This window comes from Lithobates pipiens, unplaced genomic scaffold (assembly GCF_037356315.1).
Source record: "Lithobates pipiens isolate NorthernLeopardFrog02 unplaced genomic scaffold, aLitPip1_a1.2 Scaffold_13, whole genome shotgun sequence".
Taxonomy (NCBI): domain Eukaryota; kingdom Metazoa; phylum Chordata; class Amphibia; order Anura; family Ranidae; genus Lithobates; species Lithobates pipiens.
The window spans coordinates 353,408,016-353,480,104 of record NW_027507718.1 but is presented as its reverse complement, the minus strand read 5'-3'; positions in this window follow the sequence as shown (position 1 = coordinate 353,480,104).

Sequence of the window (72,089 nt, the reverse complement as noted above, 5' to 3'; positions counted from 1 at the left end):
AACCAGAGGGACTAGCAGGAATGCCAGGGATTTCAAACAAGAAGAAGAAGAAGAGATCCTGGAGACGAGCATGGGATGGGGTGAAAAGGGAGCTAGATAGCAGGAGGTCTTGGGAGGAGCAAAGAGGATGATTTGGTTGGCATGTTGAGACTAGGTTAGAGATGTAGGTGGGGGCCAGGTTTGTGGATGGCTTTGTAAGTTACTGTTAGTATCTTGAATAAATCTAAATTGTTGATTGAGTGACAGCCAATGGAGGAATTGGCAGAGAGGGGTAGCAGACGTCAACCGGTTTGTAAAGCGAATGAGCCTGGCAGCATGTGTTTATGATGGACTAAAGGGGGATAGCCTATTTAGAGGTAATGTATGTATATGCATATATGTAGGAGATATATAGTATATATTTAATGCACTGCAGATCACTGAATCACCTGCCTGCTTGAAAATATATTTGAAAACGTACACCAGGAATGGCCTGCAGCCAGATATAGACTTGGCTAGACTGGAATGCAGTGGATATATAGATATGCAGGAGACTGTATATATATTTAATGCACTGCAGATCACCGAATCACCTGCCTGCCTGCATGAAAGTGTATTTGAAAATGTACACCAGGAATGGCCTGCGTGTGTATATATATATATATATATATATATGTAAGTCATCTATTTCTGAACTATTTGATCAGCTTTAGTATATCAGTGAATAGTGATGGACGAACTTCCGACGGGACGTTTCGCGAACGCGAAATGCGAACGGACCCAAACGTTCGCGAAACCGAACGTTCGCCGCGGGCCCCATTGACTTCAATGGGAGGCGAACTTTGCAAACCTTCATGTCGAATTTGCGGCCACGTGGTAATTATTAGGGGGTAAAACGTAGTCCCACCATCTGGACAATGACATAATACATGTATGAGGTGAATTTGGGATCGATAACTACAAGCATTTTTATTTTATTTGGGAAATTGTTCTAACAATTCAGGACTATGGAGCTAATGAAGGCAATGGAGGAGAGGGAAGGTCAGGGACCAGGGTAGGCAAAGAAGAGGGTGCAGGAGATGATCACCAGCAGCGTGACATACCGGAATGACACATGCACCGTGATAGAGGCATCTGACAGCAGCACCGTAATACAGAGCACTGACAGCAGCACCGTGACATACAGCGCTGACAGCAGCACCGTGACATACAGCGCTGACAGCAGCACCGTGACATACAGCGCTGACAGCAGCACCGTGACATACAGCGCTGACAGCAGCACCGTGACATACAGCGCTGACAGCAGCACCGTGACATACAGCGCTGACAGCAGCACCGTGACATACAGCGCTGACAGCAGCACCGTGACATACAGCGCTGACAGCAGCACCGTGACATACAGCGCTGACAGCAGCACCGTGACATACAGCGCTGACAGCAGCACCGTGACATACAGCGCTGACAGCAGCACCGTGACATACAGCACTGACAGCAGCACCGTAAGCAGCCCCAGGAGGAAGTCAGCACAGCACAGGGATGGTGTGATCCCCTCATAATAAGAACCCCCAGGAGGAAGTCAGCACAGCACAGGGATAGTGTGATCCCTTCATAATAAGAACCCCCAGGAGGAAGTCAGCACAGCACAGGGATATCATAAGCAGCCCCAGTAGAAATATGACACCGCTCAACCTCTTCAAAGAGGAGGGTAGGGGCATATAGTACGGTGTGCTTTTTTGGGTCAAGGAAGTGAGCCAAATGAATTAAGAAGGTCTGTGTGCTTGATTAAAAAAATAGTTTATAGACATATACATGGTCTACTGGTCACATGTGTTGAATTCCTCCGAGATCCATGCCTCATTCATTTTTAGAAATGTGAGGTAGTTAACACTGTCGTGAGCTAGGCGAGTACGCTTATCGGTCACAATCCCCCCTGCTGCGCTGAACGTCCTTTCGGACAGGACACTGGATGAGGGGCAAGCCAACAGTTCGATTGCAAATTGGGCAAGCTCTGGCCAGAGGTCAAGCCTGCCCACCCAGTAGTCTAGGGGTTCATCACTCCTCAGAGCGTCCACATCGGCCGTTAACCCAATGTAGTCGGACACCTGACGGTCTAGGCGTTCCCTGATGCTGGATCCGGATGACACCTGTCGATGGGTCGGCTGAAAGAATGACCTCATATCCGAAGTCACCAACACATCTTCAAACCGGCCTCTTCTTGCAGGCGCTGTTGGATTGGTACCCGCAAATCCTTCTCTGGGAGTGGGAATTGCTCCTCTGCCAGCGCACGCAAAAGCAGAATGCAGCATTTCTCGAAGCAAGGCCTGGAAGTGCTGCATTCTGACAGCCCTCTGCGACGGCGGTAACATTTCCGCCATTTTGTGTTTGTACCGGGGGTCTAAGTACGTTGCCACCCAGTACTGGTCCTTGACCCTCATGCTTTTTATACGGGGGTCCCTATTAAAACACTGGAGCATGAAGGCCCCCATTTGCACTAAAGTGGAAGCGGTGTGGTGGCCTGGCTCCTGCTCATCATCCAGGATAATGTCGTCCTCTTCATTCTCCTCTCCCCATCCTCGCACAACAGGGATCCCAGAAAGGTTTAAAGCATGCTCTTCTTGCTCCTGCTCATCCGCCCCGGCACCATCCTCCTCTGACTCCTCATCAGACTCCTGTTGTTGACTTGTCTCAGATAGAGTAGCCCCCCCTGGGAATTCATCCAGCATTGCGACTTCCTCATCTTCCCGCTCCTGCTCCTCCACAGCCTGATCAATGACACGACGCAATGCACGCTCCAGAAAGAAGGCATAAGGTACCATGTCACTGATGGCGCCATGGCTGCGACTGACCAGTTTGGTGATCTCCTCAAATGGCCGCAGAAGTCTGCATGTGTCGCGCATGAGCAGCCACTGGCGCGGTGAAAAAAAACCCAGCTCCCCAGAACCGTTTCTTTCGCAGAGTTCATACAGGTAGACGTTAACTGCACGTTTCTGCTGGAGCAGCCTATCAAGCATATAGAAGGTTGAGTTCCATCGCGTCGGGCAATCGCAAATAAGACGTCTGACCGGCAGATGGTGTCGCCGCTGAATGTCAGCAAGGCGAGCCATGGCCGTGTAAGATCTTCTGAAATGGGCCGAGATTTTCCTTGCCTGCCGCAAGATGTCCTGGACCCCAGGGTATTTGACAAGGAATCGCTGCACGACCAAGTTTAAGACGTGTGCCATGCACGGCACGTGCGTGATTTTGCCCTGTTTCAATGCGCTAAGCAGATTGGCACCGTTGTCACACACCACTTTACCAACTGTCAAATTGAGCGGTGTTAGCCACTCATCTGCCTGTGAACGCAAAGCTGAAAGGAGTGCCGGGCCAGTGTGGCTCTTTGCTTCCAGGCACAACAGACGCAGCACGGCATGGCAACGTCTCACCTGGCATGTGGAATAGGTTCTGGGGAGCTTGGGCGGTGCAGTGGAAGAGACGCTAGCAGCGGAAAAGGAGGAGGCAGCTGAGGAGGAGAGGGAGGAGGATGGAGTAGGAGGAGGAGAAGAAGAGTCAGGCCTGCATGCAATCCGTGGCGGTAAAACCAAATCTACACGGGTGCCACGGGTTACATGCTTGACGGCCGTCAGAAGGTTCACCCAGTGGGCAGTAAAACTGATATACCTTCCCTGCCCGTGTTTGCTAGACCACGTGTCTGTGGTCAGATGTATCTTGGCACCGACACTGTGTGCCAGAGATACATTCACTTGCCGCTGAACATGGCCATATAGCTCTGGGATGCCCTTCTCTGAGAAATACTTCCTTCCTGGGACCTTCCATTGTGGTGTTCCAATGGCCACAAATTTGCGAAAGGCCTCCGAGTCCACCAGTTTATATGGCAGTAGTTGGCGGGCTATGAGTTCTGACAAGCCAGCCGCCAACCGTTGGGCAAGAGGGTTATCCGGCATCATCATTTTTTTACGCTCAAACATTAGGCCCACGGAAGCCTGCCTTTTTGCAGAAAAATGTGAGCTTGGCGTGATGGAAGGTGGAGTGGAGGACAATTGTGAGGAGAGAGGAGAAGGAGAAGTAGAAGACGAGGCTGGACGGTGAGAGCCTGCAGTGTGGCTTTGTGTGTTCCGTTGCTCCCACTGGGCTCGGTGATGGCTGCTCATGTGCCTTCTTAAGGCGGTCGTCCCTAGGTGAGTATTGGGCTTACCGCGACTAACGCGTTGACTGCAAAGATTGCAGATGGCAACGCTATTGTCAGCAGCGGACACGTTAAAAAAAGCCCACACTGCGGAGCCATGTGCCGGTGTCCTGGGAGCGCCAGATGTGACCGTACATGGTCGATGACTCGCTCCTGATACATTTGCAGTCTGCTTTGTCCCTGCTGTGCAATGTAAGTCATTGCTGCTTCTCCTCCCTATCTGCTGGTCCATATCTCCCTCTGAACTCCCCTCCTCTTCCTCTCTTGTGGGCACCCACGTGACATCACTAGACACGTCATCATCAACGTCACCTTCCCCACCGCTATAAGTAGAGATCTCGGAGTAGGCAGCAACACCGGGGACCAACCTCCTCCTTGGGCTGATCTGGGTACTGGCGTCAGACTGCTGAGTAGCGCTTGTTGCTACCTCCTCTTCCTGATCCAATACCAAGAGTGGCTGCGCATCAGAAATGTCCTCTTGATATGGATCGGAAAATAATTCCAGTGACTCAAGCGGAAGGTATGTGGTGGTGGTGGTGGTGGTCGTGTTGTTGGTGGTAGTGTCTTTGGGGGTGCACATAGCAGAGAGTGAAGAAGAGGGTGCAGATCGAGAGGATGAGGAGGGTGCAGAAGAGTAAGGCTGAGCGAGCCACTCAACCAAGTCTGGTGCATCCTTTAAAGTAATTGAACGCACCTTCTGCAACTTCCCACTTTGGCTCAAGCCTGTTGCTCCTGCCCTACCCCTACCACCCCTGCGGAAGGGCCTGCCTCTTCCTCTGCCTGTCATTTTTTAAATGACCCTGTGACAAAACTCTTAGTCCCTATACCGATGAAGGACTGCTGCAGTATAGGGCAGCGGTCAGCAGTGGTGCACGTCAACCCTATCTATTGTGGACCGATAGCGGTCCTTACAGAACAGCAGACTGTACCGCACTCAAGCCTATGTACCGTAGCACCCTATACCAAGTTACCAGTCCTTATAAGAACTTTTGTGGACCAAGCAGGTTGTGTATTAGTGTTTAGCAGACTGTACGTCAGTCCCTATACCGCTGAAGGACTGCTGCAGTATAGGGCAGCGGTCAGCAGTGGTGCACGTCAACCCTATCTATTGTGGACCGATAGCGGTCCTTACAGAACAGCAGACTGTACCGCACTCAAGCCTATGTACCGTAGCACCCTATACCAAGTTACCAGTCCTTATAAGAACTTTTGTGGAACAAGCAGGTTGTGTGTTAGTGATTAGCAGACTGTACGTCAGTCCCTATACCGCTGAAGGACTGCTGCAGTATAGGTGAGCGGTCAGCAGTGGTGCACGTCAACCCTATCTATTGTGGACCGATAGCGGTCCTTACAGAACAGCAGACTGTACCGCACTCAAGCCTATGTACCGTAGCACCCTATACCAAGTTACCAGTCCTTATAAGAACTTTTGTGGACCAAGCAGGTTGTGTATTAGTGTTTAGCAGACTGTACGTCAGTCCCTATACCGCTGAAGGACTGCTGCAGTATAGGGCAGCGGTCAGCAGTGGTGCACGTCAACCCTATCTATTGTGGACCGATAGCGGTCCTTACAGAACAGCAGACTGTACCGCACTCAAGCCTATGTACCGTAGCACCCTATACCAAGTTACCAGTCCTTATAAGAACTTTTGTGGACCAAGCAGGTTGTGTATTAGTGTTTAGCAGACTGTACGTCAGTCCCTATACCGCTGAAGGACTGCTGCAGTATAGGGCAGCGGTCAGCAGTGGTGCACGTCAACCCTATCTATTGTGGACCGATAGCGGTCCTTACAGAACAGCAGACTGTACCGCACTCAAGCCTATGTACCGTAGCACCCTATACCAAGTTACCAGTCCTTATAAGAACTTTTGTGGAACAAGCAGGTTGTGTGTTAGTGATTAGCAGACTGTACGTCAGTCCCTATACCGCTGAAGGACTGCTGCAGTATAGGTGAGCGGTCAGCAGTGGTGCACGTCAACCCTATCTATTGTGGACCGATAGCGGTCCTTACAGAACAGCAGACTGTACCGCACTCAAGCCTATGTACCGTAGCACCCTATACCAAGTTACCAGTCCTTATAAGAACTTTTGTGGACCAAGCAGGTTGTGTATTAGTGTTTAGCAGACTGTACGTCAGTCCCTATACCGCTGAAGGACTGCTGCAGTATAGGGCAGCGGTCAGCAGTGGTGCACGTCAACCCTATCTATTGTGGACCGATAGCGGTCCTTACAGAACAGCAGACTGTACCGCACTCAAGCCTATGTACCGTAGCACCCTATACCAAGTTACCAGTCCTTATAAGAACTTTTGTGGAACAAGCAGGTTGTGTGTTAGTGATTAGCAGACTGTACGTCAGTCCCTATACCGCTGAAGGACTGCTGCAGTATAGGTGAGCGGTCAGCAGTGGTGCACGTCAACCCTATCTATTGTGGACCGATAGCGGTCCTTACAGAACAGCAGACTGTACCGCACTCAAGCCTATGTACCGTAGCACCCTATACCAAGTTACCAGTCCTTATAAGAACTTTTGTGGACCAAGCAGGTTGTGTATTAGTGTTTAGCAGACTGTACGTCAGTCCCTATACCGCTGAAGGACTGCTGCAGTATAGGGCAGCGGTCAGCAGTGGTGCACGTCAACCCTATCTATTGTGGACCGATAGCGGTCCTTACAGAACAGCAGACTGTACCGCACTCAAGCCTATGTACCGTAGCACCCTATACCAAGTTACCAGTCCTTATAAGAACTTTTGTGGAACAAGCAGGTTGTGTGTTAGTGATTAGCAGACTGTACGTCAGTCCCTATACCGCTGAAGGACTGCTGCAGTATAGGTGAGCGGTCAGCAGTGGTGCACGTCAACCCTATCTATTGTGGACCTATAGCGGTCCTTACAGAACAGCAGACTGTACCGCACTCAAGCCTATGTACCGTAGCACCCTATACCAAGTTACCAGTCCTTATAAGAACTTTTGTGGACCAAGCAGGTTGTGTATTAGTGTTTAGCAGACTGTACGTCAGTCCCTATACCGCTGAAGGACTGCTGCAGTATAGGTGAGCGGTCAGCAGTGGTGCACGTCAACCCTATCTATTGTGGACCGATAGCGGTCCTTACAGAACAGCAGACTGTACCGCACTCAAGCCTATGTACCGTAGCACCCTATACCAAGTTACCAGTCCTTATAAGAACTTTTGTGGACCAAGCAGGTTGTGTATTAGTGTTTAGCAGACTGTACGTCAGTCCCTATACCGCTGAAGGACTGCTGCAGTATAGGGCAGCGGTCAGCAGTGGTGCACGTCAACCCTATCTATTGTGGACCGATAGCGGTCCTTACAGAACAGCAGACTGTACCGCACTCAAGCCTATGTACCGTAGCACCCTATACCAAGTTACCAGTCCTTATAAGAACTTTTGTGGAACAAGCAGGTTGTGTGTTAGTGATTAGCAGACTGTACGTCAGTCCCTATACCGCTGAAGGACTGCTGCAGTATAGGTGAGCGGTCAGCAGTGGTGCACGTCAACCCTATCTATTGTGGACCTATAGCGGTCCTTACAGAACAGCAGACTGTACCGCACTCAAGCCTATGTACCGTAGCACCCTATACCAAGTTACCAGTCCTTATAAGAACTTTTGTGGACCAAGCAGGTTGTGTATTAGTGTTTAGCAGACTGTACGTCAGTCCCTATACCGCTGAAGGACTGCTGCAGTATAGGGCAGCGGTCAGCAGTGGTGCACGTCAACCCTATCTATTGTGGACCGATAGCGGTCCTTACAGAACAGCAGACTGTACCGCACTCAAGCCTATGTACCGTAGCACCCTATACCAAGTTACCAGTCCTTATAAGAACTTTTGTGGAACAAGCAGGTTGTGTGTTAGTGATTAGCAGACTGTACGTCAGTCCCTATACCGCTGAAGGACTGCTGCAGTATAGGTGAGCGGTCAGCAGTGGTGCACGTCAACCCTATCTATTGTGGACCTATAGCGGTCCTTACAGAACAGCAGACTGTACCGCACTCAAGCCTATGTACCGTAGCACCCTATACCAAGTTACCAGTCCTTATAAGAACTTTTGTGGACCAAGCAGGTTGTGTATTAGTGTTTAGCAGACTGTACGTCAGTCCCTATACCGCTGAAGGACTGCTGCAGTATAGGGCAGCGGTCAGCAGTGGTGCACGTCAACCCTATCTATTGTGGACCGATAGCGGTCCTTACAGAACAGCAGACTGTACCGCACTCAAGCCTATGTACCGTAGCACCCTATACCAAGTTACCAGTCCTTATAAGAACTTTTGTGGACCAAGCAGGTTGTGTATTAGTGTTTAGCAGACTGTACGTCAGTCCCTATACCGCTGAAGGACTGCTGCAGTATAGGTGAGCGGTCAGCAGTGGTGCACGTCAACCCTATCTATTGTGGACCGATAGCGGTCCTTACAGAACAGCAGACTGTACCGCACTCAAGCCTATGTACCGTAGCACCCTATACCAAGTTACCAGTCCTTATAAGAACTTTTGTGGACCAAGCAGGTTGTGTATTAGTGTTTAGCAGACTGTACGTCAGTCCCTATACCGCTGAAGGACTGCTGCAGTATAGGGCAGCGGTCAGCAGTGGTGCACGTCAACCCTATCTATTGTGGACCGATAGCGGTCCTTACAGAACAGCAGACTGTACCGCACTCAAGCCTATGTACCGTAGCACCCTATACCAAGTTACCAGTCCTTATAAGAACTTTTGTGGAACAAGCAGGTTGTGTGTTAGTGATTAGCAGACTGTACGTCAGTCCCTATACCGCTGAAGGACTGCTGCAGTATAGGTGAGCGGTCAGCAGTGGTGCACGTCAACCCTATCTATTGTGGACCTATAGCGGTCCTTACAGAACAGCAGATTGTACCGCACTCAAGCCTATGTACCGTAGCACCCTATACCAAGTTACCAGTCCTTATAAGAACTTTTGTGGACCAAGCAGGTTGTGTATTAGTGTTTAGCAGACTGTACGTCAGTCCCTATACCGCTGAAGGACTGCTGCAGTATAGGGCAGCGGTCAGCAGTGGTGCACGTCAACCCTATCTATTGTGGACCGATAGCGGTCCTTACAGAACAGCAGACTGTACCGCACTCAAGCCTATGTACCGTAGCACCCTATACCAAGTTACCAGTCCTTATAAGAACTTTTGTGGAACAAGCAGGTTGTGTGTTAGTGATTAGCAGACTGTACGTCAGTCCCTATACCGCTGAAGGACTGCTGCAGTATAGGTGAGCGGTCAGCAGTGGTGCACGTCAACCCTATCTATTGTGGACCTATAGCGGTCCTTACAGAACAGCAGACTGTACCGCACTCAAGCCTATGTACCGTAGCACCCTATACCAAGTTACCAGTCCTTATAAGAACTTTTGTGGACCAAGCAGGTTGTGTATTAGTGTTTAGCAGACTGTACGTCAGTCCCTATACCGCTGAAGGACTGCTGCAGTATAGGGCAGCGGTCAGCAGTGGTGCACGTCAACCCTATCTATTGTGGACCGATAGCGGTCCTTACAGAACAGCAGACTGTACCGCACTCAAGCCTATGTACCGTAGCACCCTATACCAAGTTACCAGTCCTTATAAGAACTTTTGTGGAACAAGCAGGTTGTGTGTTAGTGATTAGCAGACTGTACGTCAGTCCCTATACCGCTGAAGGACTGCTGCAGTATAGGGCAGCGGTCAGCAGTGGTGCACGTCAACCCTATCTATTGTGGACCGATAGCGGTCCTTACAGAACAGCAGACTGTACCGCACTCAAGCCTATGTACCGTAGCACCCTATACCAAGTTACCAGTCCTTATAAGAACTTTTGTGGAACAAGTGAGTTGTGAATGTTTAGCAGACTGCAGCAGAAGGGCAGCAGTCAAGTATAATATCCTTTCTATATTTGGAAGAAAGAATATTATACATGTACAAGCCTATTACTGTACCACTGATACCAGTCCTGAAAAGAACCTTTGTGGAACTAATAATAACAGCAAGTCTTTAAAATTACCCTCACTGCCTGACAACACTGCTTCCTTCCTGTCCCTATACAAATTGGCAAAAAAAGAGAACGATTAGTGGTTACTGGAACAGCTCTTTTGTGGACCTTGATAGTAACAGCTAATGATGATGATGATGATGATGATGATGAAAGACTAATCTGGCTGTCCCTGTAGCATACACCGTCCTTTCCCTTTCTCTAAACTAACAAAAGACACTCAGGCTGCTGCAAGAATCAGCAGCACAGCAAACCTATCAACACCTAACACCTATACCAGTCCTGAAAAGAACTTTTGTGTACCAAATAGCTAGTGGTTTATCTCTCCCTACTCCACACAGGAACCTGTCCCTATCGTAACAGAAGAAAGAATGTAAAATGGCCACCGGATCGGGTGTATTTATAGGTTAGGGGGAATGTACAAGTGTCCATGTGCTGTCATGTCTCAATTGGCTGTCCTGTATCACATGATAAACGTGTCACCAAAGGTTAAAGTTCTTGTATACATTAAACACGTAAGTCCGCCGCGGCGAACGACGGAAAAAGGCGTTCGAACGTGCGGACCGCGAATGTCGGAAATTCGCCGCGAAACGACCGCCGGGCGAAACGTTCGTCCATCACTATCAGTGAAGATATGCAATTAGTAAGACATGATATACAGGGGGTATCTACACGTACCTACAGTTCTTGAGGGGAAAATCAGCCAGATAGAAGATGACGTGACCACTATGAGACAGGAGGTGCAATTGATGTGAGAACAGCTAAACATATGCATCCACAAAATGGATGACATGGAGAATAGATTACGCAGGAAAAATGTAAGGGTACTGGGGCTTCCTGAGAGAAGTGAAGGCAATAATCCCATAGAATTTATGGAGGTTTTGTTTAACCACTTTCAGACCGGACCATTTTGCTGGTCAATGACCAGAGGTCTTTTTACAATTTGGCACTGCGCTGCTTTAACTGGTAATTGCGTGGTCATGCAATGTTGTACCCAAACAAAATTTGCGTCCTTTTCTTCCCACAAATAGAGCTTTCTTTTGATGGTATTTGATTGCCTCTGCGATTTTTATTTTTTGCGATATAAACGTAAAAAGACCGCAAATTTTGAAAAAAAAATGATATTTTCTACTTTTTGTTATTAGAAAAATCCAATAAACTCAATTTTAGTCATACATTTAGGCCAAAATGTATTCAGCCACATGTCTTTGGTAAAAAAAAAGTCAATAACTGTATATTTATTGGTTTGCGCAAAAGTTGTCACATCTACAAACTAAGGTACGTTTTCTGGAATTTACGCAGCTTTTAGTTTACGACTGCCTATCTCATTTCTGGAGGTGCTAAAATGGCAGGGCAGTACAAACCCCCCCCCAAATGACCCCATTTTGGAAAGTAGACCCCCTAAGGAAATTGATAAGTGGCATGTTGAGCCCATTGAATATTTTATTTTTTTGCCTCAAGCGATTGAATAATGACAAAAAAAAAAATATTTTTTTTTTTTACACAAAGTTGTCACTAAATGATATATTGCTCACACATGCTATGGGCATATGTGAAATGACACCCCAAAATAAATTTTGCTGCTTCTCCTGAGTACGGGGATACCACATGTGTGGGATTTTTTGGGAGCCTAGCCGCGTACGGGGCCCCGAAAGCCAAGAACCGCCTTCAGGTTTTCTAAGGGCGTACATATTTGACTTCACTTCTCACTACCTATTACAGTTTTGAAGGCCATAAAATGCCAAGATGGCACAAAACCCCCACAAATGACCCCATTTTAGAAAGTAGACACCCCATGCTATTTGCTGAGAGGCATGTTGAGTCCATGGAATATTTTATATTTTGGCACAAGTTGCGGGAAAATTACAAACTTTTTTTTTTTATTTATTTTTTTCACAAAGTTGTCACTAAATGATATATTGCTCACGCATGCCATGGGCATATGTGAAATGACACCCCAAAATAAATTCTGCTGCTTCTCCTGAGTACAGGGATACCACATATGTGGGACTTTTTGGGAGCCTAGCCGCATACGGGGCCCCGAAAACCAAGCACCGCCTTCAGGCTTTCTAAGGGCGTTACAGTTTTGAAGGCCATAAAATGCCAAGATGGCACAAACCCCCCCCCCCCAAATGACCCCATTTTGGAAAGTAGACACCCCTAAATTTAGGGGTACACTAGTGAGACTAGGTAATAAATGGCGGGTGCCCTGAAACTATAAAAAAATAACCAACCAACCAGCGTCACCTGTAACAGTTATATGGTGATCACTGGTGAAAGGGTTAACTAGGTGGCAATCAGGGGGCTTTATGCGGTAGTATATGGGGGTCCCTGGCGCTATAAAAAGCTGCGGCGAACCTAAATACCTACCTGCCTAACTAGCGTCACCTGTGACACTAATACAGCGATCAGAAAAACGATCGCTTATTAGGCTGGGTTCACACTGGAGCGATGCGGGAACGCCACGAATCCGCGGCGGGTTCCCGCATCGCATGCCTCCCGGCGGCAGTTCACACTGCCCTATGCGAACTGCTGGGAGTGTCAGTGAAATGTTAATGACACCCCCAGATCAGTTCGCATATCGCAGTGCGATCTGCAAACTCGGATCGCATGGTGTGAACACCCATGCGATCCGATTCTGCTGCGGACCAAAAAAAGGGTCCCGTGCGAGTTTGCGGCGGGTGCGGCGCGAATTCAGCCATACTATCTGTATGGCTGAACTCGAATCGCACAGAGATCGGATGTGATTTGCACTGCAGTGCGGTGCGAATCACATCCGTTCTCATAAACCGCTGCAATGTGAACCCAGCCTTAGTGACACTGGCGACGGGGGGTGATCACGGGGTTAAACCTTTATTGGGGGGGTTAGGGGGGTACCCTAGAGCTAAAGGGGGCTAACCCTAACTGCCCTAACAGTTATTACAGTCACAAATGACACCAATGCAAAAAAAAAAAAAATAAATGCTATTGGTGTCACTGTGACTGGGGGGGCAGGGGTGATTGGGGGGGGTGATCGGGGGGTGAAGGGGGGGTGTGAGTGTGCCTGGCATGTTCTACTGTGAAGTGTTGTGTTGGTGCAACTCACCGATCCTCTCTCCTCGGTGCCGGAATGAAAAATACCGACACGGAGGAGAGATTACATCACTTCCTCTCCTGTGTTTACATTACAGGAGAGGAAGTGATGTCACGCCTCACTTCCATTCGTCAGGAGCGATCGAGAGGGGGTGGCCATGAATGAATGGCCGCCCCCTCATCCCGGATCGCTTCTGAATGAAAACTGACCGCCGCTGGCACCGGGGGGGGCCCGATCGGGCCCCCCACCCGCGGGAAGGCAGGGACGTACATGTACGCCCATATGCCTGCCCGTGCCATTCTGTCGACGTACATCGTCGTGCGGCGGTCGGCAAGTGGTTAAGGACATATTTGGCAGAGATGGTTTTTCAAATTTCTATGCTATTGAACGCGCACATAAAATTCCATCCAGAATGCTGCCCTCGGGAAGCCAGGCAAAACCTATGATCATAAAACTTTTGTATTTTTACTTTGTATTTTTTATTTTTGTATTGTATTTTTGTTTTTGTTTTTTTTTGTTTTTGTTTTTTTGCTGTAGTGATACTCCTTGTCGGGTGTTTTTTTCTTTATTTTTCTTTATTTTTTTTGCAGAAATTAACCACTTAGGCCCTGGACTAATTTGCAGCCAAAGGACCAAGCCCCTTTTTGCGTTTCGGCACAATTGCGCAGTCGTGTGACATGGCTCCCAAACAAAATTGGCGACCTTTTTTCCCACAAATAGAGCTTTCTTTTGGTGGTATATGATGACCTCTGCGGTTTTTATTTTTTGCGCTATAAACAAAAATAGAGCGACAATTTTGAAAGTATTTTTTACTTTTTGCTATAATAAATATCCCCCAAAAAATATATAAAAAAAACATTTTTTTTCCTCAGTTTAGGCCGATACATATTCTTCTACATATTTTTGGTAAAAAAAATTGCAATTAGCGATTATTGATTGGTTTGCGCAGAAGTTATAGCGTTTACAAAATAGGGGATAGTTTTATAGCATTTTTATTAATATTTATTTTTACTAGTAATGGCGGCGATCAGCGATTTTTATTGTGACTGCGACATTATGGCGGACACATCGGACATTTTTGACAAATTTTTGGGACCATTGTCATGTATACAGCAATCAGTGCTATTTAAATTCACTGATTCCTGTGTAAATGACACTGGCAGTGAAGGAGTTAACCACTAGGGGGCAGTGTAGGTGTTATGTATGACGTTATGTGTTTTTTTTATTGTAGGGGGGCGTGGCCTGGCATGTGACGTCACTGATCGTCCTTCCCTATAAAAGGGAACAGACGATCGGTGAAAGCCACACAGGGAAGCACGGGGAGAGGTTTGTTTACACAGACCTCTCCTCGTTCTTCAGCTCTGTGACCCGATCGAGGGACACCAGCGGCAATCGGGTCCGCTGGTCCCGCGGCCACGGTCACGGAGCACAGGACCAGGTGGGCACTTAAAAAGCAACATACAGGTACGTGCTTGTGCCCAGCTGTGCCATTCTGCAGACTTACATTAGTGTGAGGCGGTCCTTAAGTGGTTAATTTTGAAATATAACTATGAAGGTGGGAGCAAGGAAGGGAGCGGGGGGAAAGGGAGGAGGAGACACCAAGAAGAGGGGACGGGTGGGTGGATCTCTGTCAGGGCTGGCTTAGCCCTTCCTTCTCTGGGCTGGCTGCTCAGCTGCCGGCTAATTGCCAGCTTTCATCTCTCTCCACAGTTACCAGGTGTTCCTGATCATGCTCGTCTGACCTGCCTACTTAAAGCTGTCCAGCTCACTTCACCTCTGCCTTCGCTTTGGTCACATCACAAGAAACCATCTCCTGCAGTTCTGTTTAAAGACTGACTTGCTGACATCCCTTCTGGCTCCTTACCCTGCTTGCTGTTGCTCTACTTGGATCCCTGACTTCTGGCCTGGCTGATTACCCGATCTGTTTATTGAACTTGGCCTGGCTGACTACTCGATCTGGTTACTGGACTCTGGCTATGCTTTGACTACGCTTTTTCTATTTACCTTTTTACTTAATAAACAAGTGTAATTTAATTATACTTCTATCTCAGTCTGATTCATGGTTTCTGACAGTAGGTGAAGGCCATGAATTCAGAAGATACAGTCAATCCACTTGTTGGTAATATTTTTTCCAGATTGGATGAGCAAGATCACTGCATGGATCAGTTTGCCATGGTGTTTGCCATGGTGTTACAAACGCTCCTGAGTCGCACGGCTCACCTGGAATCCCCCACGGTGGCTGCTCTGGTACATCCTGAGTCGCAGGCCATCCCTGCTGCTGCACCAGTCTCTGTGCAGGCACCTGCCTCAAGTATTACCTCTATAAGAGGTATGTCTGGTTCCGCTCTGCTTCCCCAGCGATTTGGGGGGGATCCAGTTCAATGCAGAGGGTTTCTCAATCAGGTTGAGATATACTTCGAGATGCTGCCCCAGGCGTTTCCCGCGGACAGAAGCAAAGTAGGTTTCGTGATATCTTCTGAGCTTTCTGAGAGAGCCTTGGCCTGGGCTAACCCTCTAGGGGAGACGCAAAACCTGTTGTCTTGAATTACCCTGAGTTTGTGGCCTCCTTTAAAAGGGTATTTGACGTTCCCGCATGCTCCGCTTCTGCTGCCAGGTGCCTCATGTCCATCAAACAGAGTACAAGAACTGTTGCCGACTACGCCATTGAATTCCGTACTCCGGCAGCAGAGGTTGCTTGGAACAATTAGGCCCTCGTGGCTTTTTCTCATGGTCTCTCGGATTCCATCAAGGATGAAATAGCAGCCCGAGATATACCCACTGAGCTGGAGAGCTTGATCTCGTTTGCCATCCTCATTGACTCCAGACTCAGAGAAAGACTTTCTCTGAAGGAGCACTTGCGGAAGCCTCCTGTACGTTTGCCTCCAAGCTTTGTAGTCCCACCAATGCCTATCTCACCTCCCATGCCTCCTGGTACCGAGTCGGTCTGTGAAGATGAACCCATACACCTGGGCTTCATGCGTCTCTCTGAGGAGGGAAAGATTGTGCCTTTATTGTGGCCAGGCAGGTCACTTTTTGAAGTCTTGTCCTACCCATCCAGGCAATGCCCAAACCTTGAGGTCCTATCATGGACAGACTTTAGGTGGCGTTGTTTCATCCCCAGTTATCCAGAAGAATAAGCCCCTGGTTTCGGTCATCCTTTTTTGGGCTGAGTCGTCCATCGAGATACAGTCTCTAATCGACTCTGGGGCTGCAGGCCTGTTCATTGATGCTGCATTTGTTTCGCAGCACTGGATTCTGCTGCAGCTGCATGACACTCCACTTGCCATTGAGGCTCTTGATGGGAGACCTTTACAGCCTGCCCATGTGACTTATGAGATGGTTCCGTTGTCCATGACCGTAGGGGCTCTTTCCAGGACGGCCAGGGGCAGCTGGCCATCCTGGAAAGAATCAACGAATTTGGACCATTTCCCAACAATTCTGGTTGCCTAGTCTACGGGCTGATGTTACTACCTTCGTAGCTGCCTGCCCCGTGTGTGCTCAGAGTAAGACTACATGACACCTTCCAATGGGCCTCCTATAACCCATACCCAATGGAGAGAGGCCCTGGACTCACCTGTCAATGGATTTCATTGTGGAGTTGCCCAACTCCCAAGGCAACACTGTTATCCTTATGGTGGTTGACCGGTTCTCAAAGATGTGTCATTGTATTCCACTTAAGAAGTTGCCTACCTCTAAGGAACTGGCTTCCATTTTTGCTCGGGAGATCTTTCACTTACATGGGCTACCCAAGGTGATTGTCTTGGACAGGGGCAGTCAGTTTGTCTCCCGGTTCTGGCGAGCCTTTTGTGCACAGTTGGGAATCCAGCTTGCGTTCTCTTTTGCGTATCACCCGCAGTCTAATGGGCCGCAGAGCGAGCCAATCAGTCCTTGGAGCAATTCCTACGTTGCTATATTTCTGACCATCATAACAACTGATCAGGCCTATTACCATGGGCAGAGTTTGCTCACAACAGTGCCCTGAATTCTGCCTCCCGATTGTCTCCATTTATGGCGAATTCCTGCGTTAGAGGAGCATCTCCGTGCTCTTCGTTACACTTGGGTACAAGTCCAGGAGGCTTTGCGTCATGCTAATGATAAGTACAGACTCCATGCTGACCACAGATGCCTGCCTGCACCTTCCTACCAGGTTGGGGACAGGGTCTGGCTGTCATGTCGCAACCTCCAGCTTCGTGTTCCCTCACTGAAATTTGCACCTCGGTTTATTGGGCCTTTCCGTATCCTTCGCAGGATTAACCCAGTGGCTTACGCGTTGGACCTTCCTCCTAGTATGCACATCTCAAATGTGTTTCATGTCTCCTTATTGAAACCGTTGGTCTGTAACCGATTTACCACCTCGGTGCCACGCCCTCACCCTATTCAGGTTGAGAACCATGAGGAGTATGAGGTACAATCCATTGTAGGTTCTGTGGGCGCATACAGTACCTGGTGCATTGGAAGGTGGTACGATCCAGAGGAACGCTCCTGGGTTTCATTCTCGGACTCGCCCCTGTCCTTCTCCGCGAGTTCCATAGACAGTTTCCCCTCAAGCCCGGTGGCCCTCCGAGGGAGAGGGGTCATTGTGGAGGGGGTACTGTCAGGGCTGTCTTAGCCCTTCCTTCTCTGGGCTGGCTGCTCAGCTGTCGGCTAATTGCCAGCTCTTATCTCTCTCCACAGTTACCAGCTGTTCCTGATCATGCTCGTCTGACCTGCCTACTTAAAGCTGTCCAGCTCACTTCACCTCTGCTTTCGCCTTGGTCACATCACAAAAAAAACATCTCCTGCAGTTCTGTTTAAAGACTGGCTTGCTGACACCCCTTCTGGCTCCTTATCCTGCTTGCTGTTGCTCTTCTTGGATCCCTGACTTCTGGCCTGGCTGATTACCCGATCTGGTTATTGAACTTCTGGTCTGGCTGACTACTCGATCTGGTTAGTGGACTCTGGCTATGCTTTGACTATGCTTTTTCTATTTACCTTTTTATTTTTATTTAATAAACAAGTGTGATTTAATTGTACTTCTGTCTTGGTCTGATTCATGGTTTCTGATAGTCTCTTTGTCTAAGGAATGGGGCTGCTGAAATATTTTTATTGAGTTTGTATCTAAAGACACATTTGAGACAATGGGGATTGTTTTTCTTCCAACACCAGATTTGGGGAATAATGCACAGAAACTATTTTTTAAAAAGATCAGAGATATCACCTTGGGGATGAAATTTGGCCACTTTAGAAGCCCTCAGTGTGGGCCCAGGAAAGGGCAGAGAAGAGGGGGGAGGAGGGTGGAGGGGGAGGGTGAGGGGGAGGAGAGTGGAAAGGGAGGGGGAGAGTGTGGGGGGAATATAAGGATGCAAGGAAGATTGGAGGAGGTAATGGAGGGAGCGAGGAAGGTGTGAATGGGGGATGCATGTAGAGGATGGGCTGTAAGAAAGTATATGGAACAAGTTTTGAGATTTCACAAGAGTCACAAAAATGTAATCACAAAAGACTGGGGAAATATCTAGAGGGATGTGGGAAGAGGATGGGAATCAAGAAAGTTTACAGAAAAGGTTTTGAGTCCACACAGTTTACACAGGAAGAAGTGCCACAAAAATCAAGGGGGGGGGGGGGGGGAGAGGAAAAGGAAAAGGAAGGAAGAAAGAGAGAAAGAAGGGAAAAAGAAAAAAGAATATATACGATATCACTGAGCACAAAGGAAAATGAAATGAGTTATGTTTTTTTTTAGGGAAAAGAGAAATAGGATAGTTTAATGACAGGAATTAGAGATAGGAGAGGAATGGGCCCAAGCCAGAATAGGAGAGGAAAATTAAGATATGTTCCTGGAACGTACGAGGGGTAAAAGACCCGTCCAAAAGGAGGGCAATTTTTTCTGCAACCAGTATGGGTGGATTTGGAATACTTTTCTTGCAGGAGACACACTGGAGAAGGGGACAACTAGTCTTCTAGAACATAAGAAATATAGGGTGCAATACCACTCAACCCATTCCTCCTACTCAAGAGGGGTGAGTACTTTGATAGATCCTGGAGTGGTTTTCTCCTGCAAGCAAAGTATGGTAGATGAGAATGGAAGGTTTATTTTGGACAAGCCGGGGGTGCTGGTTATAGTGGCAGGAGATTTTAACATGACTATGAATAAGAGTATGGACAGGTTCCCACAAAAGACTCTGGTGAATGGTAATATAGAACCTAGTGGCCCACTGTTTGAATTTTGTGAGGAGACAGGTTTGGTGGATATTTGGAGGAGGTGGTACCCGGGGGTAAAGCTGTACTCCTGTCACTCTAGAACGCATTCCACCTTGTCCAGGATCGACCTCACACTATGTAACGAGGAAGCTATAAAGATAATGGAGGAGGTGGAGTACAAGCCAAGAGATATCTCGGATCACTCACAGGTAGTTTGCTCAATAAAAGTAGGGAAGAAAGGCAGTAGAAAGGATTTGAAAATAAACCCCTCTGGCTGCAGATAATTGAGGATGTTGGAGAGATTGAGGCCAGCCTGAGGGAGTTTATAGATTTAAATACAGGGACAGCCCCATTAGGAATTATTTTGGACACCCTGAAGGCATTTTTGCGGGGAGTGTTGTTAAAAAATTATCTTATGTCAAAAGGGAATCACAGGCCAAAGAAACCCCATGAGAGAGAAGGTATGGCAGGCAGAAATGCGTTATGTAGAGTTACCAAACCCTGATAGATATGGTAAATGGGTGGAGAAACAAGACGAATATACTGTAAAAGATTGGTTCTGGAGAAAGCAGAATAGAAAAAGTTATTTCAGAAGCTGAGTCTTTTTGGGGAGGGAGAGCAAGTGGGGAGAACTCTGGCTCTAATAGTTAAGGCAAATAACCACCCAACCATTATACCAGCAATCCAGGATAAGGAGGGGAAATTAGAAGGTCTACCCCGGAAATAATAAACGAGTTTAAAAATTATTATGAAGATTTGTATGGTACATCACGGACAAACGTAGAAGGGGAAATGTGGGACTTCTTTGAAAAAATAAAAATACCCTCACTGTCAAAGGCGGATAGGGAGGGATTATAGGCTCCATTGACACTTGAAGAGTTACAAAAAGCAATAGTGGAGATGGTGACCCAGAAAGCCCCAGGGCCAGATGGGCTACCAATAGAAATTTATAAAAAATATGGGGATATATTGTTACCCAAACTCTTGCAGGTATTTAATGGAGCAGTAGGGGAAGGGAAATTGCCATTTTCCACAACAGAAACAACAATAATTGTATTAGCAAAAGATACAAGCCCATATCCCTTCTATATGCGGATGTAAAAATTCTAGCAAAAGTACTGGCAGCTAGATTGAATAAAATAGTTGGTAAAGTGTTACATCCGGACCAAACCAGGTTTATACCAGATAGACCTGCAAATCTGAATATAAGACGAGTATATCTAAACATGCAAATCCTGACTGAAAATGGAGGGAATAGGGCTATTCTATTACTAGACGCAACAAAGGCGTTTGATAGTGTAGAGTAGCACTATTTGTGCAAGGTTTTGGCGGAATTTCAATTTGGACCCCAATTTGTTTAATGGTTAAAATTATTATATGAGAGACCAAGGGCCAAGGTAAAAATCAATGGGGAGTGTTCTGAGTGGATCCATTTGGAGAGGGGAACAAGACAGGGTTGCCCTTTGTCTCCCCTGCTTTTTGCCCTCGCCATGGAGCCACTGGCCATAGCATTAAGAACCTCCCAGGAGGTACAGGGATTCTAAAGGAAAATGGGAGAAGAAAAGGTTGCCATGTACGCAGACAATGTTTTGTTATTTCTCGTGGATACTCAGTCTTCCTTGAAGGTTGCTATGGGGTTGGTGGAAGATTTTGGACAGTTTTCCGGGTTGGAAATTAATTGGGAAAAATCGGTACTCCTCCCAATAGATCCTCTAATAGAATCACTCCTGCAACAGGTATCCCAAATTAGGGTAGATGACAAAATGAAATATATTGGAATAAATATGACACAGAATCCAGGAAAATTTATAGCAGGAAATGTAGTCCCACTTATGGCAAGACTGAGGCAGAAGAATAGGGTGTGGAGCCGCCTGCCTTTCTCGGTGGTTGGGCAGTGCAAACTAATCAAGATGGTGTGGATGCCGCAAATATTATATGTAATACATAATTCCTCTGTATGGATTCCAAAACATTGGTTTTAAAATCTAGATGGTGTTTTTAGGGAGTTAATCTGGAAGAACAGAGTGGCCAGGATCCGCCTACAGGTGCTGCGGCGGCCGAGAGAGGCGGAAGGCTTGGCATTGCCAAGTCCAAGGCATTACTTTCTGGTGGCACAAATTCAGTATATGAGGGGAAGCAACTTATCAGAAGAAAAAGAGGGAGGAAACAGGTTGCTGTTGAATGACACCGGACATAGTACAGTAGTGGGGGCAGTGGAAGCGGACTCCTTTAGATCCAGATGTCCAACAACAAAGTTAATGGTGAGGATCTGGGAATCCGTCAGGGCCATGCTGGGTTATAGAAGATTCTCTGAGTTCTCCCCTTTATGGCATAACAAAAATTTAAAGGAACTTAAGGTAATGGAGAAAATAGAGGATGGGATCGGAAAGATATCCACTACCTAGCACAGTTATACAGGGTAGGGAGACTGAAGTCATTTCAGGAGATAAGTGGAGAATATGAGATCTCAAACTGACTATTTTATAGATACTTACAGGTCAGGTATGCCCTGGATAAACAATTCAGTGGGAAAGAACCACAGTGGAGTGAAATGCCTCTTTTAAGGAAACTGGTAAATGCCAGAACATCCAAAGGGCTAATACCAGTTATGTATAAGCATATAATGGAAGCAGGGCAGAAAGGAGAGGTGGAACCCGGTAACAGGTGTAAGTGGGGGAAAGATGCGGGGACAATAACAGAAGAGAAATAGAAGTGGGTCCTGGCACTAGGACCTAAGGTCTCGCTCTCCCCCTCACAAATAATGTCCCACTTATATCTGGTACACAGGTCTTACTACACACCTGCAAAATAATTTTTGTATGGAAGGAGGCCAAATGCAGTATGTCAGAGATGTGGGAACAGAATAGGAGACCTGGTGCATATGATTTGGCGATGTCCCAAACTGTATAGGTATTGGAGAGGAATAATGGGAAAAATAAACTCTGTGTGTGGGACATCATTGGACACGGAGGTCAGGGTGTGTATTTTGGGCCTAATAGAAGAGGAGGATGTATTGGGACCCACACAGATAGCAATAACTAGATGCCCTTTTTCAGGGAAGAAAACTGATCGCATATAAATGGCAAAATAAAAATCCCCCAACAGTTGCAGAAAGGGTCAGAGTGGTAAAAGATATGATTAGGATATATATATATATATAAGGGTGGTGTAATTATAATACATTTGAAAAAATATGGAAGCAATGGTTGGAGTTGGAATACCCTGGAATAGATATTAAGGAACGAGGGGATGAAAGTGTGTGAATGTAAGAAGAATGAGAGGTACGTATGGGATGAGGGGCGAGAAGGGGAGGGGGAGGGGGAGGGGAGAGAATGGAGAAAGTATGGTTTGTCTCTATTCTTGGGGTTATTTTTTACTTATTTTAATTGTATTTTTGTTGTATATGACTTACACAATGTGGTTAAATAGAATGGAAAACAAATGTATTTTCTTAAGAAATAAAAAAGACTATTAAATTAAAAAAATATATATTTGCTTGTATTATGACAGTGGTGTGTGCATACTGTGCTATATATCCATAGGAACATTGGAGACACATGGGAGATCTACACTTTATGGCCTTATAAGATCCAATTACTCGCTCATCAGATTATACTCACATAAACACTTGTGTATCTTTATTTATAATAGGAATATATACCACCAGCTAAGGTACTGTGTACTGGCTAATGTATATTTTATTTGTCATGCTTCTGTATGGGTCAGAATATTTTTTTCTTGTTTGCCTTCTGTAAAACCTTATGGTCAGGTGTGTCTTATGGAGCGGAAAATACGGTAATTTCGGCCTGGCAGGATGTCCAGGCCTGTCGTAAAACTGTCACCCTCTCAATTCAGAGAACCAACAGATACAAGACGTAAATACCTTAATGCACATAAAGCCTAAACAGTTGAGGATAGTTCTGATGTTTAAGCATGTTTCATAACCTCCAAATTATTAATAGTACAGCCATAATATGGACATATTTAGTTTCCTCAGATAATTTGTAACGTTTCAAATCCAGACATCCCTATGTCAGATCATATGGGAAACCACTGGTACCCCTTAGTCCTCCTAGGTAAATTAGACATTGGAGAACTGGCATGTATGTATTTGTTTTGAAGCAAATGTCACGCTGATCAATAATATGGATATTTGCAGTCTGTAAACAGTAGAGATGCAGAGATATCAATATGTATCACAAAGTGAGACCTCCCAGCAACCAACCCCTAAACAAAATGACCAGATGATTGGTCCCTGGTAGCTGTCAATGCCCCTTTGATCTGACAGAAAAGAGGAGATGCCAAGAAAATGGGCAGTTCTCCTTTTACCATCCAAGCAGGAACATCTGGCAAATTTGACAACCGATTACTCAGCTCATCGATCGAACTCTGGTCAACCCTCAGACATTAATTGCAAGCATTTTTCCTCCCCAATTCTACATCTTTTCTGTATATATTTTATTTGCACCAACTTTGACCTTTTCATATTAAACCCTTATGTTGAAAACTGTTAACCTTGTCCCTAAAGTGCTTAATGTAAGCTATAAACGAACCTGCCTCTTGAAGAGTGCTACTGTTGTAGAGTAAGGCAGCAGAGCTGTCTTTAATGGTAGTGTGTGTTGCACACGCTCATTCTAAAATCATAATTGGTATTGCTAAAATTACAAGTCTCCACCGGCTCTGTCTTTTAAAACGGGGATCGTGGCAGTTAAAGGTTTAAGGCTGGATTCACACCTATGCATTTTTAGAGCTTTTTGCATTTTGCAGATTTGCACTACAGAACATGTTCCATAGGAAACCATGGTAAATGGACTTTAGTACAAATATGCAAAAAGCACTAAAAATACATAGAGCCTATTTGCATAATTGGCCCAGTGAGCCCTTGTACACACGGTTGGAGATTCCGACGGAATGTGTCCTATCAGACCATTTTGTCAGATAATCCGACTGTGTGTGGTCTCCATCGGACTGTTTCCGTAAAATTTTCCGACAAAATGCTCCGATCGGACATACTCCGATCATGTGTAGCCAACTCCGACGGACAAAGTGCCACGCATGCTCAGATCGAATTCCTAGACCAAAGCTATTGGCTACTAGCCTGAACGTAGTCCTGTCATAACGAAATAACATCATCACGTCATGTACAATCGGGTTTTCCGACAACTTTGTCCGACCGTGTGTATGCAACAGTTTCGGACAAAATCCGTCGGACAAAATCCAACGGATTTGGTTGTCAGAATGTCGGACCATGTGTACAAGGGCTGACAATCGCTCACCGGCTGCTGGCACCTAAATTGTGGTCCTACAAGCTGTAAAATCTTTGGGCTGGGCACAGCTGAGAATAGCATTGTTACGTAAGTGACAGCGTGGTGTGAGGTTGGCCGGTCCTTCGTCGCGAGTTAGTGAGAAGGGCAGGGATCTGACACCCAGGTTCGTCACAGTCCCTTCCTGTTCCAACATGACTGCACACCAGTGCACAAACAAGGTCTATTAAGACATGAATGAGTGAGTTTGGGGTGGAGGAGCTTGACTGGCCTCCTGACCTCAAATCCATAGAGCACTTTTGGGATGAATTAGAGTGGAGACTGTGAGCCAGCACAAATGCGCTTCTGGAAGAATGAATGGTCACACATTCCCATAGACACACTCCTAAACCTTGTGGACAGTCTTCCCAGAAGAGTTGAAGCTGTTATAGCTACAAGGGGTGGGCCAACACAATATTGAACCCTATGGACTAAGACTGGGATGCTATTAAAATTCATGTGTATGTAAAGGCACTTTTACAGTATCTCACAAAAGTGAGTACACCCCTCACATTTTTGTAAATATTTTATTATATCTTTTCATGTGACAACACTGAAGAAATTATACTTTGCTACAAAGTGAGTGAGTAAAGTAGTAAGTGTACAGCTTGTACAACAGTGTAAATTTGCTGTCCCCTCAAAATAACTCAATACACAGCCATTAATGTCTAAACCACTGGCAACAAAAGTTAGTTAACCCCTAAGTGAAAATGTCCAAATTGGGCCCAAAGTGTCAATATTTTGTGAGGCCACAATTATTTTCAAGCACTGCATTAACCCTCTTGGGCATGGAGTTCACCAGAGCTTCACAGGTTCCCATGGGAGTCCTCTTCCACTCCTCCATGATGACATCATGGAGCTGGTGGATGTTGGAGACTTTGCGCTCCTCCACCTTTTGTTTGAGGATGCCCCACAGATGGTCAATCAAGCTTAGGTCTGGAGACATGCTTGGCCAGTCCTTCTTTAGCGAGGTAGTGGTCATCTTGGAGGGTCGTTGTCATGTTGGAATACTGCCCTGCGGCCCCGTCTCAGGAGGAAGGGGATGATGCTCTGCTTCAGCATGTTACATAGTTACATAGTTGGCGAAGTTGAAAAAAGACACCAGTAACCAAGTCCATCAAGTCCAACCTATGTGTGTGATTATATATCAGTATTACATTGTATATCCCTGTACACAGGATATGTATGTCACAGTACATGTTGGCATTTATGGTTCCCTCAATGAACTGTAGCTCCCCAGTGCCAGCAGCACCCATGCAGCCCCAGACCATGACAATCCCACCACCATGCTTGACTGTAGACAAGACACACTTGTCTTTGTACTCTTCACCTGGTTGCAGCCACACATGCTTAACACCATCTGAACCAAATGCATTTATCTTGGTCTCATCAGACCACAGAACATGGTTCCAGTAATCCATGTCCTTAGTCTGCTTGTCTTCAGCAACCCTTTGCAGGCTTTCTTGTGCATCATCTTTAGAAGAGGCTTCCTTCTGGGATGACAGCCATGCAGACCAATTTGATGCAGTGTATGGCGTATGGTCTGAGCCCTGACAGGCTGACCTCCCACCCCTTGAACCTATGCAGCAATGCTGGCAGCACTCATAGGTCTATTTCACAAAGACAACCTCTGGATATGACGCTGGGCATGTGCACTCAACTTCTTTGGTCGACCATGGCGAGATCTGTTCTAAGTGGAACCTGCTCTGTTAAACCACTAAATGGTATTGGCCACCATACTGCTGCTCAGTTTCAGGGTCTTGGCAATCTTTTGATAGCCAAGACCATCTTTATGCAGAGCAACAATTCTTTTTTTCAGATCCTCAGAGAGTTCTTTGCCATGAGGTGCCATGTTGAACTTTCAGTGACAAGTATGAGAGTGTGAGAGTGATAACACCAAATTTAACACACCTGAGACCTTATAATACTAACAAGTCACATCACACCGGGGAGGGAAAATGGCAAACTGGACCCAATTTGGACATTTTCACTTCGGGGTGTACTCACTTTTGTGAGATACTGTATATATATATATATATATGTAGCACTAACCCCTGAAGGAGCTGATAATTTGAGCTGGGCCTGCACTCTTCTGAGAAACCCCCTTTCTGTGCAACTTTGTCCCCTTGGCACAGCTGTGGTGCAATAGAAATACAGTACAATGTAAAAAGTATAAGGTACCTGTATCGATCCTTCATGATCCCCTGGCTCCAGCTGGTGGGGAAAACAGTAGGCCACACACTTGTACTCTTAACCAGAAATACTTTTACTGAAAGTATAGCAAATAAGTGATTACAGGGATTGCACTGTTGTCCCAACGTAGAACGTCAGTACAGCATGAATTAACAATCAGATACAATAAACAATATGCAAGTATGTTATTATTCAGACCTGGGAGCTCCCCTTACTTAAAGTCTACATGAGGCCTCACTTAATGTATTTCCTCCTTTATCTTCTTTCTTCGCTAGCTTAAACGGTTCCTCAGGTAATTGTAATCCAAAGGGGAAAGTGAAAAAAGTTAACTCAGAATACTCCAGGTATAACTCCAAGAACTTCTAATCACACTTGGGCGCTAAAGTGAACTGGGCCTCAAGCCTACTAAATGTCAGTTGCTCAGTTACGCTTCCGTGGAAAAACAGGTTCCAGTGAAGCCTGTGAGTAAGTCTAACTGCGTGCAATAGTATTAAATGGTGGGCCGTAACCCGCTCACCAACTGGATCAGAGTTCGGGGTGATGGCTTTGGTCCGATAACTGCAGCTTGTTCCCGCTTAGGCTGGGCCAGATGCTCTGTGTCGCTCCGCTGACTGGATCCAGTCCTCCGCTACTCCGACAATTGTCTCTGAATCTCGTAAATCCGATCACCAGCTCTCAGGCTCCGTTAAGTCCCCTTGCAAACAGTCTGGTATGCACTCCGCGGTGACTGTCTGCCAATGTGTCCGAGAACCTTCCACACAGTTCCGCACAGACAGGCAGCGTGGTCCCAAGAGGCCAAATATGGCCTCTGCAGCTCCTTTTATCCCCTACCCAGCATGCACTGCGTATCAGAGTGTTCATGGGTAGGTCACACGGACTCCTGGGTAACAAAGGTCAAACCTCTTACCAAAACAAACATCACTTCCTATGAAAGTCTTTTATGTTTTAAATCACCATATCTGTGCATTAACAGTCCACAGATTTATATAAACATAACTACATTAATACACAATTATGTCACTGCTATATATATATATATATATACAAATATAAATATATACACATATATATATATATATAAGCTTGGATAACAATGCATGCTATATTGCGCACAGCTGTGGAGTAGGTAAATCTTAAATAGAAAAACCTTGAAGTTGTATTAGATTTCCAATAGGTATGCTTGTCAAATTGGACAGCATAAATATGGCTTTATGTTGGTTGATGTGGCCTTCTCAGCTTCCCATCCTATTGTTACATTTTCATTATCATTCCATATCTTCATTGCAGGAAGTGGGATCAATAAGAGAATAAAAGGATAACTTTGCTTTTCACAGCAGGGAGGAAATTTTTAAATTAAGCCTTGTGCATCTAGAGAATAATAAATAAATGTTCCCCCCCAAAAAAGGACATCAGAATCACAATGTCTCAAAATGTTGGATTTTTTTTTCATTTAATTCACCAAAACATTGTAATCCAAAATTGAGATTACAGTCAAATGTTTTATTAGTTTGCCAACATCTGTGAAATTGGGTTTCAATTCAATCTGGGATTTAAACTTCAAATGTACTCTGCCCGGGCTTATCAATTAGACGCACTCAAATTCTTGTTTCCTCCCTTCTTTTCTTTTTTTTTTTTTGTTCTTATTTCCAGCATGTGGTCCCAGCTGTTTTGTTCATCACAGAAATTGGAAGCTGGAAACACAATAAGCCTATGGTAGGTAAAGAGTGACAGAAACACTTATTTTTTATTTGAACATGTTCTTGTAAAGAGTACAGACATTTCAAAGTATTTACTTTGCTTCCCAAGCTCAATGCTTAACCATCACTTGAATGCTGGCTCGAATGCTACTTTGTACAGTGATAACAAGTATTTTATTATTTAACCCAATTTGCAAAAGGGATTAAAGGTGGCACTTTCAAAGCGGCATCAAAGAAAAGAATATACATCAGCTTGTTGTGATACAAACTCACTGCTTTTATCACAACAGAAAAATATGTAACAAAAATAGATGGATTCTACAAGCAATTTCTCATTTTTAATAGATCCCCATGTGTAAGTAGCCATTAGCTTGAGAAAAAAGTAAATGCTTATTTGAGACTACACAGTGATATCTGTCATGTTGGTAGTGTTGTCTATGTTTTAAATTTGTGCTGTGTGCATTGTTTTTGAAGAATATATGTTCCTTCCCTTCAGCCTGCAATTTAGAGACAGATAGCTGCATTTGTCTAGCTTAACAGCTGCAAACATACGAGTTGTGAAAACAAATGTTTAATGTATATGCAGTGCAGAAGTCAGACAACAATTTAAATTGTGGCACAAACAAATGCTAATGCATCATCCACTTAAGTTAGCCTCTATGTGAAGATATGCTTGTGTAACATAGGTAGTTCATAAAATGTTCATAAGGAGTTCATAAAAATCCCATAGGAAGGGTGTTGTACTTGAGTAGGCAGCACCATCTGAAACAGAAACAAATCTCTGAAATTTTAAAAAAAGGAACACAGTGGGGCTACAGCTGAGTGCAGCATCAACAGGTTTATTATGATTAAAAAGCCAAATGCAAATTCACAGAAATATAAAATAAAAGAGCTTATCTACAACCATGCCACATTGGATGGAAGCCGTACCCCGGGAAGCACCGATTGTGACAGTAAATAGAATGTTGTCAGTGAGGAAACAAAGCCAAATGTTCCAGGAAGTGAGGAGAGCCACTGTGGGACACAATACAGGATGTGACGTCACACCTGGGGCGGGCTGGTTGCTATGGTAATTTGTTTCAGAACAAATTGGCTCCTTGCTCAAACCATTGAAAATCATAGACAGGCAAGCTCTATTTAAGAGAGGGGGTGGGTATTCTGGGCTCAGCCAATCCCAAAACACTGCACAGCAATAAAGAGGCAGTGCAAAGGTGGAAAGAGAGGAAAAGAATGACAAAGACAAAACCACATCTCCTTTGTATGATGCCACTGGGGAGCTGTGGAACTACTGAGCCCCATGGAGCAACAGCACTAGGAAAACTAGGGAAATTTAGATGGGATCTTGATGATTATAATTTCCATAGAGTGTTTTGAAAAAGAGGTCTCAGTCGCCCATTCCATTCTTTATGACTTTACAGACTGCTGATACTAGACAGCACCACCTTGTCCGTGACATAAGAAGTTCTGGGCCAGTTGTACAATCCCAACATATTTCTAACAATACCATGTCACAGTCTCCTTCCTCCAAATCACCTCACCCCTCCTTCACCACCGTAAATGTACTTACAGTCTGCATACATGTAAAATACATCCTCTTGCTTCCACCCCCTGGGATGAACAGCCATCTATACCAGTTGGTTATACAGCACAGATGGCTGGTACTACTATTGTACAGAATACTCTTGGTGTTTCCCATCATGTGGATTCATCTTCAGATACTGGATTCAGACCTCTCTCCTCACAGCACAATGACATGGCTCCCACTGAGCTTATATTGCTCATCAATGACCTCATCAGTCTCTCGTGGGACTGTTCCCAGTCTAATGAGACCATTAATTTACCTCACACTTCCAATTCTGGGACTGTTCCCAATATCCCCACCACATCCCCCATTGTGAGGGAACCCATTGATTGTTTTAAAGTGGCATTTTTAGAACTAACCCCATGTTCATCATGTTAAAAAAAAGGAAACACGGAGAAAGTCCAGACAAAAGCAAAAAAGGAAAATGGCAGATACAGTGAAGATTTTCAACGTGTGTTCCTACACCTTTACCCAACAGGATGTAACACTTCTCAGTTAGGGTCTTAACTTTGTGCCCACTGTTCAACGAAACCCGTTTACTTTAATTAAGGACCTAAACAGATGTATTAGGAATCTAACTCTGAAGTGATATTATAACCTTAAAAAGACCCATACTACTGATGATGAACTTGCCCCTAGTGTGGACTTACTATCAGGAAAACCTTTCTCACAAACGTCAGAGTTGTGTGAGGGTCGGAAGAATACCTGTGCGCAGGAAAACCAATAGCGCGACCGGCGGTGCGCGCGTGTGCACTTGTGGGAGCGCGCGGGCTGTCTTGACGGCAATTGCCGCTATTTAAAGGGGATCTTTGCCTTGCTGTCTTGCTGCCCAATCAACAGTGTTCCTGTGTACTCTGCTACCCTGTATCCGAATCTACTTGATCCGTATTGAACTTGGCCTGTTCCTGACTTTCCTGTTTGCTGCCGGCCCCCGACCTTGGCTTCTGAACCTGACTATTCTCTTGGATTTCGTTTTGGTACCTGATCTGCTCACCTGTGTTTGACCTGGACTGTTTAACTACAGTTACCTGCCTACCACTGCTGGACTACAGAACACCTCCCTGTTCTCCGCTGTATCCAGTCGGTGCCTTCTGCTGTGTTCTGCTACTACCTGCATCCTGCTGCTGAAAAACAGGACTCCTTCCCATTGTCCGCTGTATCCTGCTGCCACCTGCATCCCACTGCTGGACTACAGGACCCCTCCCCGTTGTCTGCTGCATTCTGCCCGTGGTCTGCATTCTGCCACTGGGCTACAAGGCACATCCCTGCTGTCCTTGCTTCCGGTTGGTACTGCCTGCTGCATCCTGCTGTCATATGCATCCTGCTGCTGGACTACAGCACACCTCCCTACTACCAGCGGTCTCCTGCCTTCTACACCGGCCACCCAGTCAGGCGCTTGTGCTCCTTTGTGCTCCCGAGCCCATGTCATCTCTACCAGGGCCTCCCAAGTCAGAGGTTTACGAGAGGCCGCTCCCTGCACTCTGGGCTCTGCCTTAAGGTATGTGACACCTACAGTGGACGTTTTCACTTCCTGAAACATTGGATTTGGTTTCCTCAGTGACAACACGCTCTTTGCTTGTTCACAAGTAGCTCTTCCGGTGGATGGCTACCATCTGATGTGGCATGACTGCAGATAAGCTCTTTGATTCTATAATTCCCAAAGGTGAAACACTAGTATAAGGATCTGTGACAGGTATTTTCAGTCAAATTTGAATCAAAATTTACAGTGCTGTGGCTAAAAAATAAAGATCTTTAAAGTGGTTGTAAAACCTTACAGACCACTTTGTGCTACAAGTAAGCCTATAATAAGGCGTATTTGTAGCTTCCCAGGATATCTCCCAAACCTGCATGGTTTAGGAAATATCCCCTGTATTTGCATGTGCCGACGTCATCGGCACATGCGCATTGACACAAACTGAAGCAATGGCACGTATGTACCGTTGCTTCAGTGAGTGTGCTGTTACCACGCACATGCGCTGGAGTGACATCATCACTGCTCTGGCCAATCACAGCGCCGGAGCCACGATACCGGGAAGTAACTCCAGGAGTGCTGTTGCCAGCCCGTGCTGTGTACGGGCACCGCAGCAAAGGCTTCAATCTCAGATGAGTGTTACATAATGAGCTAGTATGCTATGTATACTAGCTCATTATGCCTTTGTCTTGCAGGGTTTTTTTTGGAAATGGGTTTACAATCACTAACTTTCTGTAAAGATTTTTTCAATTTATATTTAACAAGTACACGTATACATTGGCATAAAGATCCATAACCAATAATTAAAATTAAGGTAAAACTGTGGGCAAACATTATTGTTTTCATTTTGGATAGAGCAAGGGAGGGTTATAACCCCTGACAGATTTTTTTCTGCCATTTGTGTTCCATTGTGAAAATTTCCTATCACTTCCTATCCCATAGCCAAACAGAAAGTGAGAGGAAATTCCTGCAAATTAACGGAATTCCTTGGGGACCCCTAATTCACCAGAACTAGTGTCACCATTGGAATATTTTCCCTCTATTACTTTTCAGGGGACAGCCCAAAATTTTGGATTTCCTTTTAATTTCCTGGTAAACAGGGCAAATAGAGAGAGTGAATTTCCCTAATTGGGGAAACACACAGCAATAAAAACTGAGTGTTCTAATCCCTCTCCACTCTATCCAAAAGTAAAAAAAAGTTTTGCCTTTAGTTATACTTTAACCCCTTCACGCTAAGGGTAAAACAATTATTAATGTCTAAGCACAATTTTGCAACTTTGACATTTGTTAGTAAAACTGTTCATTTCATCACAACTACTGTGAGTACCCGAGTGCTGTGAGTACCCGAGTGCTGTGTATGTGAGTACCCGAGTGCTGTGAGTACCCATGTGCTGTGAGTACTCGAGTGCTGTGTATGTGAGTACTGGGGTGCTGTAAGTAACCGAGCGCTGTGAATACAGGAGTGCTCTGAGTGCCCGAATGTTGTGAGTGCCCGGGAGCTGTTGAGTAGTAGGTCAGGAAGCATAATTCCCAATCCCCATTAAATTAGTGGACACGATGACCGTCAGGTATGAAAATGTGACTTGGTGTACATAGTTACATAGTGAGGTTGAAAAAAGACACAAGTGCATCATGTCCAACCTATGTGTCTGATTATATGTCAGTATTACATTGTATAACCATGTATACTGCGGTCGTTCAGGTGCTTATCTAATAGTTTTTTGAAACTATCGATGCTCCCCACTGAGACCACTGCCTGTGGAAGGGAATTCCATATCCTTGCTGCTCTTACAGTAAAGAACCATCTACGTAGTTTAAGGTTAAACCTCTTTCCTTCTAATTTTAAGGAGTGGCCACATGTCTTGTTAAATGCAAAAAAGTTGTATCCCTATTGTGGGGTCACCAGCACAGTATTTATAAATTGAAATAATATCCCCTCTCAAGCGTCTCTTTCCCAGAGAGAATAAGCTCAGTGCTCGCAACCCTTCCTCATAATTTATATCCTCCAGACCCTTTATTAGCTTAGTTGTCTTTCATTGTACTCGCTCCATTTTCAGTAGATCCTTCCTGAGGACTGGTGCCCAGAACTGGACAGCGTACTCTATGTGCAGCCGAACCAGAGTCTTGTAGAGCGGGAAAATTATCATTTTATCTCTGGAGTTGATGACCTTTTTAATACATGCCAATATTCTGTTTGCTTTGTTAGCAGCAGCTTGGCATTGCATGCCATTGCTGAGCTTATCATCTACTAGGACCCCCAGGTCCTTTTCCAGATTCCCCCAGAGGTGGCATGTATGCATTTCTTGATCATTTGATCGAGGGCGAATACTGTTGTGCAAAATGTAAGCACATTGTTTCCCTGAAAGCCCAGGTTCTGAATCTAGGGAAGCAACTGTAAACACTGAGAAGACACTCCATACTTAAGGAGAGTTGGGATCGTACTCTGACAGGTGCCGGCGGGGGCCAGCACAGAGTCAGGTGGAGACAAAGAGACAGAGGTGGGTGGAGACAAAGAGCAGAGTGGATGGGCAACAGTCAGGAAGGGTAGAGTGGAAAGGCTGATCCTGGACTGGAACATCTCAATAAGTACGCCCTGTTGCGTGATATTGCAGAAACCAGTCAGGGACCAGCATTGCTGGAGCAGAGTGATGCCCCAGCTGCCAGGGGAATAACTCCTTCAATGAGGGCAGGGGTAAAGCCAATGGAAAGGAAAGTCAGATTCTGGTGGTAGGGGAATCAATTCTCAGAAGGACAATCTGTCAAAAAGACCTGAAGCGCTGAACTGTATGTTGTCTACCAGGCATTTGGTTTTGGCACATCACAGATCTGGTGGACAGATTACTGGGAGGGGCTGGGGAAGACCCAGCTGTCATGGTACACATTGGCACCAATGACAATGTCAGAGGAAGATGGTGTATTGTAAAGAAAAGTTTTTAGGGACTTAGGAGCTAAATTTAGGATTGACACCTTGAAGGTAGTATTCTCAGAAATACTACGGATACCTCGAGCCACACCAGAGAGGCAGTGAGTGATTAGGGAAGTAAACAAGTGGATGAAGAGCTGGTGTAGAAAGGAGGGGTTTGGGTTCCTGGAGAACTGGGCCGATTCCACAGTTTGTTACCAGCCCTTTAGAAGGGACGTAGTTACAGTTCAGCTGGGAGAGAAGATGGCCGACAAGTTATAGGGGCTTTTAAACTAGGTGACGGGGGGAGGGTCCAAATGTAGAGATAGCCAGTGTGGAACAAATTTCAGAGGGTAGTATTGGGAGCATTATTGGTAGGTTGACTAAAGCACCTAAACCCGAGCACAGAGCACTGTCAGAGTCATGATTGGACACTGTCATCATGACGGTATCCAATCATGGCTCATTCCCGTCCCATAGTATAAAAGTATTCTTTCAATGGCAGCCATTTTCAGTGTGATTTCAGCGTGCAGAGAGGGCTCTGTTCAGTGCTATTGGTTAGTTAGTGTGCTATACTGTGCTATTTTGCTTCACTTGTCAGTGTAGAATATTAGTTTAGTGTCAGTCTAGGGATAGTGTGAATGTAGTGAGGAGGACCATCATTCAGCTTTGCATAATGTGCAGCTAGAGTAGGGACAGCTCATATAGATTCAGTGTAGTGTAATGAGACCGTGTCAGTAATCTTGACATTAATGTATAGCTAGAGTAGGGACAGTTCGGATAGCGTCAGTGTAGTGACGCTTGAATATCGTCTATTTGATTGCGTTACTGCCAGATTAATGCCATTTACTTCTTTGTGCGTTAATGCCAGTTTAACGCCATACAGTTTTGTGGGTTACTGCCAGTTTAACGCCACCTAGTTATGTGTGCGTTACTGCCAATTTAACGCCGTATAGTTCTGTATGCATTACTGCCATTTTAAAGCCATATCGTTTTTTGTGCATAACTGCCAGTTTAACGCCATATAGTTTTTTGCGTTACTGCAAGTTTAACGCCATTTACTTATGTGTGCTTTACTGCCAGTTTAATGCCATGTACTGCTGTGTGTGTTACTGCCAGTTTAATGCCATATAGTTTTGTATGCGTTACTGCCAGCTTAAAGTGGAAGTAAACCTATCGATTTAAACAGTTAAAAAAAAAAGGCATGCCGGGAATGCTAACTGCACATTGGCTGTTCTCTCAGCCAAACTATCAAACCATCCAATGGCTGGTGTCATAACGAAACACGTGTGCAGCACCATAGCAGTTGAAGATTAAACAGAGGCAAAGATGGCAGCTTCCTTGGCTGAAAACGATAGGGGAGTTTACTTCCACTTCAATGCCATATAGTTCTATGTGCATTACTGCTAGTTTAACACCATATAGTTTTGTGTGCATTACTGCAAGTTTAACGCCATTTACTTCTGTATGCATTATTGCAAGTTTAACGCCATTTACTTCTGTGTGCGTTATTTGATTGCGTTACTGCCAGATTAATTCCATTTACTTATGTGTGCGTTACTGCCAGTTTAATGCCTTTTACTTCTGTGAGCGTTACTGCCAGTTTAATGCCATATAGTTTTGTGTGTGTTACTGACAGCTTAATGCCATATAGTTCTATGTGCATTACTGCTAGTTTAACACCATATAGTTTTGTGTGCATTACTGCAAGTTTAACGCCATATAGTTCTGTGTGCGTTAATGCCAGTTAAATGCCATATAGTTTTGTGCATTACTGCAAGTTTAATGCCATTTACTTCTGTATGCATTCATGCAAGTTTAACACCATTTACTTCTGTGTGCGTTACTGCAATATAGTTCTGTGCATCACTTTACGTTTGGAGCATTATATTGCAGTATAGTTACATAGTTACATGGTTAGTAATGTTGAATAAACACACCAGTTCATCCGGTTCAACCTCAATTGCCCCCTTCCCTGTACATTGCGCACTCACACATTATATATTATAGTATGTTATAGTGTATCTGTGGAGTGTGTCTGTGTAGTGTAAGTTCTCAAATTAAAGTGCACCAAACACCACTTCACATTGACTAAAGTGCATCTATGTACAGATTTCCACATCTTCTTTACATTTGCTTATAACCCTCCTTGACCACCATTATAAGAGGAAGGTCTCAGAACTCATCCTTTCCCCACAGAGAGTGCAGAAGATAAAATCTCTTGAGGACACGTTAAAGAGGATTTTATTGAATGTTTTTCCTGACTCCAGTAGGTTACAGTGTCCTGGACAATATTGTTTTGAGTCTTCTGTTGGGCAGGAGGAGTGTTGGAAAAGACCTCCTACATGAGGCATTCTGGAATTTTTTTAGTCCTCGCCGCCCAGGGCTGTCAGCTTCCACATCCATTCAGCAGCGTCTGCATCGCATGGTGGATGATTACCTTGGGGCCAAAACAGAGATGGAGAGCTTTACAGCTGATGATCCACTGACTTACTGAATCATGGGAATAGACCACTGGCCAGAACTTGCCCAGTATGCTATTGAGTTGTTGGGCTGCCCTGCATCCAGTGTACTTTTATAATGGGCATCCAGTGCTGCAGGAGGTTTTGTTACTGATCATAGGACGCGTCTGTCCACAGACTCCATGGACCATTTGACATTTATAAAAATTAATCTGTCCTGGATTACTAGCTATAAAGTCCCTGATGCCAATGTCACTGATTCAGTCTTTTTAGGATGTGGAATCTCTGCAGGACTTTGAGGCTGCCTAGCTTTGAGGTTGTTCAATCATTTTATCTGGAAGAATGTTTTTGGTATAGGTTTTATGGGCACAATTGCCAAAGACCAATTTTTTAGCACTTGCTTGACAGTTGCGTATAATTGCAATTTTTTTTTCCTTCATCAAGAGCACCTCTATAGGGTTACGGTGGAAAGGCACCCCGACACCCAAAGAGTAATGTTCCTGCACCTGGTTGACAGGTGCATATTATTGCAATTTTTTACAGCAAGGCCAATTCTTGCTTTCATCAAGAGGACCGCTATAGGCTTACAGTGGGAAGGCGCCACCGACACCCAAAGGCCAATTTTTCTGCACCCGTTACTTATATCCAAAGTCAAAGTGACAACAGAATGTATCCAAAAAATCCCTAATCTTGTTCTCAGTGCACTACATTGTGGCCTCATCATACACACTCTCTCCCCCGCTGTTGCTGAGCAAAATAAATGCAGCTTGAAGGAAAAATTTCATTTTTTTGGCTTTATAAATGCAATTATTGCTGCAGCAGATTCTAGACATGGTACAGATCTGCCACTTTACAGGTAGCCTATATTGTAATTTTCCATTTTTATGCCTTTACTTTAAAAATATAAAAATCACTGCTCATTTAAAAATGATGTTCTTCACAATTTTTTTTGTTATTGATACATGTCCCCAGACCCCTTTAACCACTGTATGCTCAATTACTTCCATATAAGCTTTCAAAATGGGCACTTTTGATTTTTGACGTTTGGGTCCCATTGACTTCAATGGGGTTCGTTACTTGGTCCGGAAACTTTTCGAAAAGTTCAAAAGTTCTGGGGCAAACCAAACAGGGGTCCATTCGGCTCATCCCTAGTTATCAGCTACAGTCCAGGTTACATAGCGTATAATTCAGAATCAGTACTATTTCTAATAATATTAGTATTATTTGTATTAACTGAAATAACTCCAACATGTGTATTTTCATTTTACATATTAAATTCTAACCCAAATAAAAATATTCCAGGTTTCAAAATGCATGTTTCAATTTGGGATAGTATCATGACAACAAATAACTAGTTATTTAGATAGATTATTTAAGCTGTACCTCTTTGTGCTGTGAGATAGTATGTCCATAAATTTTAATAAACAGGTGTTCTGTTCACATATTCAGGCAAAGTCATTTAAGGAACTCTGCCAGTGAGACTTCTACTGTAGCTAATACAAAGAAAAGTCTCCTTGACACTGGATGATAACTCCCATTGGGAAATCTTAACACAAATAAGGCAAACAAAAATTCTTGCTGTTCAGGGGAATAGCACTTTGTGCTGGTGTATGATTTTAGTTCTTGTCAGTGCAAGAATCCCTAAAGGCACAAGCTCTTGCCTTCTTTTCCCATAATAGGCTTCCCTACTAGCAAACAATATGTTTATGCAGCGCTGTGTATATGTTAGTGCTTTATAAAGGATAATAATAATAACAATAAAAATTAAAACTAGTTTTCACTGGTAAAAACCAGCGCAGGAATACTAAGGTTCTAACATACAGTACCTCACTTTCTAATCATTACAGAATCTCTGGTCATGCACCATTTTAAATTTTCAATTGTGTTTCTTGAGTAAAAAGAATATAATCATAATACATTTTTTATTGCAAATGTATTATCGTAACTTAAGAGTTTGAACAAGAAGACAAGGTGTAAGAGGTATACTATATTACATGTATGACTTTTTATTTTACAATGACTGCAACGTTTACATTGCTGTCCCTGTACAGCTGGTGACATTGGGTAGGGTTTTTTTTTTTTTTCAAATTCCTTATATTTATCCTTAGGGTCCAATCAGAGTCAATAATAATATATGGTGCAACAATAAACTGGTTACTTTCAGTGCTGAGTAACTGCCTTTATTTTAGTCCCATGGCTGTTATTAAAAAATCTCCATGGATTCATTGGAAAAAAACAAAAACTGACAATTGTTTTTAACATACCATCCTTATCATGGTATTTTAGTTTTGTACATTGAACCTACATTGTATTTATAGTTTTGTATTTTCTTCTTACATAATTAATTAATTTGTGTTAAGCACATTATTCACGGTACAGAACTTATCATTATAGTTATACCCAGGTCTAACCTTGCTTGGCATTATTAACATGCTAATGAGAAGTGACTTTTATATTGCTTAAAAATTAATTTTTGCTTGGTGATTAAAATATTTAGCAGAATGCTTCTGTATTTGGGGTAACCTCTTTTGAGTGTTTAGAATAAGTTCAGGTAATTTATATATTTTGGAGTAACAATGGTGTTTTGTCCTTAATGCAGCAATGATGGTTATTTAAATATCTCAAAGTGATTGTAAGGCTTCGGGGGGGGGGGGGGGGGGGTTGTTTGTTTTAAATAACAAACATGCCATACTTACCTCCACTGTGCAGTTTCTTTTGCACACAGTGGCCCAGGTCCTGAAATCCTGGGGTCCCCAAGAGGCGCTGGTAGCTCCTCCCTGCATCATATAACCCCCTATGAGAAGCGCTCTCCCGTGGGGTTACCTAGCTGGCACATTCCCAAGTCTAGCATTTGCGTCCATAGATGCAGAATGCCAGACTAGGCCCGCCCCCAGCGCTCGTGTCATTGGATTTGATTAACAGCAGTGGGAGCCAATGGCTGCATTGCTATCAATCTATCCAGTCAAGAGCCGAGACAACGGGCAGAAGGGAAGAGCACATCTCCGGCTTGTGAATTGCAGAACTCAGGTGAGTAAAACGGAGGGGATGGGGGCCAGTCAGTGACAGAATTTTTTTCACCTTAATACATAGGATGCAGTAAGGTAAAAAAAAACATGAGGGTTTACAGCCCCTTTTAAGTGATATTAAAGGCATTTTTTTTTTATAACAAACAGGTTTTACTTAACTGCTCTGTCCAGTGATTTTGCAAAGAACAGCCCAGATCCTCTTTTTCTCAGGTCCTGAGCCGCTGCTCTACATGTCCATTCCCACAAAGAGCTGCATCTCAGCCCCACATCTCCTCCATCCTCATTGGCTCATTGGCTGTGATTGACAGCAGTGTGAGCCAAAGGCTCCTGCTTCTTTCTCAGCCAATGAGGAGGTAGAGTTTCCAGAGTGGGCCTATGCAATTATTGTCTTTAGAGACACAACAGTAAACAAAGTTGCCCCAAAATAAAGGGAAATATATCCCTCTATTCCTATTCCATTGACAATGATAACATTTTGGAATTCCCCTCACTTCCTCTTCTGATGACAATGGCTCCCAGGAAATTAACAAGGTTAGCTCTCCAAAACAGGCACACTGGCAGCAATAGAAATCCAACAAGGGTTACAACCCTTCTAATTTTATCCAAATGTGGGCTATGCCTTAAAAGCTGCATAAAAAGCACTATTGAGACGAGAAGTCCCAGTAGATTAAAAAAATAAATAAACTTGGAAAAGTATTGATTAATGTAAGTGCTGTACATGTAGGCAATTTGACACTGGAGTGAGTGCTCAGTAATTCAAGAGCTGCACATAAACTGTGTGCTCTCTCTCTCCTCTTGTCACAGCACAGGGGAAGATGAGGTTGTATCCAGTAAATACATACAATACATACCAATTATGTCAGGACACAATACTGCGTACACCTGTGAAATGGTGAAAAATCAAGCAAAATTTTGCTTCCGGGCACTTAAACTCCCCTCCTACCCAGGCCAATTTTCAGCTTTCAGTGCTCTCACACTTTGAATGACAATTACTCAGTCATGCAACACTGTACCCAAATGATTTTTTGTCTCTTTTTTCATACAAATAGAGCTTTCTTTTAGTGGTATTTGATCACCGAAAATTTTGAAAAAAAACGAATATTTCTTAATTTCTGTGATATCATTTTGCAAATTTGTAATTTTTCTTCATAAATTTTGGCCAATTTAGACAATTTGGACAATTTATACTGCTACATATCTTTGGTAAAAATAACCAACAATTTGTGGAAATTATTTGGTCTTTGTGAAAGTTTTAGAGTCTACAAGCTATGGTGCAAATCATACAAAAATGATCACATCTGATGTACCGGTGGCCTATCTCATTTCTTGAGACCCTAACAAGCCAGGAAAGTACAAATGCCCCCCAAATAACCCATTTTTGCAAAGTAGACATTTCAAGGTATTTAGTAAGAGGCATGGTGAGTTATTTGAAGTTGTAATTTTTTCCCACAATTCTTTGCAATATTAAGATTTTTATTTATTTATTTATTTTCACAATATTGTCATATTGTCAGTAATAGCTTTATATCTCTCACATGGCATGTGTATACACTGCTACTCCTCCTGAGTATAGCGATACCACATGTGTGGGAATTTATTCACTGCCTGGCCACATACAGACGCCCAACATGCAGGGAGCACCATCAGGTGTTCTAGGAGCATAAATTACACCTCACATTTCTCAACCACCTATTACACTTTTGAAGATCCTGGAGCACCAGGACAATGGAAACACCCACAAAATGACCCCATTTTGGAAAGCTAACACCCCAATGTATAATCTATGAGGAATAATGAGTCTTTTGAACAGTTCATTTTTTTCCATACGTTTTTGGAAAATGTGGAAAAAAATGAAACCACATTTCTTTTACACAAAGTTGTCAGTTTATAAGATCTTTGCAACACATAACATTTACATAGCAAAAATGACACCCCAAAATACATTATGCTACTCCTCTTCAGTATTAGGTTACCACATGTGTGGGACTTTTTCACTGCCTGGCCACATACAGAGGCCCAACAAGCAGGGAGCACCATCAGGTGTTCTAGGAGCATAAATTGCACATCACATTTCTCAACCACCTATTACACTTTTGAAGGCCCTGGAGCACCAGGACAATGGAAACACCCACAAAATGACCCCATTTTGGAAAGATAACACCCCAACATATAATCTATGAGGCATAATGAGTCTTTTGAAAAGGTTTTCCCAGAAGTTTTTGGAAAATGTAGAAAAAAATGAAAACACATTTTTTTTACACAAAGTTGTCCGTTTATAAAATATTTCCAACACATACTGTAGCATTTAGATAGCAAAAATGACACCCTAAAATATATTTTTCTATTCCTCCTGAGTATGGCAATACCACATGTGTGTGACTTTTTCACTGACTGGCCACATACAGAGGGCCAACATGCAGGGAGCACCATCAGGTGTTCTAGGAGCATAAATTACACATCACATTTCTCAACCACCTATTACATTTTGAAGGCCCTGGAACACAAGGACAATGGAAACATCCACAAAATGACCCCATTTGGGAAAGCTAACACCCCAACGTATAATCTATGAGGCATAATGAGTCTTTTGAACAGTTAATTTTCCAGAAGTTTTTGGAAAATGTGGGGAAAAAATGAAACTGCATTTTTTTTACTTTTTACAATTTCTTATTGACAAGACTTTGAGGAAAGCCCTTCCGGTTCTTTTTTACGGTGCCACATGCTGGAATCTTCTTCCGGTGAAGGTTGTGGAACAGGGGCAGAGATGTGTAGACGTTGTATAAGAAGTAGGTATAAATTGTAGCCTTTCTCCAGTAGTGGGTATATGAGGTCCCAAACTATTTTTCCACTTGACCCCAAGTAGTCTGGGCAATTGGGGGGTTGCAGCTGGGTATCCTTCCCTTTGTAATCTTTGAAGGCATATATACTTGATCACATAATTTGTATACCTTCACCCTATAGTGGGCCCTTTTGCTGGGAATAAATTGTTTGATTTTAAGCCTGCCACTAAATTTAACAAGGGACTCATCCACACATATGTGTTCGTCCGGGGTAAACAGCTGTATTGTATTGTCATTGTCATTGAAATGAAGGAACCTTATTATCATGAGTTATCTGTTTCTGGGCATTACCTTGGAGAAGATTGTCATGTGGTGGAAGGAGTGGATTGACCAATAGGACATCAAAGTGTTTTTTTTGGTGCATCCCATATTAAATGTGAGGCCTAAAAAACCCTTCAGCTCCTCCACCATTAGGTCTCTCCACTTGTAGGGACAGGCATAGCAGGGATTTGGATTATTTAAAATAAATTGCTGGGCATAAAGGTTGCACTGGGCCACAACTGTCGATAGCATGCCCTCGGTAAAAATTAAATCAAAAAAATGTATTGCGGAAAAATTCTCTGCGTTCACCTGGACTCCTGGCTCGGCAGTGAAAGGGGGAATGTTGGCTTCTCCTGAATTAGGAGGAAGCCACAAGGGGTTCTGAAGGGCAGAGGGAAGGCTGGCATGGGTCCTTGGCCTTTCTTGCCGAGGTACTGCAGTGCTGGTGGATGGCACTGCCTCCTCACCAGAACACCTTTGTTTGGCGTACCGAATATCTTCCTCCTCTGAGTCACTCAGTGTTCCACTACTGAGGACTGACTCATAATTTATGTCTGACTGAGAGTCTGAAGGGGAATCCGAAAAAGAGAGCTCCCCGTTGCTCTTGTTGGCCTGGGAAAGTATTTGGGACGCCCCCTCGGCAGAAAAGCCTCTTTTGGACATGGTTTCTGGTGGTGATGTGACTACACAGGTGTGTGCTAAGCCTGCACTTACGGGCAGTGATGAGGCAGCACTGATGAGCACAGATTGCCACTGAGGTGGCACAGAAGCGCACTGATGAGGTGGCACAGGTGGGCATTGATTGGTAAAGGTGGGCACTGATGAGGTGGCACAGGTGGGCACTGATGGGGTGGCACAGGTGGGCACTGATTGGTACAGGTGGGCACTGATGAGGTGGCACAGGTGGGTACTGGTGAGGAGGCACAGGTGCGCACTGATGAGGCAGAACATATGTGCACTGATGAGATGGCACAGATGTGCACTGATGAGGTGGCAAAGATGTACACTGATGAGGTGGCACAGCTGGGCACTGATGAGGCAGCACAGATGGGTACTGATGAGGTGGCACAGGTGGGCACTGATGAGGCAGAACAGATGTGCACTGATGAGGTGGCACAAATGTGCACTGATGAGGCAGCACAGATGGGGTGGCACAGATGGGCACTGATGAGGTGGCACAGATGGGCACTGATGAGGCGGCACAGATGTGCACTGATTGATTGCACAGATGTGCACTGAAAAGGCAGAACAGATGGGCACTGATTGGCACAGATGGGCACTGATGAGGTGGCACAGGTGGGCACTGATGAGGTGGTACAGATGTGCACTGATTGTGAAGATGTGCAGATGGACACTGATCACTGATGGCAGACAGGTGGGCACAGGTGGGCACCGATTGTCACAGGTGGGCACTGATTAGCACAGGTGGGCACCGATTGGCACAGGTGGACACCCATTTACACCGATGGGACACTGTACTGATGGGCACTGTTTTGTGTATTATAACACTCACAAATGCTGCACAGATTCTCTCTCTCCTCACACGTCGTCTCTGTGTGAGGAGAGCCAGCAATGAGAGATGATCTCATATGTTTACATTTGAGATTATCGCTCACTGGCCATGGCAATCTTGCTGTAAATGGCCACTGTGATTGGCCATTTACAGTGATCTGTGATTGACTGTGTCCAAGGGACACGGCCAACACAGAATTTCCGTACGCACGGGGAGCTAGGAAAGAGGAGGCCGTCATATGTCAACCTCCCAGGAATTGACATCTGTGCTAAAGCCGTCATTCGGCTACGGCCGGATGTCAAGTGGTTAAATGCATTTACAGCTTATCAGTTTTGAGTTAACCATAAACGTGGGAGGTAGCATTAGCTCTCTCATTCTGACATGAAGAGAACTAGCCATTATGTATTGAGCAATCTTACATATCTGTGCGCCATATGCACACATTTGCTTTCACAGGTGTTTCTGCAGATGACATCAGAAAGCAAATGTTCCTTAACCACTTAACCACCTCAGATCCGGAAGCTTTTGACCTCCTTCTTAACCAGAACATGTTTTGCGATTCGGCACTGTGTTGCTTTAACTGACAACTGCGCGGTCGTGTAATGTTGTACCCAAACAAAATGTATGTCTTTCCCCCCCCCCCCCCACAAATAGAGCTTTCTTTTGGTGATATTTAACCATCTCTGCGGTTTTTTTTTTGTTTGTTTTTTGTGCTATAAACAAAAAAAAACGACAGTTTTGAAAAAAAAACACAATATTTTGGAGTTTTTGCTATAATAAATATCCCAATTGTATTTTTCTACATATTTTTGGTAAAAAAAAAAATCGCAATAACCATATATTGATTGTTTTCCGCAAAAGTTATAGCGTCTACAAAATAGGGGATAGATTTGTGTAATTTTTTTTTTTTTTTTTTACTAGTAATGGCGGCGATCTGTGATTTTTATCGGGGTTGTGATATCGTGGCGGTCAGATTGGACACTTTTGACACTATTTTGGGACCATTGGCATTTATACAGTTATCAGAGCTAAAAATAGCCATTGATTACTGTATGAATGTCATTGGCAGGGAAGGGGTCTTGTCCCCTTAATGATCAGGCCATTTTTTGAGATACAGCACTGTGTTACTTTAACTGACAATTGCACGGTCAAGTGTCGTTGTATCCAAACACAGTTTATGTCCTTTTTTTCCCATATTTCTTTTTGTGTTAATTGATCACCTCTGCGGTTTTTATTTTTTACACTATAAATAAAAAAAGAGCGACAATTTTGAAACAAAAAAAAATATTTTTAAATTTTTGCTATAATAAATATCCCCATCAAAAAGTTTATTTATTTATTTTTTATTAGTAATGGCAATAAATTGCGATCGATTTTTTTTGTGGGACTACGACATTGTGGCAGACTGATCAGACACTTTTTTGGGACCATTGCCATTTATACAACGATCAGAGCTAAAAATAGCCACTGATTACTGTATAAATGTCACTGGCAGGGAAGGAGTTATCACTAGAGGGCGATCAAGGGGTTAAGTGTTCCCTAGGGAGGTGTTTCTAACTGTGGGGGCAGTGTACTGAATGGATGAGGAGAGAGATCGCTGTTCCTGATCACTAGGAACAGAAAATCTCTCTTTACTGCCCTGTCAGAATGGGGATCAGTCTGTTTACATTGACAGATCCCTGTTCTGGCTCTCTGAGCAGCAATCACAGGTGGCCGGCGGACATCACACATTAGCTCCACCTTTGAGCACCCCCTTCATTAACCAGCTGACATGGCACAGTACAACTGTGTTGTCTGTTCGGCAAATAGTTAAAATCCTCCTGCTAGCCATCCTGACATTTTTATTTTTACACAAAAGTTGGGAGCATGCTGCACAAAATAGAAACCCCTTTGAGTTGTGAACACAAAAAACAGGCCCAAAGAGCTAAAGTTGTTCGATTTTAGGCATTCAAGTTAAGAATTAAGATAGGAGTAAGCATTGGGGGTTAAGGCTAACCGTTATGGGTATTCTAAGTGATATGTTTATTGCTAAGACTTAGGTTGAAGGGATTCATTGCAGAAGATCAAGCTGCTGGCTTTCTTTTATCTACATGTTTGCTCGAGTGCCAGGGGGACACTACAAGCCAATGCACCCACTGCTCACCACCTCAGGGAATTATTTCAGTTGTTTTCTAAAGTAAGGTTGAAGGGTAATTTTGAAATTTTAACTTAAACAGCACCTCAGTCACAAAAAACAATATAAAAATCAAAAGCCTATTAAAAGAAAAATTTAAAAAAACAACTTTACTTCAGATTACTTTCAAATTTAATTCAGAGATTTCCCCCATGCTATTTTCTCTGCCATCATATGTTCTCAGTCTGATGTCTAGCGTCATTTCCTCTGAATCCAGGTTGTCCTAGACCTACCCCAGTCTGTGACAGAACAGTGAAAGTGAAATGGAAAAGTGTTGAGCCTAGCAGAATGTTTATTTATGCACATAAACAGATTGGTTCTCTATGGTTCTCTTCCTCTTACACTCCAGCTCTGCTATACAGGGACTGTAAGAGACCGATGTCAGGTTAATTTATGTACCTCTTCCACTTGAATACATTTAATGATGTATTAATGATTACAGAGCTGAATTTATCTGAGTACCTTTCAAAATGCAATGGAAATATACACATAGAATGCCTATGTGTCTACCCCTGTGTGTTTTGCAATGCATTGCAATTTTGTATGTGTTACATTTTATTGAAATTTTAAGATTGTCGTGGTAACAAACAGACCGGTCACAATAAGCGCAGTACCAGCCAACATCAAAACTTAAACAAGGGAAAAAAACAAAAAAAAAAAAAACAACATAATTTGCCCTTATAAAGAATGCGTGGTTCAATACCCTCCTATAGGAGGTAGGTATACAGCTATACATGTGTGATGACAGCCCCTGCAACCAAATGAGTTAATACAATTATTACAGTTCCCAAGACCCTCCACCTCCCTCTTATCAGAAGAATTAACTACGATAAAAACATTCAGTACGATATAACATCATAATGTACTTGGTCAATCAACCTCCCCTCCCCAAGGTACACTCCCCCCAGCTATTCAACCAACACCAAGGAACATATAAAACATACATATGAATTCAGTCAGAAACTGTGTCTGCAGAAGCCATCCAGCCCCCCATACCTTATCAAATTTGGCCAGAGCCCCTCTATTCAAATATGTGACTTTGTAATGTGGAACTGCTTTGTTAACCAGTGATTTCCAGGATACCAAAGTTGGAGCATATGACCTCTTCCATGACAGAATAATCAGTTTCTTGGCATAGAGCAATATGAGAGTGAGAAGAGTGCTTATAGCCCTAGTGGTAGCCAAAGATTCAACTATGTGCAACAAGCACAACTCAACTGAAAGGGGTATTGAGATGGAAGTGACAGACTGGATGCATGTTGCAATTTCTTGCCAAAAGGGCTTAATATTAGGACATTGCCAAAAGATGTGCATAAAATGTGCAAGAGGCAGGGAGCATCTCCAGCACAGGGAAGGTTGGTCTCTAAATATTCTGGCTAGCCTAGGGTAAGGTAGATTCTGTGTAAAAAAATATAGTGAATCAAACGGTATCTAGCTGAAACTAGGCACTTAAAGGGAGCCTCCCAAATGTTATCCCAATCGTCCTGGCATAGTGAAGGAGCTGCGGCCTCCCAGGTCACTCTGCAAGGTTCCATCAATTGAACCATCTCTGGAAAGAGGTTCTTGTATAGAATGGATACTGGCTTGGATAATGAGTCACTGCATGTCAGTAGTTCTAGGTCACTGGGTTCAAGATCAAGAGGGTCCTTTCCAAATTGAGAGCTCTTTAAGATCATTAAAGGCCATCAGGGAACCATTAGACACTATGGGGGTTATTTACTAAAGGAAATTCCACTTGCACTGCAAGTGCACTTGGAAGTAAAGTCGCTTTAGATCTGAGGGGGACATGCAAGGAAAATAAAAAAATTGCATTTTAGCTTGCACATGATTGGATGATCATTTCAGATCTACCCCTTAGATTTAGAGTGACTGCACTTCCAAGTGCACTTGCAGTGCAAAGTCGATTTGCCTTTTGTAAATAAACCCCTATATGTTGTAGAGTCTTAATACCATATTTGGTCCAAACTACCAGATAAGGATAGTCAAAAAAATGTATTACGTTTTGATTTCTCCACAGTGGTAAGTTGGCCTAAACCTTTGTGCCACAGATCATGCCTTTATAACTGACCGCATAGAAAAGGTAAGTGGGTAAGGGGATTTCAAACCTCTGTACGCTAAGTGAGAGAGGGCTTCATTTGATGTGTTGATTTTTTATTACAGTCATTCATTTAATTTTTTTTTTTTTTAATAAATACTCTTTATTTAAAAGAAAATAGCTGTGAAAAGTATTTTCCTATCTATGAGATCACTTCCTTCTTCCTTGGGCTTGTTATTGTATGCTGTTTGGAGTCTGTGCAGAGATTTTTTTGTCATTCTTAATGATGTCTGCGCTAACAGACTAAGATGCATAATTCAAATCGCCATTCTAATGCCGTGTACACACGACTGGACTTTTCGACGGACTAGGTCCGACGATCTTCCCGACTGATTGTCGGCAGAGGTCTGACTTTCTGAATGAAACGGCCTTGGCCACACATGACTGGACTAAGTCCGTTCAAAAGTCCGTTCGTTTTGAACATGATGACATAAACGGGACTAAACAAGGAACTTCAATAGCCAGTAGCCAATAGCTGCACTTGTGTCGTATTTGGTCCGTCGTATTAGCACACAGACAAGCGGTTTTCCCGATTTTTAGTCTGTTGGATAGATTTGAAACATGTTTTATTTCTAGGTCCATTGGACTTTTAGGGAAAAAAGTCAGTTGGAGCCCAAACACAATCTAATTGTTCGATGCATTCCGGTCTGCCGGACCAAGTCTGCGGGAAAGTCCGATCATGTGTTTGCGGCATAAGTCAATGTGCATGTAGTTTCTGGGTACATCCACTGATTTAAGAAATGAAAACAAAATACAATTTCAGACCCCTTACAAATAACTGCAATCTCACCCAGAAATTGAATTATATTTATTTATATTTATATATATATATATATATATATATATATATATATATATATATATATATATATATATTTATATATATATATATATATATATATTTATTGAAGGAATGGTAGAATAAGCAATTCTTGATGAGTTTCTTTGTTTTTGTTTAGTTTTTTTGGCAAAGTTCATTTATTGCCAAATGCTCATGTTATTCCTTGTGGCAGCAGTGTACCTTACAATGTTAGCTTTAAGACAGCACGAATACGTATTTTCATTATTTTTACATCAAGTTTTACTTTGGGACTTATATCTATACCTATGAAAAATGTAATATATTGCAGTCTAGTAGCTCTAAGCTCTGCATTCATACAATAATGTAAAAACTACTGTTAATCCTAACAAAAACTATGTACTGCAAGGACATGTTTGATTTGATAGCAGTAGATTGTCTATTTTAGGTAGGTCTTCATGCTACATCTGTTAGTATATCTAAAGTTAATTATGCAGTGAATACATGGACAGATTGTCTTGTCTTTTTGTGCAGCATGTTGTAGCTGTGTCCATTAGCTTTGGTCAGGTAAAAAATCGTTTCAGCAAGTACACAAAAATAGCTATAGACCATGTCAGAAATACAATGTTCTAGTAACATACTGGGAGCCGATTTAATCTAATGCAATATAAGTCACAATGTTAGTTAGTAATGGAGATGAAGTAAAAAAGAGGTGTTCTGCAGTAATATGTTACAAACTATAATGACTACGCTACTTATGCAGAGATGCAGAACAGTGAGATCACAAAAATGTTGTTTTTAGGGCAATTAAATGTCCCTTTTAATTTAACGTTATTTGTTCCTATTCTCATATTATTACAACGGTGATATTAATACCCTGCAATTTTCTTCTGCTTCACAAGCAATATGCCTTCACTAAAAAAAGTAGAGAGAAGTAGAAAATTGCAGTATATTAACATCACAGTTGTAATAAGAGAATTCGAACTGCATACATTATATGAAAGTGACTAAGTGCCACCTTTGTGTGAGTTTATTTTTGTGGCCTGTATATCATTTAAAATATGCTGGCTGCTATTTTTTTATACAAAATTTAGTGCTACCTTTTTTCTACTTATATTCATTTACAGAACAGGAAGACCAGTGGAGGAGAAGTAACAAGGAAACTGAGAACTGTTGACACCTAGGATAATGCATATACGTATGTGTTAGCAGCACATAGTTGGGCTCTTTGATGGCACAGGATAAGGTGCTCCTCCCTGCTGACATGTGAACAGTATGCAGCCAGGGGTGATCAATGGTTTGTGTTGTGTATTTGTGATATATGCATTTTATTTTGGGGAATAACTTGAATCACCTTTTAAACCAACTTCAGGACACACATTTCAGGAATGCAGTGAACCCAGCAAATCATTCATCATTACTCTATAGTAAGTTAATAATACTCAGATCATGTTTTTATCCTTTATCTAACTTTTTTCCATCATCTTGTATTCAAATGACTGTCATTCATAGTATGTCCTCAGTTTACCTGGAGGAATGAGGCTGGGCATCACGCCAGTCTCATGCCAGTAGCAAGAATGAGAACATTTAATATATAAATAGATTTTCTCCTTAGAAGTGTGGCTGATAGGTATGTAAAATTGTAATATTTTTACTCAGATATTTGTTGGAAAAAAGGTGATTTCTTTGAGAAAATATTTATGCTTCAACAAGGCTGAAACACTTTAAATTATTACAGAAAGACAAAAGACATTGATCTTTTTTTTTTTTTTTTTTTTTTTTTTAACAACGTAGCACCCTCAGTGTATATCACAATGAAGTAAATGGTTCACTAGTATCAAACCAGGCAAGTGAATTATGTTTCCTTCCCATAGCTTAAGTGCTCCCTTTAGAAATAGCATAACAGACCTGTAACATAAACACTGAACACTGGTTAATAAAATAAACAAAGTAAGTAAAACATAACACAAGGACATTTTTTAATAGAAAACAATATGAAAAACTATCGATGCTGGGGGTCGGAGATGCCTGGGCTGCTGGCGCTTAACCACCAAGTGGATACTTGACGGAAAGGTCCAAGAGATAATGTCAGACAAAATACTTAATGATCACACTGTCTCTAGCTTAATGGTTTGGTATGCCTTGAAGGCCTATATTAGGGGTTCATTATATCTCTGCATTAAAAAAGCTAGTGCATCCTAGACCCAAACTCTGGAAAGTTGTGAATTGGCTGCGGCCATTACTTTTGAGGGCTCTCCGTAAGAGGAGGACTACTCTTCTCTTGCTCAGGCTAGGAGGGATATATCTATGCATTTTACATCTCTAATTAAATCGAATGACAGGTCCTTGGCTGGTAAATTGTTTGGGTCCGGAGATAAGAATGGCAAACTGACCCATTTGGGATCTTGGTGGTTTTCCAGGATTATTATGAGTGTTTATATAGTCTAATCTCTTCCACACCAGCCACCGTTTTGTTAGATAAGTGTTTGTGTGTGTATGGAGGGGGTGGGCAAAGGAAGTCAATTAGGGAGGTCTTGCCTGTCGATAATGGGGGTCAGTTTGCTGGTAGTTCTGGTGAGGTGATGGTAGTCAGTTATGGTGGTGGGACACACTAATGAATAGTTCAAGAAGGGGAATCCTGCTGATATGAATTCAAAAGAGTAATGCCACCATTCTCCCATTATGCACTTTAAACAGCAGGAGAATGAACAACATACTTGGATATTTGTTAGATCCTTGTTTCTGTCTTCTTACCTCCATGAAAAAATTACCATTTGTGAGTCTATCACTGTGTGTTTCTACACCTTGTAGAAGAGGGCCACATGGGGATACATCTTTGGAGAGAGGTGAGCTAATTTTCCTACATCAGGGCAGAAGGGGGTACAGCTTCCATTTTCTGAGTGACCAGACTGCTCTCTTACAATGTCCTTATCCTGATCATTTAGCTGTCCCAGCTCAGTTTTTAGTATGTTCTCCTTATCAAATTTACTTTCAATGCTGGTTTAAAAAAAAAAAAAGAATTAACAGTTTAGATCCAAAATACAGTAGACATAAAAACACCACTGGCCTCAAAAACTCCAACAGGTGGCAGTTAACATAGGTGTTATGCCTCTTGACTCCTTTCTCACTCCTCTGTTCTTTGTTTTGTTGGTAAAGCTATTTAACAGAGCTATCATTATTACTTCTACATTTTGTTTTTGAACCTTACACCGTAAAACAATTAAAAAAAAATGCAATAAGAATAACATTTCTTTTTTTTCCAACAGGTTTCTGGCTATTGGACATCCTATGCATCCCTGCATTTTGAGTTCCATCTGTGGTATTGTACAATCTACAAGCAAGGGAATCTGGTGAAATCGGTGTACATTGGTGATGCAAACTCAGAAAGAGGGAAGTTTTAACAAAACTGCAAATTAATTATTGCAAAGGTGTAATTTCCTTAACTGTTTGGAAACAATAAACATAAATCACAATCCAAACAGTGATGTCACCAATTACCAGAGGTAAATATTTTAACTATAAGCCCTTGTACACACGGTCGGAGATTCCGACAACCAAATCCGTCAGAGTAATTCCGACGGATTAATTCCGGAAGAGGTCCGGAAGTGATGTTGCATACACACGGTCGGACAAAGTTGTCGGAAAATCCGATTGTACATAACGTGATGACGTTATTTCGTTACGATGGGACTACGTTCAGGCTAGTAGACAATAGCTTTGGTCTAGGAATTTGATCTGAGCATGCGTGGCACTTTGTCCGTCGGAGTAGGTTACACATGATCGGAGTATGTCCGATCGGAGCATTTTGTCGGAGAATTTTACCGCCAAGTTGGAAAAGTTGGTCCGTCGGATATTCCGACGGAAACAGTCCGATGGAGACCACACACAGTCGGAATATCCGACAAAATTGTCCGATAGGACACATTCCGTCAGAATCTCCGACCGTGTGTACAAGGGCTAAGAAGTATTTCTCTTTAGAAATGATAATGGTTGTAGATGTTGAATAATTCTCTGCATCAATATAGACTCTCAGGGTAGCAGTAGTGATTCTTGCATTTTTATTCATTCTGTTTTTGCACAGAGATTGAGGAATCTTTCTGAGGACAGATCTTGGCCTTGACCACTAAACAAAGGTTCCCTTTTGTTTTTGTGAGGGATGAGACATTTGGTCTGGATAAACATTTGATGCAGCCTTGTTGTACTTAGTGGAGCAGCAATTTCTTTTTTTAGGTCTAGTCTATTCCTAAATCTGTGAGTTTATTGCTCCTGCCTGCCTCTGAAAGAAGCATCCAGAAATAGAACAGAAGGATCAAACTATGGGTTTTAAATAGTTATCTGACCTCAGCCAATTCCTGGGAGGAGATGCCCAGAAGGTGGCTGGGAAGAAGATAGATGTTTGGGAAGGCTTGAGAAGGCTGATCCTAGGGGGCAGCCTGTGCTACTGAAAATCTGTTTATGTTAGGCCTCAGCATGTGCTTGGCTGTGGTCCTGAAAGATATCTGCTGGAGAACATTACCTTATGAAGTTGGGCTGGAGAAGGACCCCTTTCACAGAATAGTATTGCAGGTAAGCTGGTTGGAGATCTGTCACTGGATATTGTGAGTAGGATCTTTGCCTAAAGCTTCAGGTGTTCCTCTGCTTTGATAGTTACACACTAAAAAGTCTCAGATGGACTGGCTGTCCTCCCTGCCTCCAGAAATATTTGAGGCTGCTGCTGAAGGATTTTTGCTTGTGAATCTGTCCTCCTGTACCCACTTGCATCCTTGGAGTATCCCACATCCCCATCCCTATCTCTACTGCAATAAAACTACAAAAAAGACACCCCTAGTCTGAGCCTATGTTTGAGTGCTCCAGAACTGGGCCTGGCAGCCTCTGAGCTTTCAAAACGAGATCTGTTTTATTTCCAGTGTCCCCTCCTTGGTTGAGCACTACACTAATACGTTTATAGCCAACAAAGTTAAGCTTAAAGGGGTTGTAAAGGTAAATGTTTTTTCACCTTAATGCATTCTATGCATTAAGGTGAAAAACATCTGACAGTGCCTGTGCCCCCAGCCCCCCCCCCCCCCCCCCCGTTTTACTTACCTCACCCCTCGAAAATCCCGCGCTCGCCCCCGTCGTCCTTTCCACCGCTCAGCCTGGCCGCTGATTGGTTGGAGTGGATGGATGGAAAGCAGCGCAGCCATTGGCTTGCGCTGCTGTCAATCACATTCACTGACGCTGAGCACTGGGGGGCAGGGGCGTGTGATACAGTGAGCGGCTATAGCCGCCAACTGTATCACGGGAGCACACCCGCAGGTGCTTCTCACCATGCGAGGGAGCTCGCATGAACGTGAGAAGCACCTGCGGGAGGAAGCTGAGATAGCCACTGAGGGACCCCAGAAGAGAAGGTTCGGGGCCACTCTGTGCAAAACGAGCTTCACAATGGAGGTAAGTATGACATGTTTGTTATTTTAAAAAAAAATTACTTTACAATCCTTTTAAGTTAAGGCATTTTCCTTAGTTTGTAAATCGTGAAATTTCAATGATTATTTATCTAAAATTCCTCTGAAATATTATATCGTTTTCTACTAGATACCAGTACAAATGGATTTACCTCGCTATTAAAAATAAACATTAAAAAATTAACACAACACATAAAGGCTATGTTTCAGAAACATGAATCCTATGAGTCCTTCATAACATTCAGTGCTTTTTTCAATAATGATTGTACAACATTATATTGAATATTACTATGAAACAGAACACCTGGCATATTTCCAGTGCTTCGTGCAGCTTTGTTAATGACAAATGCATATAGAACCATAAACTTCTGTTTATTTTTTGTTCATTTTATAGCAGGATAGCAATTCAAATGAGCACCGGAAAGGCATTTTTTTTTAATCCTGGAAATTAAAACAGAGGTTAATTTCCTTATTTTTTTCTCTTTTGCAGTCTCATCCATTTTAGTAAATGTTTTCATTGTTTTTAATTTCCTTTGTATTTTTCTGTTAGAGGAGATAGTGTATCTCTGCCTTGCACCTGGCAGTTGTCCTGTGGCAAAGAGCATCTTTCTTGCTTACCTGTCACTTTCTATGCTTTTCCCTTCTTACCATTCTCCACTTAATCTTCTGCCTGTTTTGAATTGCTGACAGCTTCAATATTAGAACAATTTTGTTCACTTATCATTTTGACATCAGGACAATACAGGCAGGGTACTTGGAAAATAGTTTAAAATATGTTTATGAACTTGATTAAAAAGTTCCAAGAATAACTGATGATAGATAGATAGATAGATAGATAGATAGATAGATAGATAGATAGATAGATAGATAGATAGATAGATAGATAGATAGATAGATAGATAGTGTGTGTGTGTGCTGATTGCACCCTACCTTGTGAGAGAATGGCCAGATTACAGATTTATTATATATGAATGCAATTGTAGACTCAGAGCAACAAAACATTTTTTTTAAAAATGTATATTTATTGAAGAAAGATTTTTGCATAACAGAGTAAATATACTTCCGATACAGACAATCAAAATTGACATTGCAATTGTAACAGCAAAAACCGCCGCAGGCGGAATATAAAATGTTGATATCTTGATACATCATGTTGGGGGGGAAGGAAAAAGGATACATCACAGATTCGCAAACAAAGATACATAGTTAAACCAAGAGCTGTAATTTGTAAAAGGGACGTAGAGTTAGAATCCCGAGAATAAACCTTAGGAGAACATTCCTGAGAGTTTGTATCTACATATCAGGGTGTTGTCTCAGGGATAAATATGGAGTTGTCCCACCTGTCCCATATTTTAGAAAATTTGGATAGGGAGTCCTGTACCAGTGCAGTCATATGTTCCATCCTGCGCATGTATGCAATAGCGGAGACTAGCTGTGAGTGAGTCGGGGGGAGGGGGACAGCCAGAGGACAGGGATCACTCTCTTGGCAGCTAGGAGGATATAAGCTGTCAGCTTCTTGGCGTATTTAGATAGCGCCGCAATAGGCAGGCCTAGTAAATAATGCCTAGGGTCCAAAGGGATATCTATCCCCAATACAGTGTGGAGTAGGGACTGGACCATAGACCAAAAAGGTACAATCAAAGGGCAGCTCCAGAAAATATGATAATGGGTGCCTTCATTTCGTAGACACCTCCAACACAGCTTAGATACGGTGGGATCGAATTTGTGTAACATTTCAGGGGTCTTGTACCAAAACATCAGTATCTTATAAGCTGTCTCTCTCTGCTCCACACACCTAGAGACTTTCGAAGTGGACGTCCAGATGTCCTGCCATTGAGAAAGAGTTAAGGGAATCGGTAGAATTGTGGCCCATCTCCTCATATAGAGGTGGGCTTCCGTGGTGGGAGAGATTGAATTGTGAAGGATGCTGTATATAGAGGATATTAGGCCTTTCTGACAAGGACCCTGGGAGCATAAAGTTTCAAAGGCGCTAGGGTTGACCAAGGTCAGGTCAGGAGATCTGGAGTGAAAATAGTGTTTAAATTGGAGGTATGAAAAAAGGAGCTGGTTCGGGATGTCATATTTATTCTGAAGCTCTGGGAAAGATAGGAATTTGCGAGATATCGGATGCACCAGGTGGCAGAGTTGGAAGATGCCCGAACTGAACCAAGGGAACATATTCTTCACAGAGAGACTGTCTGGCAGATCTGGATTGAAGATGACATTCAACAGGGGTGAGCATGGAGAAGAGAGAGAGAACTTCCTATGACATTTTTTCCATATGGACAGAGTAAAGAGCATCGGCCCCAGGTTTATGCGCCTAAGCTGAGCCATAGAGGAGGGCAGATCTGACCACAGCATGGAGCAAGGGTGAACAGGGCTGATGACACTCATTTCCAGCTCCAACCATCTACTGGTAGCGAAATACGATGACCAGGAGATAGCCGCCAGAAGATGAGTTGCATAATAATACTTCACTATATCGGGAGCTCCCAACCCTCCATGGGACCGTGGAGCAAAAACCACTGTTTGGGCGATTCTGTGCAATTTATTCCCCCATATAAATTTAGTGAAGGCCCGTTGAATATTCCTAAGCTGAGGCATGGGAATAGCGATTGGTAACGTTTCAAAGAGATATAAAAACTTAGGGAGTATGGCCATTTTTAATACATTAATCCTACCCATGAGAGATAAAGGGCATGTTGTCCAACCTCGAAGCAGGCTATGTGTTTCCGCGATTAGAGAGATAAAGTTAGCTTCGTATAGGGAGTTGTATGTGGCGGTTAAGTTGATGCCAAGGTACTTGAGGGAAACAGGGCACCAATGATAGGGGAATTTGTGTTTCAAAGAAGCTAGAAGTGGGGGTGGAATATGAATGGGGAGTGCTTCAGTTTTAGTTGTATTAACCCTATATCCCGAGAGTCCGCTGAATGTATCTAAGAGAGTGTGAAGTTTGGGAAGGGAGATGTGAGGTTTCGTCAGGGTGAGGAGTATGTCATCAGCAAAAAGAGACAACTTGTATTCCTTCAGTCTGAGGGAGATTCCGCTTATGTCCGGGTCCTCCCTTATAGCTGCAGCCAAAGGCTCAAGGCATAATATAAACAGCAAGGGGGAGAGAGGACATCCCTGTCTAGTGCCATTACTGTGTGTAAAAAGCGGGGATCTATAAGATGCCAGTTGGACCTGGGACGTGGGAAGTGAGTACAAAGCCTGCAGGGCTGACAGAAAAGAACCAGAAAAAACAAAACGCTGAAGCGTGGCAAACATGTAAGGCCATCCCAGCCTGTCAAAAGCTTTTTGTGCGTCTAAACTTAAAATAATAGCAGGGCGGGACGTCCTATCGAGCAGGTCTATGAGGTCGATGGTACGTCTAGTATTGTCACCAGCCCGTCTACCCAGGACAAACCCCACCTGGTCGTTGTGGACCAGGGCGGGAATCATTGAGGAAAGTCTATTAGCTAAAATTTTTGTGAAGATCTTATAATCGGAGTTAAGTAAGGCTATGGGCCTGTAATTATCCGGTAAAGTAGGGGATTTACCCGGTTTCGGGATAACCGTAATGTGTGCATGGAGGAACTGGGAATGAGGCACGATACCCTTCTGTAGGGAGGTAAAAAGATTTAGCAAGTGAGGGCTTAGTGTCGGAAGGAAAGTTTTATAATAAATATAGGGAAGCCCATCGGGACCTGGGGATTTATGGAACGGGAGTTCTTTTACAACTGCTGCCAATTCTTCTGGCGTGACGGTAGCATTAAGGGTATTTCTTCTGGCGTGACGGTAGCATTAAGGGTATCCACTTGTGAAGAGGACAACACTGGCAATTTCAAGGAAGTACAGAAGTCATCAAAGCTATCTTGAGAGAACACGTGATTGGGATCGGAAGCTAGGCAGTTATATAATTTTTTGTAGAAAGCACCAAAGACTTTAGTCATTGTTAAGGGGCAGTAAGTCGGAGTGCCATCCGGCTGAATAAGGAGATCAGGATAGGAGTGAAATGGGCGGGGTTTGAGCTTATTCACCAACATCCTATGAGGCTTGTTGGCAAACTCATAAAATTTCTGTTTTGCCCAAAGTAGGGCTTTTGAGCATTTATGCATATCTAAAGATTTTAACCTTTCGCGTAGGGAGGTCACTGTGCGAAGACGAGGCACCGAAGGGGAGGACAAGAGCAGAGCCTCAGCTTTTTGCAATTGCAAGAGAATGTCCAGTCTCTGCGCAGCCGAGTCCCGCTTAAGGCAGAAGCCGGCTGAAATACACAGTCCCCTGAAAAAGGCCTTGTGGGCCTCGCAAAGGGTGGACACGTCCCGCACAGACCCTTCATTAAGTTGAAAAAATTCGGCTAAACTTTGGGACAAATGAGTTTCAGTGACCGGATCGCAGAGGAGAAAATCATTGAGTCTCCAGTGGCAGGTTCTGGGTGTAGAGGAGGAAAGGGTGAGGTCGAGCTGGACCGAAGCATGGTCCGACCATGTCATGGGGTTCAACTCCGAGGCTACCGCAGACGTTAGTAGAGGTGCCGTAACAAAGATATAGTCCAATCTGGAGTACATCTTGTGTGGGGGAGAGTAGAAGGAAAATTGCCGGTGTGTAGGGTGTTTAATCCTCCAAATGTCAAAAAAATTATGGGACCTAATGAGTTTGCGAAATGCAGTAGATTGATGTTCCGTTTTAGAGGAGGGGTTATCTGAGAACAGGGTTTGTCTGTCCCTCCTAGCGGACATGGTCATATTGAAGTCCCCGCCGATGATCACGAATGGCTGGGCATATGTGCCCAGATTACCCAAGATCTCAGTGAGGAATTGAATCTGACCCGAGTTGGGAGCGTAAATGTTAATTACAGTAAGAGAGCGGGATAGGTAGTCACAGTCCAGGAGAATATATCTACCCTGTGGGTCAATAAATGAAGACTTAACCCGTAACGGACAGGTTTTTTTAATCAGTATCGCAACCCCTGCTTTACCAGAGGGGTCGGAGGCCATAAAAGAGACCGGAAAATGCTTGGCAGCAAATTTAAGAGAGCCCCCTGGGTGGAAGTGAGTCTCCTGGACTAGAACCACGTCTGCATTTGAGGACTTGAACTCCTTCAGAGCCAACCAACGCTTGTAAATTGAGTTCAAGCCCTTAACGTTGTAAGTAAGTACCCTCAAAGCCATTGTGAACCAAATAGTTGAAGCTTAAAGTACCCATAATAAACAGACGGTAAACAGATATAACCGTACAAACCAAGAAAATACTGGGTTCCGTGGTGTACCCTAGGAATGAAAAGCAGGTGAAAGCATATAATAACAACAATGCATCTAAAGAGTGAAAAAGAGAACATCCAAAATGAGCAAAAAATGAAAAAAAGGCCAAAAAAAAAGGCCTAAAAAATAGAAAAATAAACCATAAGTATTAGAAAAAAGGCCTGGGGTGTAAAAACCACCCAGGAGTCCACAGCCGCAGCTGTGGAACAAAAGGAGGCACATCAGGGGTTTCAGCTCATCTGGAGGGACCCCGCCACCTTCCAGCAATAGTTACAGGTAGTAAGAACAGTATACTGTAGTCCCAACAACCAAAAATAGGGATAGAAGAAAAGTTACAACCCATAAATAAGGGTGCAAACACCCCCTGTCAAGGGGGAAACATGGTGAGATAAGGGCCGAGGCCGGGGTCAACCAAACACTGCACATGAGAGTTCTCTTCAAGGAGGGAGCCTGGGATGTAGGTTACGCTGGGGAGTAGAGAAGGCCTTCTGCGATTTCTGGCGAGCAGGGGTCCGAATCCGCGCTGGGATGGATAAGGGTCTAGGTGTCGTTGGAAGCGGGATGGGATCTTCATCTGGCAACGGTGGTAGACCCAGGTTGCGTATGAAAGCTTCACTTTCCTGGAGGTCCCTCATGAAGTATTGAGTCCCGTCTTTAGTAGCCGATAGACGAAAGGGGAAACCCCAGCGATACAGGAACTGGTGATTCTGCAGATGTGTAGTCACAGGGTGAAAGCTGCGACGTTTAGCAAGGGTGATAGGGGATAAGTCACTGAAAATTTGTATCTTGGCCCCTTTAAATTCCAAACGAGATTTGTTACGGGTTGCCATGGTCAAAGCTTCTTTGCTGTCGTAATAGTGGAAGCGTACAATAATGTCTCTAGGGTTGGCCCCAGCAGGGGGCTTTGGGGCTAAGGATCTGTGGGCTCTATCCAATCTCCAGTCTATGTCCGGGATTTTAGGGGCGACAACATTGAAGAGGCTGAGTAGGTACGGTTTGATCTCTCCCTCACTAACGGCCTCAGGAACTCCTCTGATGCATAGGTTTTGGCGACGTTCCCTGTTCTCCAGGTCTTCCTGTTGGGACTGGAGCTGAGAAACAGATTGCTTCAAACCGGCGTTGTCTTCTTCTAAGACGTGTACATACTGTAGCAAGTCATCAAATTTGGTTTCCAGGACGTCAGTCCGTTCTCCAATCTGAGCAAGCTCCCCCCGCAACTCATGGGCAAGTTTACCCATTTCCTTAGAGACATTGCTTGTCAAGTCTTGCAGGAGAACTCGCAGCTTGTTATCGAGTACTTCAACTGTGACAGGGGTGGACATTGTGTCCGAGTGGCCGCTTGACAAAGAGCTTGAGCTATCTTGTACTGACAATTGGGAGGCCACTTGTGCATATGTGGAAGAATCTGGAGATGGGGCAGGGGAGGCTGGCCTGCTCAGAAAGCGATCTAGAGTCTGTGAGGGCCGTAAATCCGGAGACAAAGACTGAGGAAGGTGTTTCGGCCCGTATTTCACCATGAGGTGCTGGGACTAGGCATATATTCAGTTACATGTGGTGCTTCCCATGCGGAAGTAGTGACTGTGAGAAGTACGGGAGCATTGGAGGGCGGCTAAGGCCCATGTAGAATGATCACATGTCTGTCAAGCAGGGGGACCCGGGGTGTGACCCCGAAATAGGACGTTGCAGAGTAGAGAACACAAGCCAGCAGGGGGGAGGGAGCGGGTGAACAGACAGTAGTAGTCCCAAGCAATCGAGGGGGGGACTCCAAGAAACACAGCACCACTAGTTTACAGGAAGAGTCAAGGCAAAAGCCAGGGCGTAGAGTGGGCAAATGTAGGCCTCAGGGAGTAGAAGAAGGAATTGGGTGATCCAAGATGGCCGCCGGTCAGGCCCAGGGCAGTTGCAGGGTGTAGAGGGGCGTATGATGTGGGCAGGCAGCCACACAGGGGGAGGCAGGCTCCGCTGAGGCAGGGGTTAATGCCTTTGCTTGAGGGGGTAGCAATCCAGCAGCCGGAGGGGGTGAGCAGATACACTGCAGCAGGCCTTGAGTGTAGCAAGATGGCCGCCGGAGCTCACCTCTTAGGCTGGAACGCTGGCTCCTCTCCAGGCATCCGACGGACGGCCACCAGATCTCTGGCACAGGCGGGGGTGTCTTGTGAGCCCAGCGGCGTGCGATGTCCCCGATCCGGCTCGGGATGTGTCCCGAGATCCGCTGCCCGGAGGTCCCGAGGAGCGGGGTAGGACACAAGATGGCGGTGGAGTCCGGCCTGTCTCGCCGTCCGCGGCCGCGTGCCCGATCATGGCGTCGATACGGCCAAAAAAAACAGCCCCGTCCGGAGCTCAGGAGTCCCACCGGCAGGATGGATGATCCCGTGGGCAGGAAAATCGTGCGGCGGGTGAGGATGGACGTGGATATCGAGAGGCCCTGACGGAGCTCCACTCGGGCACGTCCGTCCTCTTCAGTTTCCGGTCACGCCCCAACATTTTTTTTTTAATGTTGGTATTGTATTAGATTTGCAGTCAGTTGATTACCATTCAAGATGTTCATGTTGTCTGCAAACTGTAGAGTTACACAATTTGGCAATAACTTGTTTAGTTCTGTAAGTGTATATACTGTATATATGAAAAGTTTATGTAGTATAATTAATTTAAGTTTTTTATTTAGTGGTAATGAGTAGCGGCTGCACCATAAGGGGCACAGGGGCATGGATTCCAATAGGGTTTTTTTTTTTAAACACGTGATTAGAGCCAGAGACTGTAATAGACTTCAAAAAAGGGTGGGCTTGGGGGCACACCCAGTTGTGTGACAATAGCAAATGAATATTCTCTATTCTTTATCATTCTGCTCCAGGCCAATCAGGAAGCCCCTATTGGCCAGGGAGTCTAATGTCTTGTGCACACGGTCGGACATTCTGACTACAAAATATGTCGGATTTCTTCCGACGGATTTTGACCGAAACTGGTGTTGCATATACATGGTCGGACAAAGTTGTTGGAAAATCTGATCGTTCGTAATGTGGTGACGTTTGTTGCCTACGACAGGACTACATAGAGGCTAGTAGCTAATAGCTTTGGTCTCGTAATTTGATCTGAGTAGGCATGGCACTTTGTCCATTGGAATTCTATACAAACGATTAGAAAAAGTCTGATCACATTTTTGTCAGATTCTGCGCTCAAATTTTTTACGCCAGAATTTCCGATGGAAAAAGTCCGATAGAGCCCACACGATCGGATTTTCCGACAATATAAAATCCAATCGGACCTTTTCCGTCTGAATTTATGACTGGGTGACTGAAACCATCTGTCTTCCACAGGGGAGTGGTGGATGATCGTCACCACCATCTCCCGTGGGGGGGGTGGTGTTGGTGTTAGTTTGTGCCATCCCCCTCCAAAATAGTGAGCACCAGCAGCCACTTTTTGTAATTAATTAGGATGTTTGCACAAGGGCTATTTAAAGATTGTGTAAATTTTAGCATTTTTACACTATTATGCAGATTTACCAAATGTGGAAAAAGGAGCTGGGAGTTTTACCTCATTGGACTGTATATGCCACGGACAGGGGTCAGGCTTGAAAGCCAGTAGCTAACACAGTAGGGAGGCACCCACCAACCAGCTGGATAAGTAAAGAAGCAGGTAACCCTGGCAGTTGACATGGACTCATCCGAGGTGCGGAGTCTAAGTACTAACTGGTGTTCACCAGAGCTCCTGATAGGGGATATGGGTTTTGGTGCCTTTTAGTACCAGGTTCCATTCCTCAGGATTTTCCCACTATATATATATGAATGTAACTGTAGACTCGGAGCAATGAATTTTTTTTATGTTGCCATTGTATTCGATTTATATCTTCTTAGTGCAGCACAAAAAAAATGTTTAGTACATTCTCTCGCAAATAAACAAATATTTTAGTGTCATTCTCTCCAATTGTGATAGTTGCACAAAAAATTCTAAAAATAATAATCCTTTCCACTCATATATCAATGTCCATCTCCATCTTGCCTTCCACCAACAGTGTTCAGTGATACATCCTTCCTCTAAATACTTCCTCTAATGTTGCGTGTGCTCCCAACACCAGGTGAAAAACCTGTTCACCTCCAAATAGAAATAACCAGACCCGTCATCAAATATCACTCTGCTCTTTCACCCTTGTAAGCACATTCATCAACCGGACCATAGGAAACAAAGAGGCAGATACATAGTGCTTTCCCGTTTAACTATTTATTAAAACCCCCAATGAAATACACTTACATTATAAAACAGTAAAATGTGTTTGTAGAAAAACGACATCAGCTGGCTCACCACTCTCCTCATACACAGTGGTGGCAGTGTGATGTCACAGGCTTGGCTCCTCCCTCCTAAATGTTTAGCACCCTCCAATAGGCTTCCTCAGTAGACCTACCTCTTTGTTTCCTATGGTATGGTTGTTGAACGTGAATACAAGGGTGAGAGATAACTGAGACTCGAGAGGAAAGAAAGCAGTTATTTGAGGTCACTTATTTGAGGTGAGCAGGTTTTTCTCCTGTTGTTGGGAACACCTGTAACACAAGAGGAAGGATCTATCACTGAACACTGTTGGTGGAAGACTGTCAGGGCTGGGCTCAGCCCTTCCTTCTCAAAGCTGGCTGCTCAGCTGTCGGCTAATTGCCAGCTCCCTTTTCTCCACAGTGACTCACATGTTGATGATATTCTGCTCGTCAGTCCTGCCTACTTAAGCCGTCCAGCTCAGATGATCTCTGCCTTCACCTTGGTCACATCTCTAGAGACGCTCTCCTGTGTTCCTGTTAAAGACTTGCTTGGCTGATATTCTTTCTGGCTCCAGATCCTGCTTGCTGTTTTACTATGCTCATCTCTGGCTCCCTGACATTTTGGCTTGTCTGACTATCTGTTCTGGTTCCTGAACTCTGGCTTTGTTTTGACTACGTTTACTCTGTTTACCTTTTTATTATTATTATTATTATTATTATTATTAATAAACAAGTGTGATTTAACTGTACTTCTGTCTCAGTCTGATTCATAGTTTCTGACAAAGACGAGATTTAGATGGACACTTATATATGAGTGGAAAGGATTTATTATTTATTTATTTATATTTATTATTATTATTTTTTACATTTTTTGTGCAACTATCACAATTGGAGAGAATGACACTATAATATTTGTTTATTTGCAAGAGAATGTACTAAGCATTTGTTGTGCTGCACTATGAAGGTATAAATTATCGTTTGATGTTGTGTGATCACTAAGTGAAGTGTTCAGCTTGCAACAATTTTTTAATTATTTTGAGCTACTTATCTGAGTTATATCGTTTTTTAGGTTCACATCTGTTGAGATATTAGATTAGACAATAGTGAGATAATAGCTGGAGGAAGCACAATGATCTGGCAAACAGGAAGTGGAGTGACATGGCTTAAATCGGGAAGTTCATGGGAGGAGCAAAGTGTTCAAGTTAATGAAAAACAAGGTACAAGGGAAGATTGTCTAACAGAAGGGAGCCGTCTAGCATCTGAGGTGGCTCTGCAAAAAGAGTTACTGCCAGACACAGCAGAGGTCCTGGGTTCAGATCTAAGCCATGACAGATTAGCTTTCTTCCTCACTGGGGTTAATTACTCTGGAACAATTTAGCAATGCTTGCACTTATTACATACCAATGAAATAATAGTTTGTTTCCAGGGCAGACACGTTTCATGAACATATTTAGTAATTTTCTGTATCTGAGACTATATTTCCCTGAGAAACACATCCAGGCCTTGTTCCCATTTTCTTCTATATGTTTAAAACCTAAATCGATGTTTACTTTGACTTTAAATAGTTTCGGTCAAGCTAGCCCAAATTAACTATTTTCCATACTATCAAATGAGCCCACTGTCAGCTCTGTGTAGGTAGGATAAACTGCATACAGTATACAGCACTGTGTTCCTGCAGAAGTACAGGGAGATTCTGTCTCCTGCCAGAAAAAAATCAAGTCAGATTGAGCCCCACTCAGCCATTCACAGGAAGACTTGCATTTTATCAATTAATAGTGACATCATAAGTCTGCCTCTCCACCCCAAGTGGATGAAGCTTTGTATTCAATTATTACATGTATGAGGCTTCCTGTGAATGGCTGAGCAACACTGAGCCCAACTTAATTTTGTTCCAGCATATGGGAACTTCTTGTACCACTCACAAAACACAATTCTGTATATTGGACATAGCTGATACATACATACCGCATACATACTATGCAGACAGTTGCTGCAGAAATGAGTAAAGGAAATAGTTTGTTTGGGTCTTAGGAACTATTGAAATTAAAAGTAAACATGGAGTTAGGCTTTAAGTAGTAACCCCAGTATCTTTTTCTTGAGCAAGTGGCTGGATTCCTCATAAAAGTGTTCCAAGTGGCTCATGAGCTGCTGGAGGACTTTCAGAAGCGACGGTGCTTCTCGGGCTTACCATTACGACAGACTCGCTCAAGAAGTGATCCAACAGTGTGGCCGACTAGTTCCAAAGGCAATCAAAGAGTAGATCCTCTTTGATCCCCTCTATGGCCTTCGAGGACCAGACCGACATTATTACATCACTTCCCTTTCAGGCTGGAAGTAATTTTTTTTTTTTTAAAAGCAAAAGATCAAATTTTTTTAATTTCATCTTTCACTTTTAAAGGTAAAGAAGAGTTAAGTATAATTTTGAAAGCTTAACCACTTGCCGACCGCCGCACGACGATATACGTCGGCAGAATGGCACGGGCAGGCATAAGGGCCTATATATAAGTCCCTGCCTTCCCGCGGGTGGGGGGCCCAATCGGGCCCCCCCCGGTGCCTGCGGTGGTCGGCATTCGTTCGGGAGCGATCCGGGATGAGGGGGCAGCCATTCATTCATGGCCACCCCCTCGCGATCGCTCCCGACGAATAGAAATGCTCCACGACATCACTTCCTCTCCTCACAGGAGAGGAAGTGATGTAATCTCTCCTCCGTGTCGGTATTTTTCGTTCCGGCACCGAGGAGAGAGGATCGGTGAGTTGCACCAACACACCACACGTACAGTAGAACATGCCAGGCACACTCACACCCCCCCTTTACCCCCCGATCACCCCCCCCAATTACCCCTGCCCCCCCCCCCAGTCACAGTGACACCAATTGCATTTTTTATTTTTTTTTGCATTGGTGTCATTTGTGACTGTAATAACTGTTAGGGCAGTTAGGGTTAGCCCCCTTTAGTTCTAATGTGCCCCCCTAACCCCCCCAATAAAGGTTTAACCCCGTGATCACCCCCCGTCGCCAGTGTCACTAAGGCTGGGTTCACATTGCAGCGGTTTATGAGAACAAATGTGATTCGCACCGCACTGCAGTGCAAATCACATCCGATCTCTGTGCGATTCGAGTTCAGCCATACAGATAGTATGGCTGAATTCGCGCCGCACCCGCCACACCCGCCGCAAATTCGCACGGGACCCTTTTTTTGGTCCGCAGCAGAATCGGATCGCATGGGTGTTCACACCATGCGATCCGAGTTTGCAGATCGCACTGCGATATGCGAACTGATCTGGGGGTGTCATTAACATTTCACTGACACTCCCAGCAGTTTGCATAGGGCAGTGTGAACTGCCGCCGGGAGGCATGTGATGCGGGAACCCGCCGCGGATTCGTGGCGTTCCCGCATCGCTCCAGTGTGAACCCAGCCTAATAAGCGATCATTTTTCTGATCGCTGTATTAGTGTCACAGGTGACGCTAGTTAGGCAGGTAGGTATTTAGGTTCGCCGCAACTTTTTATAGCGCCAGGGACCCCCATATACTACCGCATAAAGCCCCCTGATTGCCCCCTAGTTAACCCTTTCACCAGTGATCACCATATAACTGTTACAGGTGACGCTGGTTGGTTAGTTATTTTTTTATAGTTTCAGGGCACCCGCCATTTATTACCTAATAATAAAGGTTTAACCCCCTGATCACCCGGCGGGTGTCATTTGTGACTGTAATAACTGTTATGGCAGTTAGGGTTAGCCCCCTTTAGTTCTAAGGTACCCCCCTAACCCCCCCAATAAAGGTTTGACCCCGTGATCACCCCCCGTCGCCAGTGTCACTAAGGCTGGGTTCACATTGCAGCGGTTTATGAGAACGGATGTGATTCGCACCGCACTGCAGTGCAAATCACATCCGATCTCTGTGCGATTCGAGTTCAGCCATACAGATAGTATGGCTGAATTCGCGTTGCACCCGCCGCACCCGCCGCAAACTCGCACGGGACCCTTTTTTTGGTCCGCAGCAGAATCGGATCGCATGGGTGTTCACACCATGCGATCCGAGTTTGCAGATCGCACTGCGATATGCGAACTGATCTGGGGGTGTCATTAACATTTCACTGACACTCCCAGCAGTTCGCATAGGGCAGTGTGAACTGCCGCCGGGAGGCATGCGATGCGGGAACCCGCCGCGGATTCGTGGCGTTCCCGCATCGCTCCAGTGTGAACCCAGCCTAATAAGCGATCGTTTTTCTGATCGCTGTATTAGTGTCACAGGTGACGCTAGTTAGGCAGGTAGGTATTTAGGTTCGCCGCAGCTTTTTATAGCGCCAGGGTCCCCCATATACTACCGCATAAAGCCCCCTGATTGCCCCCTAGTTAACCCTTTCACCAGTGATCACCATATAACTGTTACAGGTGACGCTGGTTGGTTAGTTATTTTTTTATAGTTTCAGGGCACCCGCCATTTATTACCTAGTCTCACTAGTGTACCCCTAAATTTAGGGGTGTCTACTTTCCAAAATGGGGTCATTTGGGGGGGGGTTTGTGCCATCTTGGCATTTTATGGCCTTCAAAACTGTAACTCCCTTAGAAAGCCTGAAGGCGGTGCTTGGTTTTCGGGGCCCCGTACGCGGCTAGGCTCCCAAAAAGTCCCACATATGTGGTATCCCCGTACTCAGGAGAAGCAGCAGAATTTATTTTGGGGTGTCATTTGACATATGCCCATGGCATGCGTGAGCAATATATCATTTAGTGACAACTTTGTGAAAAAAAAAAATTTAAGTTTGTAATTTTCCCGCAACTTGTGGCAAAATATAAAATATTCCATGGACTCAACATGCCTCTCAGCAAATAGCTTGGGGTGTCTACTTTCTAAAATGGGGTCATTTGTGGGGGTTTTGTGCCATCTTGGCATTTTATGGCCTTCAAAACTGTAATAGGTAGTGAGGAGTGAAGTCAAATATTTACGCCCTTAGAAAACCTGAAGGCGGTTCTTGGCTTTCGGGGCCCCGTACGCGGCTAGGCTCCCAAAAAATCCCACACATGTGGTATCCCTGTACTCAGGAGAAGCAGCAGAATTTATTTTGGGGTGTCATTTGACATATGCCCATGGCATGCGTGAGCAATATATCATTTAGTGACAACTTTGTGAAAAAAAAAAATTTAAGTTTGTAATATTCCCGCAACTTGTGGCAAAATATAAAATATTCCATGGACTCAACATGCCTCTCAGCAAATAGCTTGGGGTGTCTACTTTCTAAAATGGGGTCATTTGTGGGGATTTTGTGCCATCTTGGCATTTTATGGCCTTCAAAACTGTAATAGGTAGTGAGAAGTGAAATCAAAAATGTACGCCCTTAGAAAGCCTGAAGGCGGTTCTTGGCTTTCGGGGCCCCGTACGCGGCTAGGCTCCCAAAAAGTCCCACATATGTGGTATCCCCGTACTCAGGAGAAGCAGCAGAATTTATTTTGGGGTGTCATTTCACATATGCCCATAGCATGTGTGAGCAATAGATCATTTAGTGACAACTTTGTGTAAAAAAAAAAAAAAAAATTTTTGTCATTATTCAATCGCTTGAGGCAAAAAAATAAAATATTCAATGGGCTCAACATGCCACTTATCAATTTCCTTAGGGGGTCTACTTTCCAAAATGGGGTCATTTGGGGGGGTTTTGTACTGCCCTGCCATTTTAGCACCTCAAGAAATGAGATAGGCAGTCTCAAACTAAAAGCTGCGTAAATTCCAGAAAACGTACCTTAGTTTGTAGATGTGACAACTTTTGCGCAAACCAATAAATATACAGTTATTCACTTTTTTTTTACCAAAGACATGTGGCTGAATACATTTTGGCCTAAATGTATGACTAAAATTGAGTTTATTGGATTTTTCTAATAACAAAAAGTAGAAAATATCATTTTTTTTCAAAATTTTCGGTCTTTTTACGTTTATATCGCAAAAAAATAAAAATCGCAGAGTCAGTCAAATACCTTTAAAAGAAAGCTCTATTTGTGGGAAGAAAAGGACGCAAATTTCGTTTGGGTACAACATTGCATGACTGCGCAATTACCAGTTAAAGCAGCGCAGTGCCAAAGTGTAAAAAGACCTCTGGTCATTTACCAGCAAAATGGTCCGGTCTGAAAGTGGTTAAGCAAGTGTTTTTTCTTTAAGCATTATATACACTGTAAAACATATTTTATTAACCATAACAAACTTTTACCAACTTAACTCAGCTATTGTAAGCTTGAATCAAACCATAAAATAAAATCCCACAAGCCTGACTCATCCACAATGAGTCCGGCACCCCACCCTGGCCACAGCCAACTCGATATATGTTTGCAAGTCCAGGTTAAAAATGTCTAGCGCTATATCGGACAAGTGAACCCTGTCAGATCTATAGAAACCCGGCAAGCCTCCTTCCAAATTTTCATGCCTAAAGTATAAGCCATTCAAAAAGGGCATGAATTTCTCTACAGATCTTTCACAAATTTTTATCCATATGTCTAAATTTGTGAGCTAACCATAGTAACCGAGGAACTACCTCCGAAAAAGCTAAAATGCATTCAGGCAATGAAGTATGAAGACATAACATATCTAATGTAATTTGAGATGTAATGTGCAAAGTTCTTCGAAATCCCAAATAATTTGCAGCCAAGTGGAACATAATAATATCAGGGGATGGCCAAGACTCATGCAACAAGGATAAAGTTGAACGTAAATGGCTTCATTTCATCCCCCTCCTACCATACCAATAAACATTAAAACATGATGAAGGAAGTCCAAGCGAAAGACCATAGCTGATAAGTGCAGCTCTGTGATGGGCCTAAAATATGTATGAATGACCAATAATCCATATATTGAATGATTCTGAAATTAGAAAGAAGAATTAGGGCTTACATAAGAACTAAAGCAACTAGATCTCCACCTACAAATATTCATAATACCCTGGGGAGAAAATCCTAACTAAGTTGTTTACGTAGCCGCCCCTATGCAAAAGGAATGAGAGGAAATAGTAAGATGGTCAAGATGCAAAAAAAAAAAACATTTTTTAAAAACAGAATTAAATTGATATATAGTAAATGGAGAACCATTTTGATGAATAAATAGAAGAGTATTCAATTTAGGCCTTATGGACAAAAATTGATCAACCAGTGAAAAGGCACAAATAGAAAACTGACAGGACGAATGGTAATCCATCGTCCACGACCCATCTGATCGGTTTTGCTTTTACGCAGAAACATGTGAAGAAAATCATGAAACAATTGAATATCTGAAAGAAATAAACCTGAAACCTCTTTCACCGAATGGGGGAGCAATTCCGATATTTTAATAGCTCCAAAAAAAAAAAAAAAAACTGAGAGCAATTTTGAAAAGTCAAGTTTCATAAGTAGAAAAACAAACTCAGTGGCAATACTGAAACGCCCCAAAATCTCAGCTGAAATGGGAAGTCTCCTATCTGA